This window comes from Chinchilla lanigera, unplaced genomic scaffold (genome assembly GCF_000276665.1).
Source record: "Chinchilla lanigera isolate Chin_1 unplaced genomic scaffold, ChiLan1.0 scaffold00001, whole genome shotgun sequence".
NCBI classification, from domain to species: Eukaryota; Metazoa; Chordata; class Mammalia; order Rodentia; family Chinchillidae; genus Chinchilla; species Chinchilla lanigera.
The window spans coordinates 27,108,046-27,180,134 of record NW_004955402.1 but is presented as its reverse complement, the minus strand read 5'-3'; positions in this window follow the sequence as shown (position 1 = coordinate 27,180,134).

Below are 72,089 nucleotides of genomic sequence, written 5' to 3'. Positions count from 1 at the left end.
ACATGCAAAAATAGTGCTTCAAAAGATAAATTGAACTATAAGGAAAATTTGGTAGTGTAGATAAGCTTTCTTTCTTTCTTTCTTTTTTCCTTCTTTCTTTCTTTCTTCTCTTTAAGGTAAATGCTAAAGAACAGAGGACAGGTAATTAGAAGTGAAGTAGAACACTCCAGGGAGCATTAACCTAAAGAACAAAAATGGGGAAAGGGTTTTGCATATTTAGAAAAAAGCAAATTTTCCAGTCTGACTCTAATAGAGTTTATGGAGGGAAGAAATGAGAGAAAAGGTAAAATGACTGTAGAATGCCAAATTGCGGAAGACCTTGAATATCAAGCTAAAGATTCTGAATTTCATTTTATTAAAACTATTTTCAGGTTTGTTAATACTATCATGGTGATTGAGAAATGCAAGCCCACAAAAGCAAACTGGTCAAGGTAGGGAAACGACAATTCATTTTTACTTCCTGCCTTTCTCTTTTTAGCAAAAAAAAAAAAAAAAAGATACCATGATTCAACCAAGTGAGGTCTGAAGCCTGCTTTACACAAGAAACCCCCTTTTTTTTCAACTACTGGGGTGAACTGGGCTGATTTCCAGAGAGCGGACCACCAGCAAAGGGAATACCAAATGAGATGAGCAATGAAAACACTGCTACGAACAATTTTAATGCCACTAAAAATAGAGCCTTCTGAGGAAAAGTCTCTGTCCACTTCAGAAACAACCCATTCTGGAAATAAGTCATGAGTATGTGTCACCAAAATCAATTCGGATCATAATGTCCCTTTATTAACACTACAGTCACTGTCTTTCTCCCTTCCTACTCTCCCTTACTTACATCAAATTGAGCTGAGATTTATGGCTTCAAACAATGCTGGCTTTTTTTTTTATGAGAGAAAAAGAAAACGAGACCCTGGTGAAGCCGAATACTGGGAACCTCAGTCAACCCAGATGAAAGACACATAGGTCACCACTCGGACGTTGCAATTCATTTATGGAGCAAGGGTTTTACCCACTCAGACTTTCACTTCTCTGCTTTAAATGCGTGACGTTTTCAACTATGATTTATACCAAGAATGAGATTTTCGGACTATCCCTGAGCCCCCTAAATTGGCTTCCTTCTCACTCTCTCCCATCACCTCTTTTCCTACTGAGATTAAGGAATGTATATAATACAACCTGTTACTGCCAGGAGGGATTACTCCTATATATTATCACTCACAGCTCATTAACCTCGAAGCCCTGCTAACTAAGAAAATCCTCTCTAATGAGGTTTCCCTTGACTGCACTAAAGAACAAAAGGTCTAAAAGTTTTCCCTATTACCAATGTTCCTCAAATTATTGCACTGTAATTAAAATGTAACTTTGAGGCCAAAGAAGAAGAAGAAAAAAAGGTTTAAATTTGGTTTAAACTCTGAAAAAGACCTTGTAAAGAACCTCTGCTTTGTACTTTGGTACTAGCTAAAGAAGCCGGGTTTTGGAAAGTCTGTTTGAAAATGATTTTTTCAATACACCTAGTTTGTATCCAACACCACTCAAGACACATAGGGTGGGTACAGGTGGTGCAGAGGAAAAACATTTGGAATACTCGCTTTTACCAAAAAAGTGAATTTCTTACTTTAATGATATAAACAGACACCTTCTCATGGTACACTAATCCCCTAGATAACAGTCCAAATGAATTCTTTTCCTAAAGGCAGATGTAGTAACTAGAATTAAGATTAGTAAACGGATGGGTCCTAAAGTATTTCTTATTCCAAGCTCTAGAGAGAGAGTTATTTGTATGGTTTTATCGCAGGAATTTCAAGGAGGATAGATGTAGATAAAACAAACAGAAGGAGCTGCATCCCCAAGAGAAATTTATAATCTGGTGAAGTAGCTAGAATTAACTATCCTCACCTCTGAGCTTTGAGTTTTTAAATGCCCAAAATGCAAATAATAATTACCTCTTTTAGCTTCCACAGAAGCCTGATTTATGTGTGTAGCATGTCCTCAGAGGGACAGAGTAAGGAGCTAGGAACTCTTAGACTGGAAAATGAAGGCTGGGAAGGGAATACAACCACTGCTTCTGAAATGGTGCAGGGACAGGCTTGAGGGAATATAACCTTGACCAGTGAATCCTGGAAAACTCAATAATGAGCCTAGTCTTTCTTGAAACTCAACTAATTTAAGTTTAAGACATTAAAGATAAGCTGTATTCCACACAGGAAGGGTAAACACATGACACTCATTAAGCAAAAATCACTGCAACTTAAAAAGAGGAAACTTCCAATTTTGGATTTTACTTTCATCATAAGGTTTGAAAGGGCACTGAGTGACTTAGGATACATCTCTGATCTTTGTATTCAGGTCAAGAAGAAAAAAGCCTATGGACCATTCTACAGAGCAGCAATAAAATTCTGGGCTATAAATCATACTGAATTTATTCATAGTAGTGTTTTTTATGTCTTCTTGCAACCGCAAAAAATGGTCTGCTGAGAGATAATATTAAAGCAGTACAATAGGAGATGTCTTCACTGTACTCCCAGGATGGGTAAAAGGGAAAAGCCAAAAAGGGGATTGCATTGCTGAACTGTGATTGTTACCACTGCTGCCTTTACATTCACTATTTCAGACTTTTTAAAAATTCAGTATACAAACAGACACTTTGTATTTGAGCTACTTCAAAAATAGAAATGAACTCTACTGTCAAAGAGAGTAAAAGTCACTGCATTGTGGGAAAAACATTGATTCAAGTATTAGTTTTAGTATAAATCTACATAATATAAAAACCTGATTTCTTCATTCTGGGGTTAAAATGCCTTTACATTGTATTGGAGATAATATGCATCATTCTGTATCACCAGATAGTTTAAAAAAAATAAACATAACAAACACTACAAAAGTGCTATAAAAAGTAAGCTGTAACCTATAAACACTATGCCTTTATAAAGTCATTGATAATATTATTACCATAATTGACAAAATTATCTTTATCTTTCTTTGTGTAGCTATTTTATTACAATACTACTAGAATAACCAGAAATATGTTTTCGTGCTGACATACTACTCTTTTGACAAACTTTATGGGAAATTCAGTCTTGGAATTGTAGGAATCGTGGAGTTATGGGCCAGAATATGTGAACTCCACCTTGCCTAAACACACGGATTATAAGGAAAGTAGAAGTAGCTCTTGTTAGAATGAACACAGTAACCTGAGAGGTGCAATAGATTCTGAATTGCCATTGTACCTTTGGACCTTAGTGCATGGTGTGAATGCCAGAGCTATGGTGTGATGAGCTTCTCAGCAGAACTAGAAAGGGTGTTTTCACTAGTGGGCTCAGTACTGTAGCTTGAGCAATTCTTTGACAGAAGTAATGGCTCCTGCACTATAGTCATTTTAAATTTTCTGCAGAAACCACATCACCAAGGAGTTGTCAGAGTTCAAAGTAGGAAAGTATGTGATTGAGGAATAGTCTTTGTAAGACAAATTTTAAGGGGTGAAAAATGCACAAATTATGAGCTGTAGAAAGCTGCAAACAGTGCCATCTGGCTTCCAGATATGTTGGAACCCTTTCTCTCTGTTTTCCTTCCATCGTGAGAAATTGTCTCAGAAGGCAGATGCTTACCTGGGAATATTTCTCATCACCCTTAGATCCAGGAGTGGTCATGTGTTGACTTGTTATTTAGCTAAGCAGCCAAGATAGTTCTGGGGAGCTTTTCAACTTCTTGGTCAAGGGTAACCCCGGAGATACTGTTTGTATTAATGTGTTATAGTTTAAAAGCAAATTTGATACACGTACTTATACATATGCATACATACAAGGATATATGTCCACTGATACATGTAATATTTCTTCACATTTTAAATTTAATGGGGTTTTTCATTAATGTCTAAAGCCATGCTCTTTGGTTGGCAAAGCACATGAAAACACATGTACATATACAAATGCAGCCAGTATTAATTCAGCATATTTAGTCCCTGTAAAGTACAATGACTTGATAACACTGAGTTTCTTATGAGTTGGGACAAATTGCTGTTATTTTTCTTTCTGTTAAATATTTGCTCAGTGGAACAAAAGTCCTGAGAGCAAGGGCTGAGGGAAATTTGAAAGACTTCTAGATTCTCTTTGGATTTACACAGCCATCCAATGGGCAGGAAATATTCCAACAATAATGGCTGGTCCTCAGCACAACAAAGTATTTTTGGGGATCTCAAATTTAGCCTACCTCACAGACCACAAGTGGTTCAATCCCTTCAGATCCCAGGAAAGTAGAAAGCTTCATGCTTTCCACGGGTAGAAATGAATATTGTCAATTAAAATGACAATGTTGCTCTGCTACTTGTACCTAAGTTAACACACACACACAGATACACAATTTTTAATCCATTTTCAAGGAGGTCATTTTTCCATTTAAGAGCAGTAAAGACTATACACGTTTCTGAAGGAAGCAACTATTTCTGTGATATGGAGACACAAATTTGACCTTCATCTTCGCTCCAGTGGATGCGTGTTAAATTTGTTCTCTACACTTTATCCATGATCTTTTTTGTTATTGTATCCTAACAAATGGCAATAATTTAAACATTGCCCCCATCCCTTCAGTCTACTTCACAGCATCATTGTAACTGTGAAATGAGATATAACAGGCAGGAAGCTTCCTCAGTTTTATTCCTAGAATCAGGTATTTGTTATGATTTCTCTGGCTTAGGCAGACTGTTATGGTTTGTGTCTAAATGTTCCCCCAAAGCCTCATGCAGTCATGGGATGAGCTTCTAGAGTTTTTTATTGATTCATGGTCTAATGCTGGAATTATGGGTGTGAGTGCTACACCCTTCCTGGAGCAGTTGGTTTGTATACAGTGTAAGGGAGGGAAAGATGCTTTTTCTTGTCTGCTCCTCTCATTTTGCTCTTGCTGCTTTTACTGTATTCTGCCTCCATGAACTGTTGCCCCCAGCTATGTGTCACCCTAAAATCTCCACAAACTGTGAGCTAAACAAATCTTTCCTTCCTTAATTCTGAGTGTCAGCTATTTTGTCACAGCAACTAGAAAAGTAACCAATTGGAAGACCAATAAATAAAACTGGTGTGCAGCAGACATTTAATTATTTAATAGAAAAAGAAATCTTTAAATATACAAGGTATGGTGGAAAAATATGGGAATGTTTGTTTTTAAAAATAACACCACAGTAAAGACACATTGCTATGAACCACCTCAATACTTTCTCTCACACTGAACACAATTATCCCCATTTTCTTGGCATTTTCTTGAAGGAGTTCTGGTAGTCTTTCACAAGTTTCTTTAGTTGCACAAGCATGACAGCCTACATGTCTAAAAGTGATTCGAATGCTCACCTCTTGTGGTCATTTTGATTTGGAGGAAGAGCCAGAAGTTGCATAGCGCTATTGGGGAATAAGGTGGATAAGGCCGCACTGTACTCGTTTATGTACCTGCCATTTTGTTGCACAGTACTCAGTAGCAGCATTTACCTAACTTTTGTCCACACATCCTAACTCGTAAAACATGAAAGATGACCTGCTTCAGAAAGTGGCAAGAATAGTAGAATAAGTGTGTCAGAAGTGAGTGGAAATATTTTGAGGGAGGTGTAATGAAATATTATCAACTTGAAGCCTATATTTCAATCATACCTTGTGTATGAAATAAAGTTACTGAATTTATAAAATACTTCTCTGCTTAGTGGGTTTGAAGTAACTAGCACACTCATCTTCTCTCAGTTACTAGTGGTTAGGTGTGCTGGAAAGAGTCTCCTGGGTCCTATGCTGCCTGGTCTCTTTAGGCTGTAATCAGGGTTTGGTGTGTCATCTGACAGGTCAATTGTAGAAGCATCTACCTGCAAACTTATTGACATGATTTTTGAGAAACTGCATTTCCTGATGAACTGATTACAGAGAATTTCAATTGCTTGTTGACTGCTTAACACAGGTTCCACCAATTTTATTTCTTTTAGCAGTGTAACATGACTGCTTGTTGCAACAAAGCCAACAAGAGAAAAAAATCTCCCAGCAAAATAGAATTTACATTCATATATATATATGTGAGTCACAAGAGTGACATGAAATTTTTTGTAATATTCTGTTGGTTAGAAACATGATATCACATCTAGCCCACATTTGAGGGGAGGTGGTAATACAGGTCAGAAATACTTGAGTTTAAGGATCACTGAAGTCCTGCCCAAAGACGCTTGCCACATGTTACTGATTTTGTATAATGCCATATTTTTATTTTGAAATCAGTCTGCTACTAAAATTTAGCACATACAATATAACATTTAGTTTATAACAAACATATATTTGGAAATATAGATGTCTCTCCAAATACAAAACTAAACTCATGTACTTTATGCATAATACTCAGTGTAACATTATAATGAACTTACTAGCAAAAGCCTATGCAACTTAGTGAGACCCTATGTCAAAAAAAGGAAAGGAAGAAGGAAAGAAAGAAAGAAAGAAAGAGAGAGAGAGAGAGAGAGAGAGAGAAAGAAAGAGAAAGAGAAAGAAAGAAAGAAAGAAAGAAAGAAAGAAAGAAAGAAAGAAAGAAAGAAAGAAAGAAAGAAAGAGCGAGCGGGTGGGCTGGGCTATACCTCAGTGGTATAACATAGTGAGTTTAACACCCAGTGCCAAAAATAAAAACAAAACAAACGAACAAATAAACACAACAAAACTAAATGCTAAAGGGCTAAACAATTTAGTAAATATTAGGCAGGAAGAAATGGAATTCCTGTTAGAACTCAGACATTAGTAGCTGAACAAGAAATGAAAAGATGACTGCTGTAGCCAATTTTTTACATTTTTCTTAAGTGGAAGAACTACATGTTCAGTATCACACAGAACTTTGTTCAGGTTCTTGCTCTGCCTCTCTTCAACCATGTGGCCTTGATAGTTTCACATTATTCCATCTGCCACAGTTCCTTCTGAGGCTTTCGTTGATCCCAACTCACCCAAGTGACTGTACTCCACAGCACACAAAGGATGTGATGGCTTGTTGGAACTGTGTGTATGAGGGGGAGGGGATGTTAACTTTAAAGAATGTGCTTTGTTCTCAGAAATTAGTGAAAACATGTGTCCCTTTAACGTATATATTCAAATATACACCTTATATAAGCACTCACTGTAGTTTGAGATTATGACCTTTTCTGTTTTAGTCTATATTTTGTATATCTATGGTCTTTTCTAAGTAAAAATTAAAGTGCTTCAACCTGAAGTTCAAAATGTCATAAAGTGGGCAAATCACGATCTGTTTTAGGCAGCATGCTCCTTACACTAATGTGTATAACAGGCAGCTTTGGGAACAGGGGAAAGAGGGGGTTACTCAACAGAGTAGAGAGAGAAATGAAAATAGAAGAGGTGAGCAAAAATAGTTTCCCTTAATTTAAAAACCTTACCATCTCTTGAACACTCAACATGAATGGATGTGGGTCATGATATGTATTTCTGGACAGAAATAGTTCTGAAAAGAATACTTTAAGGAATGTAAACATTACATTATTGCAAACATGTACTAATAAAAAATAAAAATAAATAGTAAGAATAATACAGGATCAAAAGAACATAAAAACGTGCCTATTCTTTTGGTATCTCTCTCAGTTTGTGCACCTCAGAAATGAGTCAGATGTGAAATCACTGTTAGTATAAGTAGAGGAGAGGAGCAGCTTTCAGATCATGTCTATCACAGTAAACTTGGAGAAATGTTACAGATGAAACCATTAAAGGGGTTGGGAATTTAGATCAGTGACACAGTGCCTGCCTGGCAAGCGTGAGGTTGTGAGTTTGATTCTCGGTACAGGAAAAAAAACAAAACAAAAAAAACCCATGTTCAATATTGCATGTCTCTATCTGTTTTCATGAGAAACCACTTTGAAGATATCAATATGTAATACAACAAGCATTGTTAATTTCCTATCACTTTTTTTGTAACTCTGTATTGTCTGTACTGTTCTTTTGCTATTTTGTAAAAGGTTGTCTGTCTGTTAATGTTTTTCTCCTTTTCTTTTTAAAATAAAAAAGAAAGAAAGAAAGAAAGAAAGAAAGAAAGAAAGAAAGAAAGAAAGAAAAAAAAACCTCTGCTTCACCATTATTACCAAAAGCCTTATGTGTGCTGTTGCATTTCTGAATCACTGTATCGATCTACCAAATAACAACTATCATCTTTGGTATGTTAACTCTGAGGAATATATTTCTACTTGGTATCTTGAATTCTTTGAAAATAGTTTTCCAGATCCAAGCAACAGAGATAATCTCCTGTAGGTCTGTTTTCTTCTGCATAATTGAAAAGTGTTTCTTGCATACACGCTAAAATACCATTGTTTCTGAGCAGTATAGAAGGTGAGGGTATCTTACTACTTATGGGGTGGGGCTTCTTAGTGCTACCATAGTAATAATAATAATAATAATGATAATTATAATAATAAATAAAAATAACAGTAATAACAATAAAGTGTTTGAGAACTACTGTAGCATTAAGCATACACTTAAATCACAACAAAATTTGTTAATTAGAAATGGTCAAGCCTAAACTGGAGATACATGGAAAGAATCTGGATTCTTGGCTTGACATGTAAACTCCTTCAAAAATGTCTTTTCTGTATCTTTTTCTATGGTTTGCCTAGTTACATGATTGAACTATGTTTGTAGAGGATCTTCATGTCAAAATTTGGCCTACATTTTTCTTTGTATTTTGCGTTTTATTTTATTATAAAACTTGAAACTAAAGGTCATATTTATTCACTCTCCACCTGTTCCCAGAAACTCATTTGGATGGTTGCCTCTGGTTTTCCATTTGTTTAAATTTTCCTAATCTTGAACTGTTTACAAATATAGTGAAGAGATTTTGTACTAAAAATAGAAAAATTTAAATAACTTGATAAAACAATTATCAATTCAATTCATGGATGGTGGTCTAAAGTAGTGTAACAGAGTGAGGCATACCTCCTCGTTTGAGAGTAATAAAAACAGAAATATGATGAGGTGATTTTTCTACCAGTCAGTAGCTCTGTATTGTAATGATAAGAAATTAGATTGTTTAATTTTGGAAAAAGTAGGCTGAACTTTCTGTTTTTAAACTTGTTCAAAGACTGGAACATCTTAATTTTCTTCATCTAGGTAAAAAAAAATATACCAACTCATTCTACTAATTTTTCTATCTTTAGGAATATCACCCTGACATTATCTCAGTTCCTCATATTGCTACTTTTCCAAGAAGATGTGTTAGCAGGCTGTCCCTGCAAACATTTTTGGTATAATATCAATTGAAAGTTCCAAATGAATCTAGATACCATGTGTTATCTAGATGGTGTTTCCTGATAGAAAGCCAGGGTTACGATCCCAGCCCTCTTGAAAAATAAGTAAAGAGAATTCTACTTATTGATGGTTGTCTTGGTTACTTTTCTTGTTGCTGAAACAAATACCTGACACCCAAAGTTAAAGGAGGAAAGGTTTATGTAAGCTCACAGTTTATGGAGGTTTCAGTCTATAGTTAGCTGTCCCCAAGGAAGGGTAACATGGCAGAGGGGCATCATAAAAGAGAAATAATAGATGCCAAGTAGGCAGGCAAAAACACATGAGCCTGCTTTCTGTCCCTTATAAGACTACCTGCCCTAGGGCCAATGTAGCATTCACACCTTTAATTGTAACCAGAACTATGTGAAAACAGTGAGTGGACTGATTTAGTACTCACACACCCTTGATCCCATCATCACACACTCTAGATCCAGCCACCTCTGAAAAGCACCCCTATGGCTGCTGAGGCTTGAGGGGTACATCAGGACACAAGCCATAACAGTGGCTGATCAATCAGGAAGAAGTTGAGGAGGAACACAGCCCACAGAAATGGAAAGTTACTTTTGAATTACGACAAAGTTGTTCTCTATGTGACCCTGAATAAGAGTATGTAACCAAAAACAGGGAAGTTTTAATGCTTTCTAGAGCAATGTTTTGTAAACAGTTGATAAAAGTCTTTATAAAAAATAAATACTATTTTTCAGTAGCATCAGTGTTCCTGGAAAATTTATTACAGACATATTGGCAATGTCTCCTTTCCTTGAATTTATAAGCCTCATTAATCACATACTTCTGGTCAGTGTAAAGTCAAACAGAAGTATTACAGCAGTCTTCTCCATATGCCAAACCAATTTTTCATCTTTTTCTCCTGTTTGGTAAATTTATTGATTCTCAAGTCACTATTGGCAGAAGATGCCCACAAGTGGGTGGGATTAGTTTTGTGGGTGAAAATACCCTCAAGTCCAGTGAAGCATTCCTCAAGGTCTTCCACTATGCTAGGCTGACAATGCAAATGAGCCCAAGAAAATATTTAATCTGAGAGACCCACTGGTGTATGTATTACAAGCGTCATCACACAAAAGGGCCAGATTGTAAATTGGTAAATGGGGCTTTGTGTACCACCAATCTCGGTTCCAGACACTCAGCTTTGTTGCAGTAGCTCAAAGGGAGCCACAGGCCACAGGTAAACACACGAGCACGGCCTTGTTCCATAAAACTTCATACATGGACATCAAAATGTGAACTTCACATGATCATCGAATGTCATGACATGGTCTTTTATTTTTTTAACCATCTAAAACATAGACATTATTCTTAGCTGTGTGCTATAGGAAAAGAGCAGAGCTGGTTTGGGGGCCAAAGTTTGGCAATCCCTGATGTTCTGTAATGCAGTATATGAAAATTTTCTTGCTGTTGCTTCTTGGGTATGTTTAAAACTAAGACTGAATTTGCATACATTATAAAATGAAAGAGCACAAAAGGCCTATGCATGACAGTAATGTTTGTAAGTAGAAACAAAAGCACAGGCAAAATTTTCACACTAGCAAGGGCAGATGTATTTGCAACTATCCCCAACTTAAGAGAGTGACATGGATTACAAAGACTCCTTCCAGCTACCATTGTTGCACTGGCTAACTTGAGAAATCTACGCAGAAAAAAAGTCTACGCAGCATGACATGAAGAGCATAGACTGTTGGGAGGCCTCTGGACTTGGGCCTATTGTGAACCAGTCAGACCCATGCCCTGAAACAAATACATCATGTCTCTTGGCCTTGGTGTTGCTTCAAAAAATAAGATATACTCTTTGATCTCCAGCAGGGTTCTTGTTTGGAGTCCAGCATTATATTATTTCCTTCAGCTGGATATTTTATAGAATGAGCACATTGTTCAGTTTCTTTCTCACAAAAATATCTGTATTGTACAAGTACATATTCTTCTAGTACAACTTTTGAATCCTTATAACTTTTGTCATTTATGACTTGTGCTCTTTGCCTGATATTTCCATGTCATAATATTTGTAATTGTGACAAAACAAATAAACATGCCTGACATAAGTTTGGGCACTCACCAAATGCCCAAAAATGTTTCTTAGTTTCCGACAACAGAAGATTCCAATTATTGGATAGTGAGTATTTTGCATGACTTATGAATTTCTAATGATGATGGCAAAGATTAAAGCATTCTTTTTTTTCACTTGAATCATATCATGTGTGTGTTATTAAAGCAAAAAGATAAATAAGTTTGATGGAACTGTGACACCTTTTCTTCCTTCCTTCCTTTCTTTCTTTCTTTCTATGACAATCATCTTTAACGATTGTCATCATCTTTAATGATATTCTGTTGTCGATCATCTATCACCAGTCTAGATTTTTTTACTCCTTTAGTTCTAATCTCATGGCCTGGGTAAAATAGTCATAAAACAGCTCACTCTATTTCTTTGACAACTTTATACTGGTTGCAATGAGTGATTCATGGATTACTTAAAGAAAGAGGTAACATAAATGGGCTTTCCCAGTCTCTAGAAAAAATTTTGAGTTGGGATTTCACTCAGAGGCTTTCTGACAATGTTTTGGGATTACTGTGTCTGCTCTTTGCTTTTATTCTACAAATAGGACAGAGTTCAGAGAGGGTCACAGCTTTATTTTTTCTAGAGCATTTTGCACATTCTAAATATATTTAGACATTATAGAGGGTCAAGCATTCCATGCAATTTTTAGATTTGATAAACTAAGGGTCAAGACAAAAAACAAAGCAGTAATATCTGAAAATAAAGCTTTTGCCAAACAAACTTTTTTGTTTAACAAGGAAACATATCTGCTGTATCATTTTTTCTTGGCTATAAAGTTATCGTGTTCAAGTGTGAGAGAGCAAAGAAGGTAAATGTTACTAGAGTCTTACTAGAAAATATTAGAAGTGAAAAAATATGGCCTTTAAAGTACAGTATAAATGCAAATTTGTAAGAGTTTGAGGAAATGAAAAATTTATCCTGCCATCTTTTGACAAAAATATGGATAAATTAAGAAAGTCAATTAAGAGAAAACAGCAAGCTTGATAATTTCAAGACAAAAGATTTTAGATCAAAAGTTTCTGGAAGAGAAAGATGTAAGCTTGCAAAGAACAGCATATGAAGTTTGTCAACCTTACCAGAAACTAATAGATGAAAGTGTAAAAATGTGAAATAATCAGAATAAATGAATATGGACCCTCACCACAAGAAGATTAAAAAGTTTTCTCATAGTTAATGGCAGCAAAAAGAGAAAGTGACAAAGAGAAAATGCACATTAAGAATAATTGTTTGGCAAATGCCCACAAATTGAATAATATTACAATTATTTTGGAATTTTAAAAATTTCCAAATGTTACAACCTAAGAGTTACGTTTTCTTATTCTATCCTTTCAAAGCTAAGTCAACTTCAAAAAACTCAGAAATACTTTAACAATCAAAAGGGATCATTGTAAATTCTCTTTCAAAAATATATGCAACTTTAATTCAAACAAGTATCACTGAGTGTGATCACAAGTTTGTGGCTGATCATACAAACTAAATCAATTCAATCTGAATCATCTCTAGTGAAACTATACTGCCATTTGAAGAGTTACTGGGGAAAAGATAGACCACAATTTTTCTTTAATGTTCTTCTTTTGGAGAGATGAAAGTCTTTTTCCTCTTTCTGGAATCTAAATGGTCTTCTTGACTGTTTGACCAATAAAACACAGCAGAGTGATTCTGTACTAGTTTTAGTCGCTCCTTAAGTCACTGATATTTCCACTTTCTGTTTTACTGCACAATTTTGGAGTATTGAGCTAACACATAAGAACTGTAACTTTTGTACTGTAAGAATATGTACAGTACCCTAAAACTTCATGAGAAGGATACTCAGATAAATCTATCATCCATCCCTCCTCATCTTGGTACTAAGCTTGATTGCAGCCACTAGGTACAAAACAGATGGAACAACCATTTAGCTGTCAGCTAAATATCAGCTCACTGTGTTCCAAGTTCCTGAACCACAAAATGATAGGAAAAAATACAACCACTGGTCTTTGAAGTCATCAACTTTTGGTTGATAGTCATCAGCTATAGTCTTCAAGCATTGCTTCTTACTCAGCAATAGACAGAACAGAATTGGTTCTTGGAAGTAAAGTACTGCTTCAACACAAATTCAACATCTGTGGAATTGAGACCAGAGAAAAGAGTCCATTTCATAAAGCAGTCTTTTGTGAACTCTATTATCTGTGGCAATGTGGAAATCAGAGCTGGTACCTAATGCATTTGTGGATTCCATAAGGTAGATTGTTCAGAATGTAAAGTTCCAGATGACCTTTTTCTACCTGACTATATAAACTACGAAAGGAGTGAAAAAGGAGGTGTTAAGGTATTAATCAGAATATAGAAGTACACAAAGAAATCAGATTACGGTTACAATATAGACTGTTTCTCATTTTTGGTCTCTGCCAGAAAATAGATTATCAAAATAAAAATAGTGATCTGGTCCAGAGCTAACAAGGTTACTCAAGATCTTACATCTTGCCAGTGTATGAAGATCATGGGGCAATGGATGTATCAGTGCACTTGTGCTGGGAAGAGGTAGGGCCAGGTTGGTATTGGGGCATTAGGGGAATAAACTGGAGGGCTTTATTTGTGTCTCTCCTTCTTCTTCTCCTTCTCTCTCTCCTTCCCTTTCTTCTTTTCTCCTCCCTTTTCCTTCCCCTTCCCTTCTCCTGCTTCTCCTTCTTCTCTTTCTCCTTCTCCTTCCTCTTCCTTTTCCTCCTCCTCCTTTTCTTTTTGTTTCTTTTTTTTTCTCTCTCTCTCTCCCCCTCTCCCTTGTCTCCCAATAGCTCTCATATACGTAATCTTCATAGTTTTATGAGGCAGAGAAAAGAATGAATCTACTCTTTCCAGGATATCTAACAGGAAGAGAAAGAATGAAGCTCTTAAAAGTGAACAGGTCTCCTCATAGACAATACAATATGTAAGAGAAATAAATAAGGCATTGAAATTAGTGCATATTTCTTGACAATTATCTGTGTCTGTAAGATATATACAATATAAACATTATCAAGATGACTTAGAAGTTTCAAAATGCTTATTTTAGATGAAAGGCTGTATAATGAAGTATAATGAATTTGTAATTGCTTTGCTATGTTGATCTTATCTATTCCTGAAAGTTTGATTGTCTGCACAAGAAAGATTCCATCAATCCTGCGTAGAGTGTTTAATTCTAAGTAGACATAACTCTGAACAGAGAATATACTCAAAATGAAGAAAGAGGAAAAACATACTGAATTTCCAAGAAGGAAAGGTGTTATAAGCTATCCTGCTATCAAAATGCCTTTGGTTGTAGAAAGAAGAGATTATTCTTTCCTTGAAGAAGCTCTTTCCTTGGGCAGATGATAAGAAATCATCTAGGAGTAAAGATTATACAAAACCTACTAGTAAACAAGCTGGAGGCCTTTGCAATTCATGAAAAATGACAGTGGATGGCATCTGTATCCTTGGACAGTTTTAAATGCATTATACCTGGGAATTCAAAGCATGAACATCTATAACTTCCAATATTATTTTATTTATCAAAATGCGTGTTGGAGGATTTATAAAATAGAAGAAAAAAGGTAAACCCTAAATTTAAGTATATGTATTAAAATGTTGAAACTTTAAAACATAATCTTCTTACTGATAGATTAGAAGCAGATCTTTAGGAAGAAACACATAATTCTTGAAATCCAACTTCTCCCAGGGTTACAGAAATGTCCTGATATCTATCCAGCCAGCACTAAGGCTCTTTTTGTTGGGCACTTGGATCTTACTTTGTTGTATAATGTAGATATATTTAAAGGAAGTACTGAGGAATATACTTTGGATAGTAATATACTCTTGATGGGATCAAGTTCACTGAGAAAAGTAAATCTAAGACAGTAAATTTACTTTGATCTGAATGGGTTCTTACAAAAATAACAGTCTATCCAAACTCTTCAACCCCACAATCTTTGCCTTTCTATTTTCTAGAACAAATGAAAAGAGAAGTCATTCAATTAATTTCCAACCTAAGATTCAATTTTTGAAAATAAAGGAAATTATAATTCTATGAAAAGCAACTTGGTTTAAGTTAAAGAAAGTAGAAAAATATAGATTCTCATGCCTTATTTTTATTGATATAAAGTACTGACAACAATCAATGGAATCTCAGATAACAAGTAATGAGTAACTAGAATGGAAAACATTCTTAGTGTCCTTTGTCATAGTCATCTGCTCTATTCGTTCAAATTATGCATTGTTTCTCCAGAATTCCCAAGTTCCTTCCCAGTAGGTTTGCTACACCTGGAATTCTCTCATTATTACTTTCAGTGCTCCTAAGTTTCACTCAGATTTAAGATTCATCAAGTGTCACTAAGATCCTGAATGCCACATGTATGTACATGTCAAAATTTTTATTTGTGCGGGCAATTGCCATACAAGGAATCTGGTTTATTTCCTCATCATCTCCCCAAGTATATATAAACAACACATAATTCTGAGATAACTACATGACATTCTTCTGAGAGGAATAGATCTGTGCTATATCTATTTATCAGAAAATATTGAGAATCTACCACATGAAATTGCTAGGTAGAACTTGCTTCCTTGCCAGTATTCTCATTTTTATAAATCAGTAGGATTCCACAATGTGAAAAGATCCCTTTCCTTTACATCCTAACCCTTCTTGGCCATAATCTTTTCTAAAGACCATGAGCTTGAAACATAATATTTTTATTGGAAATTTGTTATCGTTCTTTAATTATTCAGAAGATTAACAGTTTAAAAATATACTTATTAAGATTCTCTATTCTATAATATGGAGGATACCAGGCACTTATTTTTGTGACTGTCGTGGAGAACAACCAACCCTTCTGCTTTTCTCATACATTCTTGGTTCCACTATCTCTGTTGGAGAAGAGTTTTCCCTAAGACTTTAAGTTTCCCATACATCTCTGAAATCTCATCAAGTTTAATCGTCTCTTTGGCCCTAGTAGTTGACATATATGTGTGGATATGTGGATATTACTAGCACTAAAAGAATAGAATTGACTCAAAGATAAACTCAAATGATTGCACAATATTTCTTATTAGAGAATAATTAAGGCAGTACAAAAGCCATGTTTATTGTGGTACAATTGATAATAACTAAACCTTGGAAAAAGCCTACATATCCATCAAAGAATGGATGAAGAAAATATGGTATTTAACACAGTGGACTATTACTCTGCCAAAAAGAAGATAAACTTCAGTCATTTTTAGAAAAGTGTATGTGCCTTGAGACCATAATATTAAGTGAAAGGAATCTGAAATACAAGTTTAAATACTGCATGAGATATATGAGAAACACAATTTATAAATAGAGATCAAAATAAAAGATAAATAATAGGAAGTAGGGCGCTTGATCTTTTGTCATATGTATGTTAAGCAGCAGATACACAGGAAGTTAAAAAATCAGCGGTTCTCTCAAGCTTTTGTTTTCTGCTGTTGTAAAGAAGTTCAGCCTTCTTCCTATATTTCAGTGGTAACTGGATAAATTACATGAGATATTTAATACTTTGCTATTATAGCTATACCTGTTATGATTTTTTATGCCCTACAGCAAGGTTGTTAGTTTTCTTTGAGAACCAGAAAGAGGGCAGAGTATCTTGTGCTTTCGACGCCTCTGAGTACCGATTTGTCGCCAATTGCCGTTCTTCGCCAGTGAGTCTGAATGCTGAACATGAATGAAATTACCCCAGTAAAACCTACAACCATTTAGTCCTTGGGGGGCAGGAGAGGTGTAACATTTCTGTGTTCCCCTCTCTAGCGTTTGAATTAACATTACCATTTGGGTAATATATTTGCTAATGAGTCCTTAATATAAAATTCCATTTGCATAAGGCAAATCTCCCATTGCTCCACAGGAAGGAAATGTAGACTAGAGTAATTTTTCATTGGATGCCTAATGCACTGGTACTGGTCACCCTCTGAGAGGAAGACATGATGGGAAGAGCTGCATTTCGACGGCTTGGAAGGGAAAGGAACTAAAAAATCAGACCGTGAAAATCCTAGCTACGCATTGGATATACGTTTTATACATCATGTCTACTCAGAGAAGAAAGGAAGCAATAAGCATAATGGGGAGTTACCAAAGAGTCAGTATCTACAGTAAATGAAGCATTGCATCTGCTGTGTGTTGCTTGAAGAAAATAATATAAGGCAATGAGACCAAAGACTTGATGGTGCCTGCAAATGTGGTACTGGGGAGAATATAACGGCTACAATCAGCTTTAATTATTGGCTTTCCAGCATGTTTAATGAGACTGTATTTCTTCAAATTTCAAAAAAAAAAAAAAAATAGAATCAAAAAATCAAAGAGAAAGAAACAAAAGAATTCCAGGGGTTACAGGAGACTAGTCTCTGACTGAAGTCAAAGATACTACCAAAGGCAGAATACTGAAAGTCTGCAGCTGGAATATTTGCTACCTAGAAAGGAAACTCCCTTGTTCACCTTGTTCAGGCAGGGAGGTGAGGAGTCAGAGCACTGTTTAACTCTGCTGAGGAATGAGGGAGTAGGAAGCAGGGTGAACGAGATTAGGGGAACGATGTAGATATGAGACTTGACCCTGCACCTGCACAGGAGAGTGGACCCTCCAGATGCTTCTGTCTACTGAAGCTTTTGCAGTGAAAACTCCTGAGCTGTGCATAAGAATTTCCTTTTCAGACATACAAGGCCACCATGATGCTGGGTTGCTTATGAAAATAGAGAGAACCAGGCAAAAATCCACCTTTGTTTGTTTGCTTCTCAACTTTCAATACTTGATCCCCTGGAAAGTCACCTGGTCAAGTGTTGAATTCTTGGCCACCTGGGCTATGAAGCAGCATGAGGGATATGACTTTAATGAGAATTACACCTTCAGATGGGCGTGGTGGCGCACACCTGCAGTCCTAACACTCGGGAGGCTGAGGCAGGAGGATCGTTGCGAGATCAAGACCAGCCTGGACTACAAAGTGAGCTCAAGGTCAGCCTGAACTTCATAACCAGATCTTGTCTCAAAAAGACAAAAAAAAAAAAAGAGAATTACACCTTCAGTTTCCACCTGCAGATGCTCACTACATGCAGGAAACAGTTTCTAGACCAAAAGTGGAAATGGATTTCTCATGAGAGACAGGTTGTCCTTTTGCTTTATTTTGTTTTTTGTTTTTTCCAGTACCAGGAATCGAACTCATGACCTCATGCTTGCCAGGCAGGCACTGTGCCACTGAACTAAATCCCCAACCCCTTTTTATAGATTTTTTTTTTCTTTTAGGTAGTTCTAATTAAGAAGGTAGAGATGCTGTAGTGTTCAGCTGAGAGATGCTAGTAAAAATCTAAGCCAGTATCTTTGCCCAGTAGAAGGCTCAGGAGGGCATGTGGCTAAAGGAATTTCAGAACACTTTTGCCTGCTTTAATTTATGTTTGAATGAAATACAGACAAGCCTATTATTTTCAAAACTCTTACAATTTGATACCTACAATATTGAATGTATTTATTTTTGTCACCAATTTCCATTGATTATTTTCAATATTTACTAATAAAAATTTAAGAAATAAATATTAGTTTTTGAGATGAAGTTCAGGAACATATAGAATGTCTTCCATTTTGAGGGAGTACTTTCCAATTTTTCAGAAAGCAATAGTTCCTACTGAATGATGTTTTATATGTGTGTGTGTACACATATGTATTGCCCATGATGAATGCAATCATTATTTCCTGCGGACATGTACTGATACAAACACAAATTTAAATTAAAAAATTGAATGTTAGGCAATGGTGTTCTAGAGCCAGCTCTTACCAGCTGGTGAAAACATACTGTGTGCACCACTTCCACCTCTAGAAAGTGATGTTGGTAGCTTGAGGTCAGCCAAAGTGTCAACAGTTACCCCTCAGGAAATGGCAAGTGCTATAATGCAAGTTCTCCCAGTGATTACATATTTGCTATCCTACAGCTGATGACAGGTCACGGTGGTTAGGTAGGATCAGACACATCAACCTCCAAAAGCCTGGAGTACAAATAAAATCATTTATAGAAAGACAGCTAAGGGCAAAAAGTAAGCTGAGGAATGTTTGATATCTATTTTTACCAGTCTTAGAACACCACAAGGAAATAAAAATTAATTAATTAATTAATAAAAGACAGTTTTATCCATTACAATTTTTAGCATGCTGTCCCACAGGCTATATTCCTTTCATTTCAGAGCCACAGGCAGAATGTGGCATCTTCTATGCTTGGCAGAACTGAGGCCCTACTCAGGTAATTTCACAACTACAAGGGGAAAATATCCAGTGCTTCCCATTGCTTATACATTCTTATGTAACGGTTTTTAAAATGCAGGCAGAAATATAATTGCTACGTAGTAGTACTTGCATTCAGAGTTATTACGATCCATATTTTATAGGATAAACTGAGTGTTACTGAAGTTATATATTTTCCATTGTTATACGGCCAGAGTACGAAAAGAGCAGCATTTGTAAACTGATATTTCTACACTTTGGTGCCAGAGAAAGAGCTGCATATTATGACTCAGATATTTTCCTGGAAGGCCACTCTTACCATTAAATATCACTCTCTGCTCATTTTACGTTCTTAGGTGTGAGGAGGAGATGGGCCACAGCCTCGAGCTCAATCCACTCCTACCGTGCGTGCTCAGCTTCACTGAGGTTCCGCACTGGTTGTCCACCAGATGTTCACCGTGCTCTCCCTACTGAAGGTTATGACAAAACCCCAGAGAGTAAAATGATGGCAATCTGTCAAGCAGTCATCATTATGTGTATTTTTTCATTTTCCATTATTTCCTACCTTATGTTACTGTTTTTGGTGTGTAAATTGCTCATTGTTTATTTTTGCTCTGTACTTTCATCAGTATTTCGATTTTTAAAGATATTCCACTGCTGAGAATGTTCTTTAGGACAAAACTATACTGTTCATTATTGAAGAGAAGGACAAGAGCATGTCCATTACTCTGAGAAATCTAGAGGTGCAGGGTGTCTTGCTACCAGCAGCAAGAAATGTGATGAATGCCCTGATTTACATTTTAATCCCATCAGATTTTTGCTAAGAATTATTATAGAGTGCTTACTTACCCATAAAAACTCTCACAATTCAATTGAATAAGGTTAAATTTGAGCTATCCTGCAAGCAACCACCCTTTTGCTCTAGAATTTGTAGGTTTAAAAGACTGACTGGGTACTGCACATTTTGTGTATGCTTCCTCTTTTTAATTTAATAAAATCAGTAAACCTTCTTAACTAAAATTTAGTGGTTCATAATATAATAAGTATAGGTCCAACAAGCATGACCATATCAAAGTAACCCTCAGTCAGGGTATAGCATATCCCAAGGTATAATAAATAAACTCTTTATAATAAAATGTTATAACAGACACACTAGTGGTTAAAACAAAATGACTATGGGGTAATATAAAGGGAAGAATTTATTTTCAGCAAAAATAGAAAATCTTCATAGAACTAGTGATACTATATATGGACATTGAATTATAAAACCAATTAGTGAGATAATCTATGGATTAAGTGAACTATGACTAACAATCACAGGAGGAATGAATGTTGGTCTTATAAAGTGGTATGCAGTGGATTTGATGCAATGGTAGGAAATAAGAATGCAAATTTAGCAAAAAATTTAAATTTTGGAGTAAGTTTCCAGAAGTTTATCTAATAATTGTTGCAGCCACTATTGGAAGATTTTCATGTTTCTCTTTGTTTATGTATGAGTCCTGTGAAGGATTAAAATTTAATCTCATTCTGATTTATGCTCTGAATAGTAAGTGATATAAAACATATCCTTGGTTGAGTAACTCTTAAATAGAAACTTTATGTTAGCTATAACACAAATATTATGTGATTCCTCCATACCTCAGATTTTACTAGATTATGAAATACTCTTTATAGTGAAATGTAATAACAAGTTAGTGGTGAAAGCAAAATGAGTGTGGGATAACAGGAGGAAGTCTGTAAGGAATAGTAAGGAATAGTGCAGAGAGTGTCCACAATTGGACAGGTAGGGCTCTTCTTCACCATAGTTGATGTTCTGTTAATATGTATCTGGCTGCACAAGAGGTTTCTGGCCTAAATACTCAGAAAAGTTTGGAACTTTAAAAAATATGTTCTGTGGTTGCTTAAACTTTTCCAGCTGATATTTGTGTACCCAGTCCCTATTGCTGAGTCAACAAGCACTGTAATCAATTTTCAAAATCCACTGGTTAGTAGAGATACTCAATATAATTTACCATTTTTTGCCAGGTCTAGGATGCTAGGTCTGTGTTTAGAACTTTGATTGCCTCTCTTTTGTTCATCAGATATCCAGGGTTTTGCACTTAGCTTTTATTTTTCCATTGGTAATTGCTTTATGTAAATTCAAACTCTAATTGGTTTGGATCCATGATCAAACCCTAAGATTTTGTATTTATTTACTTGAGTATGTTTATTCATTCTTATACAAGATAGACAGCCTAAGAAGCCGTCCATTGCAATGATAGTCTTTATATTTATGCCCATTTAAGAACTAATCATCAAATGATTATTAAACTTTTAAAAAACTCAATAATCTTACCCCAAAATATAAATATTAGAAGGTATCTAAATGATATGATGCTTGCTTACTTGTTCAAGAAATGACAGATAATTTTTCCAAACCTATTAAATATGTTACTCAAATCTGAGTTTCTGTTTTTCGTTTGAGAACAAAACTGTGTTTGAGAAGATTCATAGACTCATACCCAGGTAATGAAGTCAAAGTCCTTCCTGTCTCATTATTAGTAAAAATTAAATGTATCCTTGCAAATTAAGTGAAAAATTCTGCTAAAGAATAATTAATGTTTCTTTAAGAGCGAATGTACTGATTTTTGTTTGCATAGAAACAACTACATTCATCAAAATTAAGAAATATATGGGCCTATATAAGAAGAAATGTGTTCTTAGAAACTATGAAAATTCCACATAAACTCAACATAATTGCTTGATTCTAGAGAAAGGATTTTCACATAAATGTCTAGTTTTCTGTTTTTCATAAAAGAATTCTGATTCTATACACACACACACACACACACACACCCTCACACCACAAAAACACACACACACACACATATATATAGTCAGAACATAAACAGATGGACAGATTTTAAAGATAGATATCGAAAACATTGCAAATTTAGCAATTAAAGTACCTGAGAATAGTTTTAACATTCTTGTATCAACAGATAATTTTTCAATACATCTTCATTTCATATTATAAACTTTGGGCTCCTCATAGGGTATTGATTAAAATCTTAGTTATTGTTGTTTTATCTGTTTTGGTTCCTTAAAGCTTTATAAACGCAAGAGCAATTCTGCTATTGCTACTGAGGATGGAAGTTGAAAATGGCATTTTGAATGTAGATGCAAATTGATCTGCCAAGGAAACTCTTCTGATTACCCACTGCAGATGAGGATTTTCTTCTGTGGGCACTGCAGCATTAAAAATGGGAAGTGTAAATTTAAACTTGCTGTGTTGTGATCTGGGATGATTAAAAATAAGAACACTAGATATTCTTTTTTTTTTTGGTTTTTCTCCAGTGCTGAGAATCAAACTCATGACCTGTGCTTGCCTGGCAAGTGCTGTGCCACTGAGCTAAATCTCCAGCCCTGAACACTAGATATTCTGAAAATCAAAGTAAAATGTCCACACTGGACCCTTTTTCTTAGCTCTTTTTTTTTTTGTCTTGGTTTTGAACTTTTTTTAATTTGCCCAACTATAATTTTATATCATAATTATCTCAACTAACAACTGACCTCTTCACAAATGGAGAAGATAAAGCATCAAGAAAAGACAAACTACATATGTAAATTTTGAATAGGAACTAGGATTCAATCTTTAAAGGCATTAAAATGAGAACATTACCAGGAATTAATGGGTTCCAGTGCATGCGACGAAGACTTGACTTTGGACTTGGATTACCTGCTAGTAGGGCTTCAGTGAAAGTTGTTTCCTTTTATCCCCAGAGATATCCTTAACCATGAAAATCAGGTTACGTTAATTCTATTTCATGATCATCCTCGCGAAGGACACAATGTGTTATTCTCAGTGCTGGACTCTTCGGATTCATTCGCATGCATTAACCTTCATGGTATTTGTTGAGCTATTCGACTCTTTGTATATCATGAATAATTTCATTAAACATTAAGAATTTACCCACACTGTATCTTTGTGTATTTTTAAATATTTACAATTTGTAATACTAAATAAATATGTAATAGGTGGGTCAGGGTTTTGAGGATTTAATATTGCTTAAACCTGTCATGTATTATAACCTTTTGGGGCTTATATAATATTCAGCTCCTTAATTCAGCGTCAGAACTGTTATCATATGTTGATGGGAAAATAACAGCCATGTTGGGGCTCTCCAGTCACTAATAAGTCCTATTTTGATTTGATTAGCATATAAATGTTCCTAGATTTATGCAGTGTCAAGGGAAAATGTATTAAAAATATTCCTCAGGGTTCTCTCTTTCTCTCATTTTAATCAGGCAAGAGAGAAAGAATCTTTTCATGCATGAAGTCTAACTTGCTTTTCTTCAAATCTCTGACTTACCCAAGTTTCCAGAAAAAGAGTTTGGCAGAAGATGACATCAAAAGAGACTTTATATTATCATTTATGAGCAAAGGATCCAGGTCAATAGATCTTTTCTTTAGTTTGCATATGTGGGACATCTGTAATGCTGTGGAAGAGCGGATAAAAGTCTACACATAAAGTTGTCTCGGCCACATTCTGGCAGGATCATGTAACAGTGTCACAGCATCTTCTTGGAGTGCTTCTAAATAATGACAGCCCAGCCAACCAAAAGTATGATGTAGGTTTTTACATATTGCTATTTCATCAATATCTGGAAAAACCAAATGCTTCTATTTTGTCTCCAGTGCTATTAAGAGTGCCCCTTTGGAATAGAAGGTTGTTATAAAACAAAAGCAGTGTTTCAACCATAAAGTCATAACCCCTAAAAAACGCCCATATATACGTGCTCTAAAAGTCCTCAGCATTCATTGTATTATTTTAAAAAATGACATTGGAAAGAAAAAGCCAATGCTATGGATGATCATTAAAACTCTATTGCAGTAAAATAATCAAGGAGAGTTAAGACACCCATTTTGTAAGTTATCATCCTAGTTCTCAACACTGATTTTGCCTATAAAAGGAGCTTACAAAAGAGTAACTTACACGAAGCACTTGAATTGTGATTATGGAAAGAAATATAAGTTAATATCTACCAAGGGATGAATAAATAATCTCTTAATGAATATATTTGGTCAAAAAAAATCTAATTTAGATGAATAACACAAATCAAAAAATATTAAAAGAAAGATATGTCAAGAGAAGCAGAATAATTAGAATTTATTTTTTTAAAAAAAGAAAAAAGAGATTCTTATGTTCCCTTATCCATTAATTTTATCTTTATATTCCTGAAATATTTTACATTTGTATGTGTCTTTTTTATGTTGCCAATTATATTCAGAATCATTATGTTCTAAATATATTTCTAGATCAGCTTTTGATAGTTCAGGAATTCTTATCCAAAACCTCATCTCATTTTTAAGTTTTACTTTTTTGACACCTTTAACACACATCTCATATAACATCCAACAAATATTTGCTACCTATCCTGCTATCAAATTATCTTGTTGATTTTCTTCTTGGCATTTAGAGCACTGTTATGGTTTGGGGCTTATTTTGCAAGGGAAACAATATAATACAGGACACATATTTTATATGATTATTTATAATAGTCACCCAAAGAATGGTATACAAAAGAATGCAGGATATCTGTCCACACACTAAGACCAAGGAATCAAGCTGAGGGCCTGGATCCCATGATAATGTCCTGCATGAGTCCAGTCGAATACCTACAGCTTATAATGCCTCCTACAAATCCAACTGGAGGCCCAGAGCCCACAGCAATAGCTCATGCAGGCCTGTTCCACGAATCTGCATGGGGAAGGCCCAAAGGTCAGTGGTGGAATCTAGGAAGTCTGTGCCAGCAGGATGAAGGAACTGTCCTAGCAGGCTGAGGGATCTGCACTAGAGCCAGGAAGAGATGTTCAGAAGTACCAGAGCTCCCATGAAAGGCACCCCAGCAATCCTCAGCAACAGTGAGGTCCCGAGCTCCTCCAATGAACAAGATGGCCGAATTCCTATTAGGGAAACCAGCGCAGCAATCTTCTTCAGGAGCCTGAGCTGTGCACCTTCTTCCCCTCCAGAGCCAGGAAGCGATGCTCAAAGTGAGGACCAGAGCTCCCCCAAAGTGAACTGAAGCTATTCTCAGTGCCAACAAGGTCCCCAGCTCCTCTAACGATGAAAACAGCCAAGCTCATCAGGAAAGCCAGCATAACGAGCTCCTCCAACAGAACCAACAGCTCCTTACAGCTTCTACCAGCTCCCAACAGCCTCTCTCAGTTCTCAACAGCCTTTTAGTTCCCCAAAGCCTTTTTTCTTCTTCTCCAGTTCTGTGTCTTATGCTGCTGGCAACAGTCCCCAGGTGGGCCTCCCACACCCAGCCCCATGCTTACTCATTTCAGCTAGGGGTTATAAGCTGACTACCAGTTATCAATCCACTACCAGCACATATTCTTTTAGAAGTCTTAGCTCATTTTACAAAAGAAATTCTTTGACTTATAAACAACCCCTGCTTCATTTTTTTTATCAATACAGTTTATAAAGAGTCTTAACTAATTAATAGAATGTCCTAAAATTCTGTTCATGAGAATTTTGCTACTACTCTTTTGACCTTTTTTCTTTTTTAAAGTAAAGATGCTAGAAAAATGTCTTTTATTTATTTAAACTATATGCATTTTTTCTTCATAAGATTAAGTAAAATCTGTATAGCCTCCCTGGCTATCATGTTGTAGTCCAGAATACATTATTATTGTTCTTATCCAAGGTTCCGGTCAGTTACACATCTCCAAAGAATGCTTCCATACTTGCTTAATTAGGGTAGAAAGGTATATCCTTGTGATTTTGTTGACTTAAGCTACACTTAGAAAAACAAACTTACATTCAACTAAGCAATTTTGAAAGACAGTATGCAAACACTTACTAGAAAATAAATATAGATAAAAGGCCATTAAAAAGTAGGACAAAACAGAATTATAAAAGAGACAGAAACTGAGCAGATGGTATTTGGTTAAAGGAATTTTAGTACATCAATAGAAAGGCATCGAAAGATAGAAACAATACTATGAGATGTTCACACCTATTGGTAGTAGATGTCATAAGTACAGGGGCCTGAAGAGATGTGAAGGTCTGATTTGATTGTGGTCAGGATGACCAAGCTTAAACCAGATTTTATCCCAGAAAGAAAAGCAGCTTTAACAAAACTGCATGAAGCCTAGAAGGGACTAGGGACACAGCCAGAGGGCCATACTCCCTGTAAAGCAACTGATCTTAAAAGAGTGGCAATGGAAGCATCCGTATGGAACCTGATTCAATCCCTTCCCTAATATTCTACAGCTCAGCTAAAACCATTGGCTCTGTCTGTGTATTTTGCTCCGTACTTGAGGTACATTATATAAGAAAAGGAAGTTGACATTTCTGCAGGGCTGCTTAAGTGCACTTAAGAGCTCGCATAGAGAAACCAAGATGCCTAGAGATGACTAAATAATTAAAAAGTGAAAAAGCAAGAAAAAAATCTCATACTCAAGCAAAGGATCTAAGTGAATATCCATACAAAGATTTAAAAGGAACAAAATATGCAATTAAATACGGCAGGTATAGAAAGTGATATGAAAGGAAAAACACATAAATTCAAAACAAATAATTAAACAAAACATCCAGTTAGACACTTTAAAAGTTAAAGATAATATTGTTGATGTTAAAAAGTTTCAATTGATGATTTCAATAGATGATTTGTTTCTTTCAGAAACAATCTGAAAGAACTTTCCATGACTGAAGCAAAACTATCTTAGGCAAAGAAATAAGTCAAATAGTGAATTATAACTCAAAAGATTTAAAACTATACCAGAACATATTCTGAAGCACAACAGAAAAAGTTCAAAGGTTCATTTAATTAATATAACACAAAGGAGACAGTAAGATGAAAAATGTACAAATCTGGTAGATAAGAACAAAGGATACTTCCACAAGACATCAGCTGGAAATAGAGATGAAAATGTGAAAAAAAAATCAAGAGAATGTATTTCAATGTCAGTTTAACCTAATAGAAATAAGGAAAGAAAAATGCGCAATGTTACTTAAAAACTATTAAGAAGGAACATTAACACACTAGGACAATCAAATTGATAAATGTATTTATGAAATTTTTATGTTTGCACACACATATAGAGTTAAAATATTAAATGAAAAAATTGTCTAGAAATAGACATGTCATATTAATAGTTATGTTTTGACAGAGATGCTATTAAAAACTATTATCTTTTAAAAGCGGCTATTGATTAAATCATATATGTGAAAAATATAAAATTGTACCTCTATTTGACAAAATATACCTATTTCAGATGTATTGTAGTTCAGAAATGAAAGCTAAATCAAAAGTTCTTCTACTATATAATCTAGGTTAACTTCTTGATATTGATGTAGACAAAAATGTCTTAGCAGTATTCATCAGGCATAAACATATAGGAGAGATAAACTGAAATACATTAAAGTTAGAGAAATCCATATATTAGAAAAAATAAAAAGCAAACACATAGAGTAAAAAACACAGCCATAAAAGGATTGTATTCAGAATATTAAAAATCTTGAAAATCAATGTCTAAAATGTATAATTTCCATATTTATGAAATAAAGCTGTAGTATAAACAGGACTCTAAGAATTTAAATTTCAGGAACTGACATTGCTGGCTAGTGCATAAGGCATAAGAATATTTAGACAGCAGATATATTCTATGAGAACTGGTAAAGTATAGTTACTTGTTCAGAAAGAATATGATAGATATCAGAAAGGTATCTAAAGAGCAACAGAAAAGAAATAAAAAATAAAAATATAAATTTTCTTCGTTATAATTTCTTTAAAATGTAACTGAATCTTTAAAGTCTTATTATGCAACTATTGTGTGCAATATAGAAATGAAATATTTGAATAAGAGTACTAGGAAGAGATTGGAAATTGATAAATATAGAAATGTACTTATAATGTACACAAAACACAATATTATTTAAAATTGTAGTTCAATTATTTTAAAAATGAATATTGCAAAACTCAAGCATAGCCTCCAAAACACTTTTGTGAACACATATTTATTGTACATATAATAGGGATTCAATGTGTTACTCCATACATACAGACAGCATTACTTGATAATATCTAACCACCCTAATAGAAATAGAATAAGTGACATAAAAGGAAATTATAAAAAACAATTAATTAATTCTGATGTGGCAAAAAATAGAAGTGAAGTATGCATAGAAAATTTGGAAAATAGCTTGTGGAAGGATTAAGTTATATTTCTCTAACCACATAGAAATTACTTTAAATGTAAATGATCTCAGATATTATTTAAACATAAAACACCCAACTAGCTTTTGCTTGTAAAATACTATTAATTATGACATATGAGTAATGGTGGAGAAATATATATCATCCAAACACTAACCAAAAGAAAGCTGAAGTAGCTATTTTTTGAGCAAAAATTATCATCAAAGATAAACACTAAGAAGCTACATAGTAGTCAATTATCCAAGAAGTCACAAAAAACTCAAATGTGTATCAACCTGACAACAAAGTTTCAAAAAGTATGAGGAAGAAGTAATTTGCTTCTTGAGATATATATAGGTATAGATATAGATATAGATGATATAGATATAGATATAGATAGATATATGATAGCATCATGTTTTGACCTGGAAAAGTAAATCAGGATAATTAACATATCTATTGATACTTATTCTTTTATTTTTAACACTTATTCTTGCAGTAAAAACAAAATCGCTCAATATTTTTCACATGTACAATGTATTGTTATTAACTATGCTCACCATACTTTATAATAAACTCCTCAACTTACTCTTCCTACATAGCAGAAACAATGCATTGAAAAAATATTCACATTTCTCCAAAACATCCCTGGCAATCACCTTCCCACTGTACTTGTGTGATTCCAGTGATTTTTGATTCCACATATAAGTCACTTGTGATATCTACTTTCTGTGCCCCGCCTATTTCAATTACCACATGTGCTCCTGGTTCATCCATATCATTGCAAATGACAGAATACTTTTCTTTTTTTAAACTGATATACATCATAATATGATATATATTGACATTTTCTTTATCTATCCATTGATGGGTGCTAAAAAACTGACACCACAAGTGAGAGAAAATAAATCCAAAATTATAGCTGAAGATCTCAGCATACTTCTCTCAGTAACAAGAAAACAAGTTGGCAAAAAATCAGTAAGGATACAGATGATTTGAAAAACATTGACCTTCGTAGGATGTTCAGATCAAAGCAGTAGAATTCACAAACTTCACAAATGGCTATGAAACTTTCACTGACATGAACCGTAATCTATAATGATAAGTTATGACATATTTAGGAGATTAGGTGTCTTACAAAGTATGCTGACAGAATATTAACTTTCTAAATACCCTTCTGTAGATAAAGGAACCAGGGGATCCTGGAGAAATGGCTAGTTTGAGAACTGAGCAATACAAAATATCACACGAGTTTCTAATACCTAGGAGTTTCAGAGGCTAAAGAAATTCAAATTTAAAAGGATAGATATATCAAAAAGGCTAATAAGAAACAATCTGAAAGAACTTTCCATGACTGAAGCAAAACTATCTTAGGCAACGAAATAAGTCAAATAGTGAATTATAACTCAAAAGATTTAAAACTATACAAGAACATATTCTGACATAAATTGCATGGCTTAATAACAATTAAATAAATGATAATTAGCATAAAGTAATCTTTCTCTTAAAAGAATTTCAAAAAATAAATATAGAAGGAATGAGAGAAACAGAAAACCATCATTAGAACACTACAGTTATAAATACTTCAGGCAAGAGCCACTGATGAAAGCTAAAATTGGTGGGTGAAACTTGAAAGAGAGATAGGAAGTTTGCATATCCTCAAAGTGATTCCTCAAAATATGTTTTAATAATTGAGATGATTTCTACATATGTTCACAAATTCTTTGATCGTTCTCCCTCCAGGAGGTGGAACTCAATTTCTCCTGGCTTTACTATGGGTTCAGTGGAGTATCTCATTTGCAAAGAATAAAATGAGAAAACCATAACCTTACAATGGAGCACTATGCCAGAAGCCTCCACCGTTAAGTGGTCAAGACTGAAATCACAGTTCTTTCACTATTTTGGTATCATGTGCTCCACGATACAATGAAATTTCAAATAGAACTTCACATTTCACAGAAATCCATAGCCATGATCTGTTAAACAGAAAATGTCACACAAAAACAATCTAAGAGTCATTCTACAAAATACTTAATCAGTTTTCCTCAAAAATGTCAAGTTCATGTCAAACAAGTGAGTGCTTAGAATCTGTCACAGATTTAAGAAGACTAATGCAACATGAGAATTAAATTCTAGGTAGTGTGCACTAGATTCTGAAATGGATGAAGAAGACATCACTTGAAAAAGTGGTGAATTACTTTCACAGATAGATCTTGGTCCACAGATTTAGCAGTTTATTTCTTCTCTTTTTGAATAGAAATTGCTACATTTCCTAGCATATAGTCTCTTCTTACTCTTTAGCATTAAAATAAGTTTAAAACTAGTGATATTGTCAACAAAATGTAGATTATCTTTCTCAACCTGTGTGCAGCAATTCCTGATCATATAACTGTGTGTGGTCCATGATGCCTATATGGTGTAGTAGAATTCTAGAACCTTCCTCAAATGAAGGACAGAGGCATTCTCTTCCACTACCTACCTGCAGAGGCCCCATCATTCACCACAAAGTTCAATCTGAGGTCATACCAGAGGAATGACTGAACAATCACCTAGAAGGCTTCTAGTTTTCTTCCATCATAGAAAAGTGCCATATAGCCCCTGACTGCTTTCATTTTGAAAGAATTCTCTTCCTTGTTTAAGTCATTATAATCTAGCTTTTCTTTTCTTCAATACAAGGCTAAACTTATCTGATTCCTGTTGCTTCATAATGGTTTTCATTTTTTCATTTTGTTTCTTCCTCCTCAATATCGCATAAGCTCCCCAAGTGACTGTTATATTTTCAGAAGGGAACAAAACTCAAAAACTTAGTTCCATTGTGATAATAAGTAAAACTCTCTGATCTCCAAGTACCCAGACACTTGCAGTGGTGATAGAGTAGTGAAACCACTCCATCAACAAGTTGTACAGAAACTAGAATTTATATTTATCTGTGAATTTTCACCACACTACTCTTTAGGCAATGTCAGACTATACTGCTTGCAAGCAGGACTTCCTGTGCTCCACAAGATATTTTAAATCCACATAACAAATATTGAACTTCATGCCAAGTTCTCTCCTAAGAACTCAAATGGCTATTTGTGTCCCTGTTCATATATTGATATGGCAGCATTTATTGATTTGTATGTTCTGCTTATTCCTGTGACATTAATCCTTATTAATACTAAAGCAGCTTATCATAATTCTAATTAAGATTCACCAGGATAAAAATGAGATTGGGACAATTCTTATTTTTGCTGAAACCAGCTTGTCCATTCCCATTTGTTGGACTTTCCCTATTAATTTATTGAAATTGTTGCCTTTCATTAACTCTGTAAAGTAATGTGTCATGTTGACAGAATAGTGTCTGCGAAACGCAAATGGTATTTTTAAAATTCATTTACAAAAATAGAGAAAAATGAGCACGGAAAGGCAGTCAAAGTATTATTAATGTTGTTAGTAACAATAAAAATCTTTAAGAATTTTTCTTCATTTCTAGGGATTTTAAAATAGGGAATTATGTTAGCTTTAAATCTAACTCTTGGGCAGTAAACAGAGATGACTGTCAATTTTACATTTTGGAGGCTGAGATCAAAAAGAGACTTCATCCTAATGGTGTGTCTCTCAGATACCTAATGAAATTCAGGAAATGCAAACACATTGTACTCCTACTTTTTAATTCAATCAACTAGCTAAAAATGGTTTCCTTTTGAGCATTAGTAATGCAGTCCTAATATAATTTGCCCAATTAAAACACAGCTATTTATTATCATTCTTAGTATTATGTACTGTTCATATTTTTCTTATTATATGTTTATGTTACTGGTAGACAGTCTAGGAGATTTTTTATAACAGCATTTACATAAACACAGAAGTGATGCATTTTATTATGGCTAGAAAAGACATCACTAGTTAATAGTAATTTTTCAACTCCATTAGAATCTTATAGGATGACAGTCCTACACACATTTCACTGAGGCTTCAAATGTTATGCAGTATACGATTATAATTGTACAGCACGCCAGGCATTGTGGTGCATGCCTGTAATCCCAGCACTTAAGAGGCTGAGGCAGGAGCATCCTTGTGAGTTTGAGAATAGCCTGGGCTACAGAGTGTACTCAAGGCCAGCCTGAACTGCATAATGAGACCCTGTCTCAAAAAGACAAAAACTTTAAAAAAATTGCACAGAAACATGCTTTACCTTCAATGAGTACATAGCATTTTACAATTTGACAGCATTAAAATTTATTCCCATTTTGGCTATTATTCAATATATATAAAGAAAGTATTCATCTAAATATATAAATTAATTTTTATTTATGTGTGAAGATATTTACAGGAAAAATGAAGAGAATCTCCAATTCAAAAATCTTGAATGTTTTCTTCATATTTAAAAAAAATGTGTAGATATTGTTTAAGTGTAGCCCATAAAAATACCAGTCTCTACTCTACCAATAGAAATACTCATTGCTTGGTAACCTCACCAAGACTGAGTAATAAAATATAGGAATTGGCTTTTATCACAGGATAAGTGGGATAAGTTGTAGGTAGTTTCTCATTGTTGCAATGAGAATTGAACTATTTCTTTGCTCATTATCGTTATTGATATATTAGTCTTTCTCTCTCTGTGTGTGTGTGTGTGTGTGTGTGTGTGTGTGTGTGTGTATTGGTGGCCCTGGGGATTAAACCCAGGACCGTCTCACTGTGGTACATCCCAGTCCTTTTTACTCCTTGTTTTTGAGTTAAGATCTTGGTAAGTCACATGGCCCAGGCAGAACACGCCATACTCTTGCTTCAGCCTTACAAAGTGCTTGTGTTAAGACCACACCTTGCCATATACTAATCTCTTATTTATTATCTTTTAGGTAATAAACATATATTAAAAGCTCTACTTAGGAAATTAATTTCTTCTCTGTAGTATGAGTTGAAAATATTTTATAGTTGATTGATATTTCACTTATATGTAGTTAATTCAGAGAAGCTAGATGGTTCATTAGGATTTTTTTCATATATTTCAAATTTTGATCCACTTGGTTTTTACTTTGGTGTTAACATGAAATGGAACTCCTGCTTATCATTTGTTTCAAATGATTAATCATTTACCTCTCCAAATAACACATTCAGTAATCTACTTTCCTACTTATTTTAAATTCTATCTTTGCAGGATACCAAATATTAATGAAAAAATGTTAATGGTACTTAAGAACCATTATGATAAGCCAGACCTATGCCCAGGACTTTGAGTATAATTCATTTTATTCCTGTAATCATCCTATTCTAAATTTCTTCATGTATTTTTCTATATAAATTGGCTTTTATTAACCTCAATAAGCCAACTGTTAAATATCTAAGTATATATAAGGTGAGTTTCTAAACATAATTAAAAATTAAACTATCAACATGTAAATTAAGTAAATTATACTATAAGTAAAATTGATAAATATTTGTACATTACTCTAATTATTTTGTTATTATTTTGCCTTAAATGATGGAAATTCTATGTGATGATGAGTTGCTACAAATTGTCCTTTCAAATTATGAATTTGGTATTATCAAGTTTATAGCTTGGAAATTATCAAAGTATTTACATGATAGAATTAGAAATCCCTGAGCTCAAGGCCAATCTGAACTGCATAGTGAGACCTTGTCTTAAAAAGACAAAAAAGCAAAAAAAACGAAAAGATTAGAAAACCCTAAAAATCTAACCTTTTCCTCCTATGTGACTATGTTAAATATTTAGCAGCATACAACTGTAATTACAAATACGTCTATGTTTATGTTCTTCCATATCTGTGTTATATATATGGATATTTATATACACATGCATGTGTATTTAAATATGCATACTTATAATTTTTTATAGATTTCAAGATATTCTAATTTCTGTCTAATCATCAGCTTTAATGACTCATTTCACGTATTGTGCCTTTATAAGATGTTTTAATACTGCATGAGAAAGTCATAGATTATTTTTATTTACTTTCAGATCTTTCCTTCTATTTATGTTTTAAAATTTTTATGTTATGTTATTTTGATCCAGTTTTTCAGATAATTACTGAGCTATAGTCTAATTAGGGTTTTGCAGCACACGCATATTACTTGGAGAGATAGCCATGTTTATAAACTTGAGTGTATTTACCAGGAACACAGTATGTGTGCACTCACTGGTTTTTTTTCCCACTTTTCTCAGAAGCTTTATGTCTTCTTCGCACTTTCTGAAAATCATATTAGTGCTATTTTTTCCTGAAAGATTTGATTAAAATCTTCTTTTGAACATTGGGCTTATTTTTCTTCTTTGTTTTGTTTCATATGTTGGAATGGGTAATGGGAGTACTAAATCATTTGGCTGTTTTCTCTTTTTACTTCAATGGAATTGGTCTGCTCAGATTTTATTTTCTGTGATCAGCTTTAATAATTTTATATTTTTCATGAGAAATGGTTTATTTCATGCATATTTTCAAGTACATCTAGCAAAACGGCCCCCATGCAGCTGCAGCCTCTGGCACGACTGCCGTTCAGAAACTTTCCCATCATATCTCCCTCTCTTCCCTTGAGACCAAGGCCTTTGTCTAAACTGAGCAACACAGCCTCCATCTGTCTGGGAATTAACTAAAAACTGCTGGGTTCAACACTCAAACAATGACGACAGAAGTTTGTGTGAACATCCTATTTCTCTCACCCAACAAATTAGGTGAAATTGATTTTATTTTTTTAATCCACTCTCAGATTAAATTTTAGTCAACTATTTGTGGTGATGATTCTCATGACAATCCTTTGTATCTGATTTAGTCTTTATTTTTCTCTGGTGCCACCAAGGGCCCCAAAGTTTCAAAGTAAACTACTATTTTTGTTTTTTTGTCTTTCTGAGACAGAGTCTCGCTATGCAGTTCAGGCTGGTCTTGAGCTCTCAAAGTAAACTACTATTAAACTTGCACCTAGACGTCTGTCTTGGGGTTGGTTTCTGGATAGATTCTAACTGTCGCAGAGGCTCCTATTCTCATCTTTTTTGTCTGCATCTCTGATTATTCTCCTAAACCTATGTTTATTTTGTGAGTATATCAGCTTTCATCTCTCTTACTGCTGTTATTTCATTGCAGCATTAATCCTGATGGTTTTCAACTAGAGAATCTCCCTCTCCCTCCCCAAATCTTCTAAGATGTATGGGACTTTTTGATTGTCACAATGACTCGAGAAATAGTAGTTATTTCCCTAGCCTGGGCATGCTAAATGTTCTATTAGCTTAGCAAACTCATAAAACAAGTCATTCTCTGCTGAAGAGGAAATCAACAGCAACACTTTTGGAAAGTCTGTGATATTAGGCCTTTGAATGCACCAAAGTGATCTTGTTATTCTGTTTCTTAATTCATTCCCATTTGGTTAAATTTGTTCATTTCTGTCTGCATTAGGTTTCTTTTGTTTTTATTTCTAACTTGATTATGTTCATTAGATTATATTTTCAATGCTTACTCAAATTTTATTCAAATACAATATGTATTGTTTTTCTGTCAGAAAACTTGATCATTGCTGAAAATAAAATATAGATGCCCCCTACTCTTACTGTATTCCTGCCTATTTCTCCCTTTGTGTCTATTAGTATTTCCTTATATGTTCAGATGCGTCATTGCTGGGTGGTGTGTGTTTACATTTGTTATAGCTTTTTGATGAATTGACCACATTATTACTGTATAATGACTTTTTGTCTATTTCTATTATTCTATGCTTATTGTGTATTTTATCTGATATACTTATAACTATTCTCAGTTTTGGTCTTCATGTTCACATTTTTTTGTTCGTTTGTTTTTGAAGGCAGAGTCTCACTGACTAGTGCAGGCCGGCCTTGATTCATTTATGGCTGGCCCAAGCTGGCCACAAACTTGGAGTGATCTTCCTGCCTCAGCCTCCTGAGTGAGTGCTTGGATTACAGGCATGTGTGGCCATGCCTGGCTTAACTTGCATGTAATATCATTTTTCTTCCCTTTGCTGTAATATCATTTTTCTTCTCTTTGCTTTCAGTCTGAAAGATGAAATAAGTTTATTGCAAATACTGTGCTGCTGAGGCTTCTTTTATTATCCATTTAGCTACTGTACTTACTTTAAACATAGAATTTAATCAATTTATATTTAGGGTAGTAATTGATAGGTAAAGAGCTATTCCTGCCATTTTGATAATATTTTTCTGACTGTTTTTTGGATCCTTTGTATCATTCTTTCTGCCATGTTTTGTTCCTTAGAAACTAAGTGACATTCTGTAGATGTATGCATTCATTCCTTACCTTTTACTCTTTGTGTGTCTACAGTTTTTAATTCCTAATTACCATTAGGCACACTCAAAACTTCTAATTATTGTACTAGGCAATGTTAAAAGAATGACTTAATTTTTAGAAATCTATACTGTTATTGCATTACCCCACAAATTTTATATTTCTTATGTATCAAACTATACCTTTTTATGTCTCAAACTATATCTTTTTAGATTTATATCCCATAAAAATTATTTTGGCTATGTTTTAAAAATGTTTTGTCTTTTAACCTTCATACTAAAGATGTGATTTATGTAACATGATCATCATATTAAAGTTTTCTGAATTGTACTGGAGTCACATTTTTGTGAGCTTTATGCTTTTGTTTATTTGTGTGTTCTAAGCAGTGTTGCTTTCTTTAGCTTGACGAACTCCCTTTAACATTTCTTGAAAGACAGAACTCATGGTGATGGCTCCTTTAGCTTTTGATCCTCTAGAGCAGTTTTTACTATCTCTTTTACTTCTGAAAGATAGATGAGTCAAGAAATTTTTCATTTTTTTTATCGTTTGGCACTTTGAATATATTGTTTCATTCTGTCCCAGCCTAGAGGCTTCTTCAGAGAAATCCACTGCTCACCTTATTGAAATGTCCTTAGATGTGATATGGTTCACTTCTTTTCCCATTTGAGGAATCTTTTGCCATTAATTTTTAATAGTTGAATTATAATATATACCTTCATAAAATCTTACTTGGTTTATATCTAATTACAGACCTTTGAACTTTCTTCACTTGTAAATTGATGTATTCCCCCATATTTGGGACATTTATGTTCTACTTTCTTAAATACCTTTCTTTTTCCTTTATTCCTCCTCATACTCTTGAATTCCTATTCCTCAAACCTTTGCTTTTGATACTGTGCCATAAAACTTACCAGGTTTCTTTGCTCATTTTGATTTTAAAATGGATGTCTAAATAACTTCAGATTCACAGTTCTTTTCTACTTTATCAGATGTGATGTTGAGCATCTCTGTTACATTTTTCTTTCATTTGTTGTATTTTTCCACTTCAGTTTTTTTTTTTTTGATAACTTTAATCTCTCTGTTAGATTTCTCACTTAAAAAATTGTATATGATGTGGTTGAGTTGTTTTCATCCCTATCCTTGAAGTTCTACGAGCTTCCTTAAAACAACTATTTTGAATTCTTTGTCAGGCCATTTATACAGCTCAATCTCTTTAGGATTCCACACTGGTACTTTATTTTTTGTTTCTTTGGCAATGTTTCGAATTGCACCTAATCTTTGTTGGTGTGCACTGATGTCTACATATCTGAAGAAACAAGAACTAATTCTAGTTTTGCAGGCTGGTTTTCTCTGGGAAGGCCTTTCACTGGCCATCCTATCTAGAGATTCGGGTACGCTGCCTTGCATGGCTCATGAAAGGCTTTCTGCGGAAGTCTTCTGGCAGGATGTCCTAATGTCTCAATCAGCATGTGGCTGGACCATAGTGCTCGGCTTCAAGAGGTTAGACCTGGGGTCTTTGTTTACTAGAGTAGACCTGTTGATTTTGTTCCACTTTGGTGGGCCTGCGTTCTCAGGTAACAAAGGTAGGACTGGAAGCTCTATCTTTGGAATTCAGATGGGTGGGTGGTCTTTCATTGTGAGGTTGAAGTGGCCAACCAGGTACTGGAACTGGTTCGGTGTATGGGTTTGCAGAAAGGGGCTTGGAACCCACAGGAGCTAATGTGGTTGTGAAGAGTTCTTAGAAACTGAGTCCATGGACCCTGAGCAAAAGCCCTATTCCACAAAGTTCTGGTTAATTTCTAGGAGATATCATGCTCCTCTAGCACCCTGAGTTTGCTAAAGCAGGAATAGGTTACAGGGTCATAGGGTCAGTCTAGACCCCTATTCTGGCCTGGTACAGGGGCAGACCTGAATCTTGGCTGTGGTGGGCATTAATACTGCACATGTCGTCCTGATGCACAGAACTTCCAGAGCTATCTGTTGCCTAGAAACACAAGGCTGGCCTGGACTCTGAGCCTGTAGGGGCTGTCTTATAGGCTCAACATCCAGGTACTGGACTGGGCACTAGGTGTACAGGGCTGTCCTTATTCTTGGGTCTGTGAAAAGCCAATCAAGAACCTGCATCCACAACGTCATCCAGAAAGTGCTGAAGAGTGGGGTCACTGGTGGCCAGATTAGAAGGGAAACTTTTATTGGGAACTGGCATATTTGTGTCGTAGCCAAGTCTGGTGTGCCTTTCCTCTTTTGCCCCCAAGCAGGGGGAATTTTTGTCACACTATGGTGCCTGAGGAGGAGGCAGGGAAAGGGCACAAGCGATGTAAAATTATCCTTGGCAAAGTCTTCAATATTTTTTTTCTTATTTCCTTGTTACACACGAGTGTTCTAATCTCTCGCCTGGCTTTCTTAGATTTTTTTTAAGGTGTTTTCATGTGTGGACCATTATTCAAATTGATGTTTCTTAGGTAGAATGAATGTGGAAAGCCCTGAAAAGCAGTATAACAAAGTAAGGTATATTTTTAAATCTTCCTTTAATTATTATGTCCCAAATGCCCTTCCTGCATTGCAAAATTTTAATTTGATTATGTTACTTTTGTAATTGTTTTATCTTTGGATATGTATTTTTATATTTATCAATTTTATACACTTTTACCCCTATATTATATGCATTAGTTTTCTGTTTATTTTGTCTTCCCCTACTATTATTGGTTTTTCAGTATTTGGATTAAAATTGCATACTTAGTACACAGTGATTATGGTCACACTTATACCACCCTCATTTTTAAGTAAGAAATATATTCAATAGTCAGTACTATTCTTTCTCTCATTTCTATTATTTCTTAATTGATTAAAATTTGTTTTCCAGTTCTTTAGAACATATTTTTGGCAATTATATTGCTGAAATTCTTTACTTTGTGAATACTTATTTTTATCTCTATGTTGAAATATTCTTCAACATATAATTTTAAGTTATAATTGCTTTCTCACAATAAATTTTACATATTATTCCACTACATCTTATACATGACTATTATTTGTAGGTCTCAGCCTTTGTTTTCTCTTTGCTCTGTCAGGATGTGGAATGTTTTCTTCACCCCTGACAATTGCTAATTTTATAAGGGTGTGACTACTTAGGTAAGTGTTCTGTGTCAAATAATCATGGCATACATTATGTTTTTTCAATCTATTAATCAATAGAATTTTTTGCCCTGAGAAAAGAGCATTTTAGTGTGTTTGTTATTTAATTCCTATTTTTTTAACTTTCCAAATGTCAAATTGAGGAACATTACTATAATAATGTAATTTAAAATTATCTACATTTCCATAACATGCACAAACTGTAAAAACATTGCCTTACTTGTAGCATCCCTTTGTCTTTTGTCTTGCTGATCTACTTAAATTAACTCATCTTTCACATCTAAATATTTCATTTCATTTCTAAGTACAACTATAATTATTTACAGAACACATTATATGTAAGATATAGTACTCACAATTATCTATTGTGTTTTCCATTCTATAATCATTTCTTCAATTATTCAAAATATTTTCTTCTCTATCTCTGTGTGTGTGTGAGAGAGAGAGATCCAATCAATGTCCATGTGTTCATTTCTGATTGTCAAATCTTTTTATACTGCTTCAATCTTGACCAGCATTTCAAACAATTTTGTCTTTTATAACAGTGCTACTTTCTGAAAGAGTTTGAGCAATTGTCTGATGAAATATCCTACATTATTAACTTGTCTGCAATGATTATTTCTTCATGCTGACATTCAGATTAAACATTTTTGAAATAAAATCCTCAGAGATGTTGCATATTTCTCATAGGAAGCCCACCACTTTAAGAAGCCCATTCTGTATTTTTTTTCTCTCTCTCTCATTGATGATATTCAAATTATTTGTTTTAGGTTGTATCTGCTAGACCTGTTAATAGTAACACTGCCAGTGTTCTTTGTAATTCTAAAGAAATCTATGACAAAATCTTATTTCTAAACAACCAACAATTTTTAGTACCTCTAAGCGTCTATTAGTAAGTTAGCCTTCAATCAATTATCTTATTGATATGTAGGGTTCATGTTACAAAACAGTAACTTTTTCTATTGTTTAAATTTGTACAGGGACTAGGGATTTAGTTCAGTGGCACAGCACCTGCCTGGCAAACACAACGTCATGAGTTAGATTCCCAGTACTGGAAAATAAATAAATAAATAAATAAATAAAATAAATTTGTACATCAGTTGCTACCATTTCTGAAAATTTAAGTGAGGCACTCTAATTTCCTCTACCTTTCTCATCTCTTGGACTTGTCCTGGGTGGACTGGAGGTCTGAGGTTACATTTTGCTTCTGTATTTTATCATTTTCTAATTTTTTTAACTTTAATTTATTTTCTGTGTTGATGCTTGTAAATTTCTTGTGGTGGATAGCTTTATCACTAGTATCAAGACTTTCCTGGGAAATGTCTATCCCTCAGGAATGTCTTCTAAGTATAGTTGGCTGTTGGTCTTTATGTCTGTCCCAAGATCCTACCTTCTCAATTTATTAGGGATGATAAGTTGCTCTCTATATGGCTCAACACCAAGTAATTGGTTCTGGACTATGGTAATGATTATGGCCTCAGACAATCACACTGTTGTCATACAAGGGAGAACAACTGATTGCAGCAGGTATGACAGCCTGGCTAAAGTAGTACAATTAGTAATAACAGTAGCCTCAAGCACAGCACAGAAACTGATAAAAACGTGGTAACTCTTTATTTGGAATCTTTAACCATAGGAGCAAGATCTACAGTTATATAACAAAATCCAGCGTAAACTGCAAACTTGTATGCAGTGAGTTTCCTCTTCCTAGAATGACTTTACCTTGTGGGAGGGGGAATCTAAGAAGGATAAGAGAAATAATAGGGAAGAAGAGGAATATAGTAGAAGTTAGTTTGAAAGACAAAGGAAGATCACCCAAGCTCTGGGACACTGGAAAAGAAGACAGGGGAGAAAAAATGAAGGAGAAAGCAGAAAAATACCAAAGTGAAACAAAAAGACTAGGGACAATGTTCACTCACATGAAAAAAATCAAAGTTTATTTACTATGAATTTTTAAAGGACAGTTTTGCCAGGAATGATGGCACATGCCTGTATTCCCAGAACTTGGGAGGCTGAGGTATGCAGATCACTGCAAGTTTGAGGCCAGCCTGTGCTACGGAGTGAGTTCAAGGCCAACCTGAACTGCATGGCAAAATCTGTTCTCAAAAGCCCAAAAAAAAGACAGTTCAGAAAGACAGAAAATAATGAACAAATCAAAACAAACAATAGAAGTAAAAACCTAAACAACAACTCCAAAAAAGACAGACAAACAAACAAAAGAAACAAATTCCTGTAGTTCCCATAAGCTATATCATGTACAGGTACAAATTCCCTGAGATGATTATGATCATTATCTATATCTAAAATGCACCAATAAAATTAATTAACTAAAAACCCAACAATATATGCTTTAAATTTTCCTTAAATAACTGTGTGTCCATTTATGAATAAAAAGAGAATACGTGTGTATTTATACCACCTATTTTATTTATTACTTATTTTAACTTTTATACTCCTTTTGTATGATTCTGATTTATCATCTAATAAATTATTATTTATTCAATTTAGCATCTAGTATAATTTACGTAATCTCATACAATTTGCTCTCACCAGCTCCTTAGTGTTATCAGTCGTATTACTCTTCCTTATTTTAGACTCAGTACAATATAACCACATACATTTGATTTCATAGAATTTAAGTTTAAATTATTTAGGAGAAGAAAGGAAAATTAATGTTCATTTGCTTTTGTCTATTTTTTTATGCTGTAACAGAGTACCACCTACATAGCAATTTATGAAGAACAGAAAAATATTTTTTTCACAGTTCTGTAGAATGCAAAGTTCAAGAATAGACACCCATATGTTTATTGAATGGTGAAGATTCAATCTCTGATTCCATAGTGGTGCCTAGAATGTTGCCTTCTCTTCAATGAATAGTACTCATTAGCAGACAATAATGGAACATTTTTCAGTTGAATGCAATGAAATATTATGCAGCCTTAAAACTACAAGTCATTCTAACACATGGTACAAAATGAATAAACCTTGAGGACGTTATGTTAACTGAAACAAACCATTTGAAAACACAAACTTTTTTGGCTTCATTAATTTGAGATAAGTAGATTGCTCAGAGTTCAAAAGAAGAAAAAGAACTGGTGATTCCAGAGGCTGGAGGGAGGGAGAGATGGGAGCTATTATTTAATAGTTATGGAGTTTCAGATTGGGAGGATAAAAAAATTCTGAAGATTGAATGTGGTGATGGCTGCATATTGTGAATGATTTTAATAGTACCAAGTTATAAAGTTAAAAATATTTAAGACGGTGAATATTTTGTTATGTGTATTTTGCTACAATTATAAATTTTCTAAACTTCATGTCAAAATGAAAAAAAATACATTTGTATTATTTTATTAACAGTGTATCTTGAAAATTAATACTTTCCTTCCTTGATGTTATTTTCTTTCTTTTTAATAATGTTGATCTTGTCCTGATTTGAACAGTTTTATTCAGTGTTTTATGTACATTATCATCCTGTTCCTAGTGTTCACATAGTCTCAAATGCAGCAAATATTTGGCCTCTTTAACAGTTCCTCATGTTTGTGTTCTGCCTTTACAGAAAAGCAGTTATTTTTCCAAGGCCTGGTTCTTTCTAGCAAAGAAAAGTATTTACAGATCAACATATTGCTGTTGGGTTTACTTGTTGTTTACTGTGTTTTCATGAATATAATTAAGCATTTTTATGTCAAGCATAAATTGACATAAATCTTCAATTTATATTTATTGCAGATTTTTCCTGACCTTCTGGTTTCCATATTGTAGCTCTTTTTATCATAAGAAGACTGTGGTCTAGTATATTTGCTCATTGATCTAATTTGCATTTACTTGATTTATTTTACAATCTGAATTAGAATTCTTATAAAAAATACCATCACTAGGAGCAAATATTTTTGTAAAATTTATGGTTTATTCATAGTTCTTTTAGTTTTTAACATATCACACATAAAGGGCAGATTATCATAGGATGGAACTTCCCAAGATATATGAAATAATCTTTATTTCTGTGTGGTTATAAAATGAAATAGAGAAATTATTTTTTTTCTTATACTGTTTAAGTATATCACTTTTTATACTATATCTCTAAATATCAAACATATTATTAACAGTCGTAGATTATTTAGTAAAAGCATAGACAGAAAAGATCCATCCACATATTTCTTTCATTCTGTTACTAATCATCCCTCATAGGCACCTACTCCCTATACTTTCTTTTCTTTAAAAGATGTAACTAAAAGGTCATATTATCTACAACTAATGTTTAATTATCTACAACTAAAATTCCCTGTTTATAAGTGATTGTGTTTATATATATAAATCTGAACCTGAATTGAAGACATATTACTTCATAAAATCATTCTATTTCTGTTAAATCTTTTTCATATTTATTATAGAACTTATTAAGATTTATTCAAAAAGATTACCTGTAGGCATTTATGGATTTTCTTATACTAATCATTAATAACACCAGCTGATTAATAATCAAGAAATATCAATATCATTTATATATTCATATTAAAATATCAAATGGTTCATTATCTGGTGCTTAGGTTGTTTTGTATTTGTAAAATCATATTATCACAATAGATTCATAGAAGTAAGGTTGTATGGTCAGATGGTAAATGCATGTATAAGTACATGGCTAATTTGGTTAGATATTAATAATTCTTTCCTTTGTATTTGGATCATTTTGTACTACTACTGATAATATTTAAGTACTTGTTTCTTTCCCCCCAAAGTTGTATATAGATTATAATGTGAAAATTTAATTTCTGCTAATTTAATAAGTGAAAATAGAAATTCTTTAGCATGCATTTTTGTTTTTCTGAGACAGATCTTGCTTTGCATCTCAAGTGGGCCCTGAACTCACCATGTAGCCCAGGCTGCCCTTGAACACACAGGGACGATGATGCCTCGGCTTCGAATGCTGTGATTTTAGGTGTGTGGCACCACGCCCTGACAAGCATTTTCGAGTGAAGTAGTTTTTCTGCTATGTTGAAGATTAATCTGTTTTCATGGGAAACCACTTTGAAGATATCAATATGTAATAAGCATTGTTAATTTCCTATCATTTTGTTTGTAACTGTATTGTCTGCACTGTTCTTTTGCTATTTCGTAAAAGGTTGTCTGTCTGTTAATGTTTTCCTCCTTTTATTTTTAAAATAAAAAATAAAAAAAGATTAATTTGCACAACTTTTTTCTGTGAAATTTGCATAACTGTTGCTCATTAATCTATACAGCTTATGGTGGTATTTGTCTTTATATACCGTAGATATTGTTCCTTTGTATCTTACAAAATTTTTCTTTCAATTTGTCGTATGCCTTTTGACTTTACTCACATTTCTATATTTCAAGGAAATGCTTTTTATTAGTACAGTATATAATTCTACTTTAGCAGGAACATTTGCACTCCCTCCAGAGCATAAATGCATTGCTTTCTTAACATTAAAACTTTCCACAATTTCCTTTTAATTTTCCCTAAAGAGTGTTTGCCAGTGCCTTAAACAGGGTTATGATTTTTGTCCTTCCCTCCAGGTATCTTGAGCGTAGTTTATAGAGGAGACGGACAATAATCTAGGTAGAAGTTCTTGCTTCTCCACTTTAGCTGATATTCTCCTCCCCTACATCTGTGCCAAGTAGGCGTGTTTAAGTCTTGATTTTCTTCTTTATCACCAAGTACATTTCTAGAGAAAAGAGACTGAAGGCAGTGTGAACCTCTCAATTTTTTGTGTCCAGGAGCTTTTATATTCTCTCTTTCTCCAATTTGTAAAATATGTTAGCTGAAATTTTCTTACTAGTGATAGATCACACCTGCCCCAAGGGAGGAAAGGCTCCAGTCTCCTCTGAGCACTAAGGAAGCATTTCTCTTTTTATTTGGGTGTCAGTGATTATTCTTCAGTGGTTTCAGAAAAAAATTATTAATTTGAAGTAAGTTTGGTCTTCTTCACTGTGAAAGGAGTGATATTTCTTGTCTATATTCTAGAAAAAAATGAAATAATTTTCAAAATTTTTCTTTTGCTTACCTTGTGTATTGAATATAAGAATAGATTAAAAATTGATTCAAAAAATTGAATATATTATTGTATACACACATATCCATATATGTAGATATTCTTTTTTATTTGTTTTGCTTTGTGTTTTTCTGTTTTTGTTGTTTGTGTTTTGAGAAAGTTCTCACTCTGTATTTCAGGCTAGCCTTGACCTCACTGTTGTGGCCCAGGCTGACATCGAAATGATAGAGCTCCTCCTGCTTTAGGCTCCTGAGTGTTAGGATTATAGGCACGTACCACCACTTCGGGGTATACTCATATGTTTTGATCTCTATACTATAGAAGATACAGCTTGAGTATCTCTTGTTTGAAAAGCCTGGAACCAGAAATGTTTTTAATTTCAGATTTTTGCAGATTTTGAAGTATTTGTGTACAGATAATGAAGTATACGTAGGTATATAGGTTGTGACTGGGAAACACAATGGGTGTCTAAATTTTTAATTATTACATTAAGTAGAAGACAAAATGCCGTTAATCCCCCTCAAAATACTCTACCTCATTTGAAGCACACTTCTCTGATCATTTTCTGCAAGTTTCTAAAGCAGTTCAGGAAGTTCTCTTTTGTGTCTTTGCTTGTGATATTGTGCTAGCCTGAATGCCCTGAACCAATTCAAAAAGTTTAACTTTCATGGTCATTTTGATCTGGGGGAAGAGCCAGAAGTCACACAGTGCCAGATCTAGTGAAAAATGGGAATGACACGTGACAATATTTTTTTTTGCACCTGCCTCTCCATTGGATTGCACTGGGTAGCAATATTCACTGCATTTTGTATCACATCTTGCAAAGACGTTCATAAAAGTTAACTTCCAAAACTGCTTTAGAAAGTGTGTTCAGTATGTGGAAGAATATTTGAGGGGGATTAATCTCAATCAATGCTTTATTTTAGTAAATTTTTATAAATTTAAACATTTGCCACATAATTTGAGCCCACTTTTTACTGGGGAATGAAGACTAAGTCTAAAGAAAGATTTTTTATATATTGCAATACAGATTATACACCTACTTTGAATGTAATTTTATGCAATACTTAAATAATTTTGTGCCTGCAATATATTTTTGTAAAATATATTTTCTACTTTTGTGATCATCTTGATAATACAATAGTTTCAGATCTCAGAGCATTTCAGATTTCAGATCTTCAAGTTGAGGATGCTTAACCTGTACTCATGAAGAAACTTTAATATTAGAGTAAATGGAGATCAAGGTGTAGGATACTATAAAATTACATAAATATATAATAAAGTGCAATGGCATTATATATAATTCTCTATAGCATATGGTCATACTTCTGTATAAAATACCTAGACAGCAATTGAAATAACACATAGAGGAGTGAAAAAAGAAATTGTATCCAGAGAAGAGGAGGTAGTCTGAATGACAGACTAAATTATATCTCAATGAGAATATCACTTTCTGGTACATGTAACTAGAAATCTTTAATTAAAAAATATTTTCAGATATCATTTATGTTTCAATTATTTATGGAAATGATACCGGTAACAGAAAAATAAAATAGTACAGATAAATGTCATAGACACAAACAGATTATAAAACTCACATAGAAAAACTAAAAAATTTGTTTTAAACAGAGAAAGTTTGAAAACAATGAGATTATGTATCCTATAAAATTTCTATTTTATAATGCAACTATAACCTAGACAGTGTAACATTCTAAAAGTCCAGATGTAGACATTAATGAAACAGAGTAAAGGGAATAGAATTATGTTAAATAAATATGGACAATTGTTTTCTAACAAAAGCAAAGTGCTTCAGTGGAAAAAGAGATTTTTGGAATTGGAACAATCAAACATTCAGGTACACAAATTAACAACAATAGAAAGACAATCTTTAATCTACATCTCAAGCCTTCTTAAAATATTGCAAAAATAAATTAAAAATGCATTGCAGATATAATTATAAAACATTAAACTATAAGGAGACAAGAAAACCTTTGTGACTGTTTTTAAATAGGTAGTTAGATTTCAGGTTAAAAAAGTAAAATCCACAAAAAAGTCAATAGAGAATTTGTGCTGTAACAAAATGAAAAATAATCTTGTGTGCAAAAGTCATTGTTAGGAGAATGAAAAGATCCTTCCAAGAGCAGATAAAAATCATTAGCATTTCCTGAATCAAAAGACTTGTACTCAGGATATGTGGAATAATTTTTGAACTAAACAACATAAAAATATAGCTCAAGTAAAAAATGTGAGCAAAAGATCATTCACCAAAGAAGATGCAAGGAATATAAATATGCATAAGAAAAGATGCTCAAAAACATTAGTCAAACTGATAATACCAGTGCAATCTACACATGATATCACATTTATGAACATTTTATAATGACTATATCAAGTGCTGAGAAGAGAAGTTAATGGAATTTTCATATTTTGCTGGTAGAAATGTAAAACGTTATACTCCCTATAGAAAGAGTTTGGACTATTTTTTAAAGCTAACCTTACTTTATCATTTGAAATATACTTTCTCCTAGATATTTGTCCAAGTAAAATAAAGACTCATACAAAAATCTGTACAAATATTTTGTATCATTTTTGTTTTTGATCTTTAAAGCTGGAGGGAAAAGAATGGGTCTCCCGATGCCACCCAAATGTCTTTTTGATACACACACACACACATACACACACACACAAATAGTATAGCCACATTGTAAGATACTATTCCACAAATAAAGGAATGATATTATAGAGTTATCACATAGCAGAGTACCAACATTTTTGCATAGATGCCCAAGAAAAATGACAGTTTGGGCAGGTTAAAAAAAACTTGTAAATGAATGTTTTAAATAGTCCACAGGTAGAAGCAATACAAATATCTGTGCTTTGATGCATGGGTAAATAACAAGAAATATATCTATACAAAGGCAAATAGTACACTAAAAATAGAGTTCTTAATTATGCTATAACATGAAGTCACCTTGAAAACATTCTACTAAGTGAAATCTGTAGTAAGAAAAACATTATTATATGGTTCAGTTTATATGAAATAACCAGGATGAGCAAATCCACAGAGATAGGATTGATGGCTTCCCAGAGGTCTGAGTTTGGTTGGAAGTAGGGGGCAACATGGAATGACTGTTAATGATTTCAGTGGTTCTTTATGCACTAATAAACATTTAAAAATTAACTGGAGTGATTGTTGTAGAACCCTACAAATATACTGAATGCTCTTGAATTATTTAAAACATTTCAATAAGAAACTCATAAGCTATTTTTAAATTAAAACTAAAAATGAAAGAAGGCATTGATGAACATAACTACATAGGAAAATCTCAAAGTGATTATTGAGCTCAGCTGACTAAAAATTCCAGTCTCAAAATGCTGCACACTGTATAATTCCATTTTTAAGGCCTTTTGGAAGAGACAGTTTCATGGGGAAAGGGAATAGATCAATTGTTCCTCAGAATGAGAAAGTAGAACAGAGCTTGACTGTGAAAGGACTGCCTGAGGATATTGTAGGGGATGATAGAACTGTTTTGTATCCTGATTGAGACTGTGCTTAGGCAAATCTGATCATGTGAGAAATCTTATGAGACTGTACAAAAAAAGAAAATAATTTTGGTATGTGCACATTTTAAAAAGTAAAAATAACGGATATAGGCATGAAACAACGATACGCATGACATAAATTTCCCATTTTTCTCATTTAAACTTATAAAAGTTCCTTTTGCATGCTCAGTAAATGTGCACTTGCTGAGATGGTGACACTTCAGTTGGTAAAGCATCCTACACAAAAAGACTGAGGAATCAAGAAAAACGTTCCCAAGTCTTTCTTGGGTCCTTGCAACTGACAAGACTTCCCATTCCTGAGTAGGCTTTTGACCGGGGTTACGTTTATACCTAAACTGAAGAATCATAAGCGCTCCTCTACATTACTGTTTGTTACTCAACACCAACCTCACTGAATATCTCAAACTCTGCCTTCCTAATCTGCTCATCCATTTTATTTTTGAGTTATATATGCCTATTTCTTATATAAAAGTAGAAGGACCTTCAGTGAAAGAAATAAAAAATGTTACAAATAAGTTCTGGTTAAATCCAATCATAAGTTTACTACTTTACTTGATCTTTTGACAAAATACTTAATTTCAGTGAAATAACAACATCATTTGTCAAATGAGGATGTTAGGCCCTATTCTGTGAACTTATCACCAAGATTAAAAAATTTATCAGAAAGTATGCATGCATAGGCATGCACCGTTGGAAGCTTCTTTTCCTGTTATTTCAAATAGAGTATAGTATGTAGGGTTCCATTGCATTATAGCTGATAGAATTGTTGCTGTTATTTCAACATGAATTTAGAGGAATAAGCTGGAAGGTTTCTTTCTATCTGTGGTGAGTTTATATGGAAGGTATATTTGTTGCTTGGGGCACCCTTTGTAAAACAGAAGTATGTGATGCCAGATATTGCATGCACCAGATGAGTCTCAACTTATCCTTAAAATACAAGGAGAGGAAAATTTTGTGCAGAGCTGGATCGTCCATATTATTTATTGATATACATGCTACACTCTCATATGCACCCACTAGCCTAGGTATTGGGTTTATTTTTATAAATGAACTTGATAAATAATTGAATATGGAAGTGCTCCTGCTATTCTGTCCTTGGCCTCCTGGGGCATTAAGAAATCATGCCTCTGTTGACCTGCAAGTTTCTGTTCCTATTCCAGTAGCCCTCTGAGCCATCTGAGAAGTGTCGCTCAAGCTGAATTGTATAGTGTATTTTTGATGTGTAAAATGTTGACCCAAGGTTAGCTTGGGGACTCATTTTCATTAGTGATCTAAACACATTTACAGAGCGGGATAGGGGATGGGCAACAGATTATTTGCTTCTCAGCATGGCCAAACTACCTTTATTGTTACTGCCCACTGGTTCAGAAGAAATCAGCTCCCTAACTAGGCCACTTGCTCTGCATTTCACTGGCTGATTTCTGCTGTTATCAAGTTCCTGGAGACCATCTTTGAGAACCCACTCTCCATGGAGTAATCAGGCAGGATGGAACCCCTAGGAACACAACTGCTTCTTTTCCTGAGCCCCTTACTCTTTCTCAGTATTTCCCTAAGTCTTGAGTTGTGTGCAGGTAAATTTTAATACCACAGGATACATCTTGTTTTGTAAATTATCAGATTCTTTGCCACTTAATTATCCAATATTTAAGAGCCAGCTATGTAACATGTTAGAAATGATAAACCTGTTTCTTCCCTAGCTGGAGTTTGAAAGTTATTTTCTCTTGTCTTATAGGTAGGATTTGGGGCTCAGCTTGACAATAACTTCCTATATGTATATTTTCTTAGCATAGCCTCCTTTATTAAAGTACATGAAACTCATAGAAAGCTGTGAGGTTAAGCATATTGTTGCCTACAGTCAGAGGCAAGACCAGCATGGATAATATTCCACAGAGGCAAATATTATTCTCAGTAATATAAAGAGCACAGACACAAAGTGGCTTCATTTCCACATATCAGTTTGGATAGCTTCACACTACCTGCACAGATAAAAAACAAAACAAACAAGCAAAAATCCAAAAACTTCTGTCTTTTGCCTTCCAGAAAAGAATTCAGGTCTCTTTCTACAAAAATTTCTGTCATTTCCCTTGTGTTTCATCTATACCTGTATTTTTCCATAAATAAAAAATATTTAAGAAATACAGGAAAAATAACACAATGGAGCAAAATCCTTCAAAGTCCATTTGCCCACCAGTCTTACTAATTTCCAAATTCTTCCCAGGATTATTAGAAATAAGGATTCAGCCTTAGGCATGGCTATCTAGTGAGTAAGCCCAGCAGCAGCAGGGGCTCAACCATGCCACCCTTCTCTCAGGTCCTGCAGAGGTGATCAGTGGTCATAGAGCGGTCATAGGCCCCCAGTTGACATCTGCTGCTGCCCACACCTCTCCCAATTCACTCCGCTCCCTTTCTGCCTCTCCATATTTTTAAACTAAAACAGAAATATTTTTTTCCAGCCTTCATCTCTTTTGATGCACATGTTGCTTCACTTTGCTGAGGATGACAAGTTCCCCAGTTCTTATCCACAAAGATTTTGATAAAAAAAATAGAAAGGGAGGATGACAAAGAAATAACACTTTTGATCAGTATTTGAGTTGATTCAGATACAGTGATGCTGGAACACACTTGGGTCAAAATTTTTCTAAAGGGAATACATCTGTTTTGGTATTTTTTGTTGTTTATTTTTAGTCCCTGTGTATATTTAAGGTGGACTCCATGATGATTTGATATATATTGAAGTTATTACTTTAATCAAGCACATACACATAACAAATCACTAAGATACATTTTGTGCATGTGTGAAAAGAGTACATAAATTCTATATCAGAAAAGTCCCGGTATATGTATCTATGTCAGTCAGTGTTTTATCACTGTGGCAAAATACCTTAGAGAACCATGATTTCAGAGGTTTCACTCCATGTTCACTTGGCTCCCTTGATTGCGTTGAAGCAAGGCATCATCGTGGACAGGGAGTGGCAGCAAATGCTGCTAAACTCATAGGAACCAGGAGATAGAAAGAAAAGGAAAAAGTCAGAGAGGACCAGGAACAAGATATAGGCCCTAATGTCACCTTCTCTTGGTCCACTCTCTTCAATTAGGTTCCATCTCATATTTCCATTCTTATTGCTCGTTCTTATTTTTATCAGGATAATCTCTAATGTGTCTCTTAAACTCCATGGGCACATTATTTCTGAGGGAATCATGCTATCTTTTCCAATAATGCTATCAAGTTGTGATCTCATCAGTGGATTAATGTACCTGATGATTTTAGAGCCCTTATAATTACTTCCTCAAAGTCCCATCAACTTGTGACCAAGCCTTTAATACATTACTTTGGAGGACATTACGAATCCAAAGCATAACAGAAGCATTAATATTAACTACCATCCTCATGCTATACACTAGATCTTCAGACATTTTTGACTTACATAACCACAACTTTTACTCTGACTATATTATCCCTTTTGTGCCCCTTTCTTTGTCTCTATTAATGTGTCCTAATTTTATTTTTTTCTATTTCTGTGTAGTTGAGTTTTCAAAAAGATTCTACATAAAAAGTGATATGGTATCGTTTTCTTTCTGTTTCTCACTTATCTCACTTAGCCCTCCAGGTTTATTGGTGTTGTTACAAATGATGGCATCTCCTTTAAGATTAATATTCCAGTATAGAGAGATGAAAGATGGATAGAGATATAGAGATGTACACATTATAATTTCTTCATCCATTTATCTTTTAATAGACACAAGTTGTTTCTATATCTTGATTGCTATGAAAAATGTTCAAAGAACATGAGAGCACAGATATCTGTACAAAATGGTGGCCCATTTCTTTCAGATATGTACCCAGAAGTCCAATTGCTAGATCATATGGTGGTTGTATTTTCTGTTTTATTTGTTTTGTCTGTTTTCCAAAATGGCTATTCCAATATACAGTCTCCTCAACAGGATGCAAAGTTTCCTTTTCTATCTTATGTGACCTACTTTTGCTGTCTCTAGTCATTTTGATAATAATTATCCTAAAAGTTGTAAGGTGATATTACATTGTGGGTTTGTCTTGTATCTAACTGATGATTCGTGATAAATAATTTTTCATATATCTATTGGTAGTATATTTTTGGATAAATGTCTATTTGGGATATGTGTATTTATATTTTTACATTTGACACATTTTTTCCACACATTTTTATTATGGTACATTGATATATAAGTAATATAGATTAATTGGTCTCGTTTCACCTGATGTGTACATGCACATAACATGCATTATTCCTCTCTCCTTAGCATTATTTGCTACTCAGTTGCACAAATATCTTACATATTTTGAATATTGCTGTGTATCAGGTACGTGGATTGCAGTTTATTTGCCCTGTCCTTTGGCAGCCTTTTCATTTTGTTGATTGCTTCCTTTGCTGCACAGAGCTTTTTAGTTCTATGTAATCCCACTTGTTTGTTTTCGCCTGCATTGTATGAGGTTTTGGTGTGATGTCCAGTCCAAAATTTCACTGCCAAAGCGAATGACAAAAAGCTTTCCTCTGTTTTATCCTCAGAGTTTTACAGAGCAGACCCATTTGGTATTTTTGTTATTTACAATGTCTGATTTTATCAGGATGTTGCAGGATGATGTTTATTTATCATTGTATTTAATACTCATAAAACTGTAATACTCATTTAATACTCATAAAACTCCTTTGAGTTAGGTACTGTTATTAATGGCACTTGTCAAGAGTGTGTGTGGCAGGGAGCCCTAAGGTTGTGAAACTTTAAGTACTTGTCCAAGGTGACACAGCAGTGCACAGCAGAGATGGGATGAAAACCCAAGTCCACCTGATTCAAAATCCACCTCTTCCCACCGCATCATGCTGCCTCCTCGGGTAAGACATTGCCCAGATGCCTGCCAATGAACCTGGCAAGCTCTTACCTTGGCATCCTCCCTCTCTCTTCTCTTCATCCTTCTGTGCCTCCATAAGGACTAACTATCCATATACTTTTGGGCTTGATCCCAAGTAATATGGGTAAGGCCAATGAAAATTGAAAATACATTATCTTCCCTCCAGGATTATGAATTTTATTGGCAAAGACAGGTGTCACACATAACAGTATTTACAAACAGAGAATGACAATAAATGTGATTACGACTTGGGACTAACTTGGTTTTGAGTCAAATGGTGCCATGTTTTTGCTAAAAAAAATTGATGTGGATGTTATAGAGATTTCCTATATAGTAATGCTGTCACAGTTCAGTGTCAAAAATACAAGATTGTAATTCTTATTTTTATCAGGATAATCTCTAATGTGTCTCTTAAACTCCATGGGCACATTATTTCTGAGGGAATTTTCAAAAAGAGGAAACATGAATACCATTTCACAATTAAATCTTCAACATAGGTCAGGTAAACATTATATTAAGAGAATACTGATTACCTTGGTGGACTGAAATTGTCAAAATGGGACTGTCTGTAAGAGCAAATATAGGAAATGAGTTACAGGCAAGAATACTATGTCACAGAATTGTAGTTTGTATCTCCTGCTAATATTAGACTTCTAGGAGCACAGAGTAATCTGAAGGACACTGAGAAATAACTATGAAGAAAACAAATACTTAAAATTGAGCCAGAATGTAGGTTTTTATTAGGCTGCCCTAAAAGTATAGTTTATCTTCTAGCTACTCTTCCTAGATTACAAATATTCTGCATCTAACCAGAGTCATATTCTATAATTTATTTTTATTTTATTATATCTTTGATTTTATTTTATTATATCCTTGATTTTATTATATATTATATTTAAATAAAAAGTTTTCTTACTTGAATTAAAGTTCTTTAAAAACCATGTTATGTATTTGGTTCTCTTTTAAAACATATTCTTGTCATTTTGATTAACTATGTTTTAAAAATTATAGCTCAGAAATTCTACATTAATCAAATGTTCAAATCTCCTGACAACTCTTGATAGTTTGACTTCCTGAAATTGAATCCTAAATGATATCTTTTAAATCTAAAACTGTCCTTCAGACATTCCAGTGGGTTCCTATAACATTACAAAGACTTGTTCTTTTACTGTGTAGAAGAGAGGTGTTAGAAATAATTAGGTTTATTTGACATGTTACTATAGATAAGTTGTGTGGGAGTTGTCAGTCAGAAGCTTTCCCTAGGTTACATTTTTATGGGTAAAACAATATTAATATGAATAGTGCAGAAATTGTAGACTGTGTACAGGAAGTTTCCAGAGACTTGTCATTGCCTTTATTGGCCATGATACTAATATATTCAAGAGTCTTTCTTGTTGCTGTTTTGCCTGATACTAGGAAAGAATAAGATATTTTATCAATTATAATCTCAATTATGTTTTAAAATGTTGAGTTAGTCATATTTCAATTTTTTAATGTGGATACAGCCTCTTTTAAACAATTTGTCTTTCTATGGGGGACTCACATCAGTTATATTTTTATTTCATTAAAATACAGATAGTTAAGACCTACGTTAAGCCTAATGAATCACTTAATATTCTGCATACACTTTGCACATACTCTTATTGCATAGCTAATATTTTCATGATCTATTGTCTCAAGATGATTTTACATTGTATTTTATTAATATTAGGAACAATATTTTTGTTTTATGGAAATAGGGTTAATCATTACCTTTAATTATAAATATGTTTTGGATTAATGTTATATTATTTTGTATGCTACATAACAACCAAATTTCATTGTCAGCTGCATTATTCTTGTAATGAACTCCCACTGGAGTATTTATTTTAAAATATCCATGAATTCATTGCCACAGTTTTAAGCTATTGTGTCATTTAAAGTAGCCGTTTGATTGTTTCATTTTTGTACTTTCTTGAAAACTTTTGTATTCAGTTCCAGACCAGAGAATGTCATCTTCAAGACAAACCCAATACACCATAATAAAGTATTTTAGGTATTTGTAGGTGACAGTTTCTAATGGTATCATCTAAATGAACAACTTTGAAACCATACCAGTGGATTTCCACAAAGAAGCAGGTGGGTTCATGACATGGCAATCCCCCAAATCTAGGAAAATAAGAGTTGATTACAGTAAAATGTTGGTTCAGGAACAATTTGGTTTGCAAACAAAAGCCTTCAGCAAAATTTTGCTTCTGTTTGTGAACTGCACATCAAGTGATGTACAGTACCTCAGCCATCTTCCCCAGAATTGTGGAATGAATTGCGAACTGAAACAACAGTGTAGCTGGGTCTAAGTGAACTGCTAAGAGATGATTATTCTCTTCATTGTAATATGGTAGGTATTTTAATGCTCTACTCCTTTGCTTATATAAGGAATTTTTTCCTCTTTTCTCCTTCCTCTATGTAAATTATATATAACACATAACAAATTCATAGACTGTTCTTTTGCAAAATAAAATGAAATCTTTACAAATAATATCTTATTCTTTCTGCCTACCTCCAAGTCTTAATAAAGTAGAAATGCATGTGTACAAAATACTTAAAAAGAGAGAAATGAAATATCAAATAAAAGAACAAAGAAGTATAATGTAAGACTAGAAAATTATATATAACATAAAATATATTACATATGATAGAACAAATATGATTTCTTAATGTTATTTACGTTATGTGTACTTATACAGAGATATGTAAAACTAAGTCAAAAGAAGCTAATGTAAGAATTATGGGATATATCTGACAATAGTTAGATATTTATTCAAACACAATAGCGATGTATAATGAAATATTTGGGGAGTGGTGAAGCACATACTTTCAGCTTTACTCTCACATCTCCTCTTTTCTATTTACTAGCACATGTATGAAATTTTTTTTTTGTTGTTATTTCTTGTCTCAGGAAATTCCTTGTTTGTTAGCTAGTTCTTAGACCACAGACAAAAAGCTGCAAAGGTGAGGAAATAATTGATCATGGGAACAACACTGAATACATCTTAGACGGAAGTTGGTCCATAAATGTCACATGTTTTGAGATACATTTCACAGTATCTCTTGGATGTTCCCAGTAGAATTGAGTCTTCTTTTCCCATGGAGGTAATCTGCTTATCTACCACCCAAAGTAGTATGGACTATATGGTTTAAACAACAGAAGTGTGTTTCCTCATAATTTTGAAGCCTAGAAGTTCAAGATCAATGTATCAGCAAGTTTGGATTCCTTGAAGGCCTCAGTTCTGTACTTGTATGGGCCTTTCATTTTCCCAAGTTTGCATATGGTTTTTCCCTGTGGTGTCTCCTATGGGCTGAATTTTGCCTCTAAATTTCATATATTGAGAGGACTAATCTCCAGCATCTTGGAATGAGATAACTTTTGGAGACATAGCCTTTTAAAGGTGACTAAGTAAAAATGAAGCTATTAGGATGAGCTCTAATCCAAACTAACTGATGTAAGAGGAAATGCGGACACGCACAAAAGATCATAGGGATGTGTGTGTACTGAGGACAGACAACGTGTGGACACAGTGCCAAGGCAGCCATCTGCAAGCCGGGAGACAGGCCTCGGAAGAAGCCCAAATGCCAATACCTTGATCTTGGACTTCCGGCCTCCTAAACAGAAAGAAATTCATCTGTTTTAACCACTCAGTCTCGGCATCTTGTAAAGATGGTCCTGGAAATTAACAGAGTGTCTCTCCCGTCATCTCCTCTTTAATGGTATTAGTGAGATTGAATGAAGGTCCATCCTTATGAGCTCATTTTTACCTTAATAACCTCTAAAATATCTTAATCTCCAGGGCAATCACATTGCAAAGCACAGAGTTGGGGTTAGAACTTCAACATGATATAGAAATCTGGGGAAAGGGACACTCAATTCAATCACAAAAGTGATCTTTCTGACATCACACTCCCCCAATTTCTGGCTGCCTAGAATTATTTCTTGAGAAACAATTTGCACCTAGCACTGTGCTCTGTGTCTCAGACTCTGAATCTGAATGTAAAGCAAGTGGTTAAATACCTCTAGGAGGAAAGGAAGAAATATAATGCCTGCTCTAAAAACCTTATAGAAATGGATTCAGGAGAGACATCCAGAAAAGGGGTTTGAAAACATTACGGTCTGGAATCTTTAAAAACTGAAGATAGGGTTATCAGACTATGTGCTGTATTGCATTTACCACAGAATAAATAAAAGCAATCTCTTTGTAAATCCATTTTAATAAGCAGGATAAAATAAATTGCTGTATAAGTAAATTATAATGGTGGAAACTCATTTGAAGCTCGTTCTTTCTCACATAACCATCCAGGGAAGGATAGCTCTAAAATATTGAATATTTTGGCTCCCATCTTTCTGTAGTTTCAGTGTTGCCACAGACATCTAGCCATTCATATCTCAAAGAGGAAGGGGAAGGTTGTGAAGAAGAGAACTACCTCCTTCAAAGTAGATCCATTACACAGAAATTTGTTCCGTGAATACAATAAACTGCCGAAACAGGCTGGGAGATATGAATGACTTTTGTGCCTTTTTATCACTGCTATTTTGGTGGTTACTCAACATCCAGTCTCAGACATCATGGTAGTATTACACAATAAAAATTGGGGAAAAAAGCTAAAATTTAAGTCCAAAAATGTATTATGTAGTATAGAAAAAAGAGAATATTTACAAAGTGATAGCAACTAAATGACAGGAGAATTTGCCTTAGGATTAATTTTCAAAATTCTGAGTGATACTCTCACTTTGAACTTTATATCTAGGTAAAATGGTGTTCAAAATTGAGGATAAAATATTTGTACTAATGAAGACATTATTATACCAATTATGTACTACTGAATGCAAAACTACATGAAGTCAGATTTTTGAGTAAATACACTATATTGAGAATAACTGAAAACAATAAATAACTTTTTTATACTAACCTTTGTTTCCTACTATAATGAGAAGTATTTATTTTTTACATGAAAGTGGAATTTATCAAATGCTTTTCTGTATGTCGAAGTAATTGTAAGATCCTTCTTTAATTTCTAGTGTTTTGTATATATCAATTCATTTTTTTAAAGATTAAATCATTTTCCACTCAATTTCATTCTTTGAAATTGCCTTTTAAATCTATGTCAAATTATCTACCTACTAAAAAGAATACAGCACCTTTTTGGTATATGTGAAAATATTTACAAATAATTTCTCTACATGTTAACATATATGAAAATAATATATTTAAATGGAACGAATACTATAAAGTTGTAAATAACGTTTTAAATAGTTTTCAACTATGATTATACAAAATTATTATTAAACTTTCTGGTGATAAAAGAAAAAAAAAAGATAGTACAATACCTTGGAAAGAATGATAATAAATCCAACATGTTTAAATCAACGTCATGATCCTCCTGCCTTGGCCTCCCAGAGTTCTAGGACTACTGCCATCCACTACCATACTAGGGTTAAAAATGCTAAGTTTTATTTTAGAATTATGCAAGTTAATTTGAAGACTTTATGTATATATTTATCTGATCGATAGAAATATTGATGATTGATGAATTAATACATATGTGGAAAGAATTTACTAGCTTTAAAACCCTTAATAAAAGTCTACCTGAAGGTGGAAAATAAAGTAGCCTTAGTCTCCAAACTATTATAATATTTGTACATCAATCATCAGGTGTAACAAAGAAATGAAATAAGAAATCCAGAAAGAAATATATTTGAGTGTATTTAGTAATTTGATTTATGATAAATTAATCCTCTCTAATGGTTTAAAATTGGACAACTGAATTACCATTTTAAAAAATATAAAGTTCTGTCTAAATATTAGTTAATATGTCAACATACATTTCAAATAAATCACAGGTATATACATCAAAAGTATATATATCAAAAGGGGTATAAAAATGGGAAAATTACATAAACATCAGACAGGGGAAAACATGACTAAACTAAACAAGGTTAAAATAAGAGAGCGGGTGGATTTGAGTACTACTACTCAAAACTTTTGTATGGTAAAAGACCTATTTTCAAAATATAAAAATGACAAATAAGCAGAAAATATACGCAACTTCAGTCAAAATTTAAGAAACATTTCTATCTTTACACAACAAAATTTCTAATTCTAATCACCAAGTAATAATATAGCCAAAAACCTAGTGTAAGGCGGACAAAACATATGTTTATAGAACAAAAAATAAAAATTATTAAATAAATGAAGCATATGATCAAACAGGTATAATAAAAATAGTATATTAAGTCATACAAATGCCTCATTTTCATATAAGATTCTAAGATCTTTTTGGGGTAGACAAATTTGGTGAAATAAAAATTTTTAAATGTTAGCTTTTTGAGAAAAAATCAAAAGAAATTTTATTACATAGCCTAAAGTAGAAGATTTAATTTGCTCACATTAGAAAATTAGAAATGAAACAGGGTATACACTTACAAATGCTGTAAAAACTGAGATATATTAAGTAAGTAAAATATGCTAAATATATAAATATATATAAATATACTAAAATATAAATACTAAATATATAAATATACTAAAATATAAATATATAAAATACACTAAAATATACTACAATTCATCTCAACAAACTCAACAACTTAGATGAAGTGAGTAATTTTTATAAGAAATTAAGTCAACAAAAAGTGGCAGAAGAGGACTTAGAAAATCTAAACATACTGGAGCAAATAATGAAATTGTAATAGCATTTAAAACTTTTCTTAAAAACATAAAAACACCTAGAGTACATATGACTTCAGCAACAATCCTGCAAAATATTTAAAATTATGTGATAGCAATTTTTTTTCATCTCTTCCAGAATTTAGAATATTAAAAGGAAAAATACAGTGGGGCATGTTGGTGTACACCCAGCACTCAGGAGGCTGAGGTAGGAATTTCACTGTGAGTTCAGTTTCTCATACATTACAGACATATCAACCTTCAACCATATTTTTCACTACTTAACACAGAACATAAAAAATAATTATAAATCTTGATCAAGGAGGATTTATTCTACCAATTCAAGATTGGTTCAATATTTTGAAATAATTTATATAATGTACCACTAATAATTATAGAATAAAAATTACATTATTACCTAAGTAGATACAGAAAAACAACATTTGACAAAATAATAAACCCTCTCAGCAAACTAGCAAAAGGAAAAAAATTTCTCAATATGATGAAGTATTGGTAGGGCCAGGGATATAGCTGAGTGGCACAAGTGCCTAACTGGCAAGCACAAGGTCCTGAGTTCAATTCCCAATACCAAAAAAAAAAAAAAAAAAAAGTTGAAGTATTGGTGAAAAGCTACAACATAATTAATGAAAGCTTGCATAGTTTCCCAGTAATATATGGAAGGAAGAAAGAGTGTTCATTTTTACCAGTTATTTTCAGCACTATACTAGAGGTTCAAGGGAATGAAGTCTGGAGATGAAAAAGTTTCATATCAGAAAGTAAGAAGTAAAGTTATGTTCATTATGTTCACTCATGGATAGTGTTATCCTGTGTATTGAATACCCTAGGTAAGCCACAGAAACATAAACTACTCCCTCCACAAACAATAAAAAAGATCAGTGATTAAAATTAATAGAAAAATTCAGCAAAGACACATGATACATGTTACAACAGTTGCATTTCTATATTTAGTAATGAATAATCTAAAAATTATTGTAAGACAATTCAATTCTTAATTGAATTAAAGAATAGATGTTTTGTAAACAAAAACTTAGAAAAGAAGATTAAGACTTGTGCACTGAAAACTATAAAATATTGCCAACTGAAATTAAAGTCTATATGAACAATGCAACATCCCATGGCTATGGGTTAGATGATTTTTCTTCTATAATGAAGATGAATAATTATTCTATAGATTCAGGTAATCTTTATAGAAATCCTAGCAGAATATTTCTGAAGAAATTGACAAGCTGATTCTAAACTTTCCATATAAAGAACCCCGAACAATTAAAACAATTGTTTAGAAGAAAAACATGATAGACTGTACTAATTTCAAAACATACCATAAAAAGATAAAGCAGACAATGGGGCATTGGCATAGAGGATGGAGATGAGAAAATAATAATTATACTTCTAGTTGATTGCATTGAGTGATTTTTGATGCAAATGGCAAGATAATTAATGGATAAAGGACAGATTTTTCAATAAATTTTTCTAATAAAATACTCCTCTTCCAATAGTAATATTTTAACATTTAACTGACATGTACACTCAAACATATTTAAATGAATCATAGAATTAAATGGGAATTAGCACTGAAAGTCTTAGAAGAATACTAGAAAGAATAGAATCTTCTTAGAATCTTTTTAGAATTCTTAGAAGAATCTTCATCAAGGATTTTTTAAGCACATGCAAAGCAAAATTCAATAAAAAATTAAGTTCCATCAAAGAACTAAGAACTGCACTTCAAAAGACATTATTAAGCAACTGAAAGGCAAGTCAGACTGGAAAAATTCTTTTATTTTTTGGTTTTTTTTCTTTTTGAGATAGGGTCTTGCTATGCAGTTCAGAATGGCCTTGAACTCACTTTGTAGACCAGGCTAGTCTCGAACTCTTAACGATCCTCCTGCCTCAGCCTCTGGAGTGCTGGGATTACAGGCATGTCAACCACACCCAGCCTGGAAAAATACTTATAAATGATAAATCTGATAAAAGATGGTGGTAGATTCAACATTTCAATAGAAAGTTGAATAAATATTTCACAAAGGAGAATAAACAAAGGACTAAAAAGCCCACAAAAGAGTGTCCAACATCATTAGTTATTAAGAGATTTAAAACTAAACTTCAGGTCCTCTTGCATGATGAGTGGATTAGCTATAAGCAGAAAGACAGGCAACAAGTGTTGGTGAAGACCTGGAGACAGGTAACCCTCAGACATTCTTGGCAGGAATATGATACAGTGTGGACACTTTGGAAAACACTTTGGGAGAGTCTTAAGAAGTTACTTTCAGTTCCACTTCTAGGTATCCATGCAAGAAAATAAAAAGATACATTTGTAGTCCTACATTTATAGCAGCATAATGCAAGATAATGAAGACCTGGAAATAAACCCTTTAACTGGTGCACAAAATAAATGTGAGAAACAACACAAAAGTAAGGAATGTTAAAAGGTGCTACAGGGTGAGGGGCCCCCAAAACATGCTCCATTTGTGACAGTGAAACTTCTCCAAAGGGTCATCCAGTCCTAGTGCCTTAGCAGTCCATAAGATTTGGATTTCAGCTAGTCAGCTCTGTCCTTGTAGAAGGAAGGCAGACATGGATGATTTATAAATTAAGGGCTACAGTGGTAGCCTGTGTTATAAAAACAGGAGCTAGGAAGGATTTGGCCTGTGGGCAGAAATTTGCTGATGTCTAACCAAGTGAAAGAAGCCAAATGGGGAAGTCTACTTGCTGCATGAATGCCGGTCTGAGAGGTCAGAAAACGTGAAACTGAGAACAGAGCTGGATAAGGAACGGAGCGCAAAAGATACACTCGGAGTGAGGGAAATGTCCTAAAGTTAGATTTTGCTGAAGGCTATGCAATATGAACTTTACTAAAAAATTTTGTGTTTGAAATTTTAAATGAATATTTTTATGGCATACAAATTATGTCTCACAATTTAATAAAAAGACTGAAAGCAAATATTATAAAACACTTTCATTTGATAAATATGAATAGAAGACATATGGTTATAATATTTGGAAATCTCTTCTGTATTATTAAAGTATTTCAAAATAAAATGTGAAAAATTAGTTATGTTAGTTTCTGTCATTTTGAATACAAGTAACAAGAGACTCAGCAGTTCCATTACTCATTCAAAATTACTAGCCAATTAATGCAGTCAATACTCAGATTCAGGCTTCTTTCTGTTCATTTCCTTCCCACTGAGTTTGATTATTTTATTTCTGTGGCAGTGGGAAATGGAGTCAATAGAGAATGTTATTTTTTTGTTCTGTTTCCTCTTCCAATTTCTCCATGTTGATGTGATTCATAATAAATTTGCTCAGACAAACAGTAGTAAATTCCCAGAAGTTTAAAGGGCTAAATTCAATGTTAGATAAGAAAATACTGTGTTTTGGAAAAAAATTTAGTATTTAATAAATGAATGGGATGTTGGAATAATTAAAATATATTTTAATAACATACAGGTTTTTTTTGCTATCAAGGGGTCAATTTTATTCTAATACTTAGTAACAGTTTCAGAATTAATTCAATGTCCCAGTTTCCCAAGGGTTAATATTTTCAGTTAGGTGTGTGTGATATTTAAGTATGCAGATATTATTTTTAGAAAACTTGCCAACTTGCAATTAAATGTTAATGTATTTTTTGTATATGTGTGATCTTTTCAACTTTTAAATACCAGGGCCATAATCACCACCCTTTAGAAAAGACTAACACTTTAATTCACCCCTGTTTGTACATGTTTTTAAAAATTTAGAATTACTTAAATGTTAGAAATATACCAGAACATTAACACAGATAGAAAGTTCAGAGCACAGTGTGGTTATTTATTATTATTAATATTGATTACATTGCATTTATATGTTTGCTTGTGACATTTCTTTAAATTGGAAAAAGTTATTAGTATGATTTCTTTCTATGTTGATTTATTTAACTTGCTTCTTTGGTTCTAGAATACTGACTTCATTTCTCATGAAGGATACCACAGGCTATTAACTTTAGCAATCTGTTTCCCAAAAGTTTTGTGCACAAATCATTTTTTCTATTTTTAAAAATTTGTTTACAAACTGTCCATGTATTTGTCTTTTCAAAGAAAAGATTAAGGTTTAGCAGTGTCATGCTTCGCCTCCTGTAGATCTCCCAGTTATTTCTCCCACTGGCTATACTAACACTCGTGCAAAGAAAGTGCAATTTGGAGCACGTTTGGAGCCATTTCCCAATTTCTTACATTTCATCCTTCTTAATTAGGAAACAAAAGTACAAAACTACATGAAACAAAACAAAACAAAAAAATTAAAATGAAATAAATGTAAATCATGGGAATGTGTACAGGTGGCCAAGAGGAAATATTGTAAATTTACAGAAGTGACCCAACCTTCTTCAGTGGCAAGCTGAATTCACTGAGATAAAACGCTGCTACCTGTGTTATTGTGTTAGGTTGAATTTGAAGTTATTACCTCAGGAGATTAGGTCAGCATGTAGTGAAAGACAGCCAACTTTCACTGAGGTTGTTTATCTGCACTTCTCTCTTTACCCTGTGTGTGCACATGTATACAAACTAGCTGAATGCATGTGAGATTTTGCATGGGTTTTACATTGCTATTATGTGCTAAGCATACTGTTATAGGCAGCTGAGTTAGATAGAAATATTATAGGCAGTCAGATAGGGCCAGGCCCTCAATGAGCCAATATGGAAGACAAGATACCTTGCAACGGGGATGTACTTGCTGAGGGCCAGGCCTCAAGACAAAAGACTAAACAACAGACCCACATACCTCCGTAGGGATGGGCATCAGGGATTGATATTGATATTCACCTTGAGGAGTCACTGACCCAATCCCCTACAGGAAAAGCCCCTGTTCTGTTTTCATGCATGCTTGTTAGGTGACTCTCTTCCCTATTTGATCCCGATTTAATCAATTTTACCTGAGCAATTCTTATTGGCTGACTGTAGGTTTGTCCTACTTAATGCCCACCTTGCAAGTTCCCATCCCACTCCACCGCCACCCCACCCCACACCCCCTAACCTTGCATTGGACCCTCCTCACCTCTTGATTTTGATTTATAAAATCCCCGGAAAAGGCAGGTTCCTTGGGCAACCAACTCGGGCCCCCCTTCAGTCCCTCTCATAGGGAAGTTTTCTTTCCCTCAATAAATATATTCTGCTCTTAATTTCTGTTGTTCCTAAAATTCATTCTTCGATTTTAGAGAACACTAACTTGTCCTAGATAGCGCTCAGGTTGGGAGTTCCTTTCCCCTATATCAATACTTAGCAGCTTGCAAAGCATGATTTCTGTGATTTTTTTTTTTTTTTTTTTTTTTTTTTTTTTTTTTGTCTTTTTGAGACAGGGTCTCACTAGGCAGTTCAGGCTGGCCTTGAGCTCACTTTATAGCCTAGGCTGACCTGGAACTCACAATGCTCCTCCTGCCTCAGCTCCCAAGTGTTGAGATTACAGGCTCATGCCAACACATCAGGCCATCTCTAATTTAAATGTCTGTCCTAGCAAAACTTTATGAAAGCTAAAGGGCATTCTTGTGATTCCTCTAACTAAAATAGGTACTGGGATTTTGCCTTGTTTTTATTTGGTAAAGATAATAGGTCAGCTTGATTCACACTGACAAAAATTTTAACAATGCAAAAAAATTAGTTTTGTTTTCTGCTGCATTTTAATTATGTAGGGGAAATGCAAATGTATCATGGATTCTGGATATCACATGAGGCTATATTTTGAGTGATTTTTTTTAATGATTTTGAGGACTTCATACATTTATAAACTTAGGAGATACTTTCCTCAAGTCAAGAGAAATTTTTCTCTCTTTTAAATGTTACATAAATCTGAAGAAGAAGCCCTGGAAGAAGATGATGGGCGAGTTGGTAGAGGATGCTCTTAATCACATAAATCACACCAATTTGTGTCTGAAGACATTTGTCTCATTCACTGGTTTGCATTAAATAGTCCTTGATTTAATTGTGCCTCTTTTTTCCCACAATCTCAATTCTAATACAGCCTTTACAGAATTCTTTACTATATGACAGTCACTTTTTTAAATAAGTGGATTAATTCATTTACTTCTCCCAGTGACTCCAATAAGCAGATGCCAAAAATACCCCTAAACTCATGATGTGGTTACATCCTGGTAAACCCACTGTATGCTTAAAACTGCATAAGTCATAAATGCGTTTAACATATCTAACCTCCCAAGCATCGTACCTTAGCAGCACAGTCCTTGTAGAATATTGGCTGTTTACACTCAGGATTGCATGCTTGATTGGGAGCTGCTTCTTCCCAGCATTACACTGTGCCTTAGCCTGGGATAAGATCAAATTGAAGGCATTAAGTGCAATTTCAACTAAACGCACGTTGCTTTCACACCATCATACTGCAAAAAAAAAAAAAAAAAAAAATCCAAAGTCGAACATAAGTTAAGGACTGTGTCTGAGTTATAGTTAGGGAAGCTGAGTTTTAAATAACTTGCCATCATTTATTCTAATATTAAGAAAGTGAGATAGGATGTGCATGGTGTTTCTCATTTACCTTTTTTTTTTTTTTTTTTGGTTTTTGGTTTTTCTCTGGTACCGGGAACCGAACTCACAACCTTGCGCTTGCCAGGCAGGCGCTTTGCCGCTGAGCTAAATCCCCAGCCCCCTCTCATTTACCTTTTAAAAATTAAAACTGCATAATAAAAAGGAATACTTGAAAGAAATGCATCATCAGCTCTGAGGGGAGGATGCAATATTTGAAACACTAAGAGTTTTGGAAGATACATATTCTGAGTTTCATATTTTTTTAAAGAACCTAATAACAGTTCTATAGATGCAAAGGGGATCATTCCTTGTTTTAAAAACAAAAGTTGCATTTAGTAGTCCTCTGATGGTTTAAAACTAATTTTTTCCTGGGAAATCATCCTCCAATAAACTGTTCTATACCCTCTAATCCCAACACACACACACACACACATAAACACACACACACAACACAGGTACACACTCTACTAAAACCCATTGCTCTGTGACAAATGATGTACATGTGTTAGATTCTCAAACAAACTCTTTTGCTCTGGAATTTCGAAAAGAATCCCATCCATCTCAATCAGATCTTTACCCTGCAACTTGTCATTAAAATGAAAGCCCTGAGGACAATGAGAGGGACTTTCTCTCTCAGGTCTGAATGTTGCCCTGGCCCTGCCATCCACATCAGCAGGCCGGATATTCAACATGTACAAGTCCAGGTTCTTTGACCTCTAGCTAATCAGGAAAGAAGTCTGGGTAATGAGAGCAGATTAATGCAGATTTGGAGTGAAGGCTGCAAGGCCACTGAGCTTCCCACACTGGTCAACAAAACAATAAAACTCTTTCAACGGTGGTGAGGTCAGTACTTACTGTTGATCTCTGTAGCCCTCAGCTTCCAGCCCAAACCCCTCAGATTATATAAATGCCATTATTCATTATCAAATTGTCCAGTCCTTCTACAATGCAGCCCTGTAGTATTTGACTCTGTGACCTATTCTTAAAGTGACTCTTAGGGGTTGACCCCATGCCGTGTTAGAGAACATTTCTTTCCTTTATTTGTTAAACTTATTTTAGTCATTAACCTCTTTCCTCACCCTTTGATCTCCTCCTACCAATGGTCTCAGCATCAGAGACAGAAATAATTGACTTGTTGTCCGGAATCACCCTAATAGGAAATCCCACAGGAAAGCCTTCTTAGAAGCAATCTCCTTAGTGGGGGATAAACTACCTCCATCAAAATCTTACCATAATATCCTCCCCACTAGGGGCCAATTCAAACACCCCACACTGCCCAGCTAATTGGCAGACCATTCCATAGTTTTCTATGGTGAGGCAAAGGATTGCACATTCGAGAGTCTAGGTCACATTCTCTGCTCTGAAGTAAAATTTTTGACCAAGTTTTCTGCAACAAAAAGGGATAAACTAAACATCAAGTTAAATAGTATTGCCTTTGACAATTACACTCTGTAGCTGAGGAGGAAGCACCCATGAAAAGAAAATGTACCAAAGTCTAAATGGGCAAGACCCAATCATATCCATCAGCACATAGGTGATGGCAGGAAGCTGGGTCACTGTGGCAGTTGTGGGTGCTGAGAGATCTGCAGATGTCTTCGGAAACTCTGCCTCAGGACACATGGCAAAAGCACATTATTCTCTAAATTTTTGATAGCCACTGTTCCACATTCTTTTGATGGGAATAGTGAAAAAATATGTTCCTGTCACTATTTGTTGCTTGAGAAATATTTGTTAGATAAAAATATATAAATCTTTCCAGGAACTTTGAGTCATGCCAGACTTTGAAGACTTCATTTTCAAATTGGGAAGCTGTTGCATCAGAACTGCTGATTCCCACAGTATGTGGCCCCAAGCAACAGCATGAAAATCAATGGGAAGAGAAACTCCTGGGCTCAGGCCACATGCTAAGCCTCTTAAAACAGAAATGCTTGGGATGCTCATTTGCCACCATATCTTGGAATCTATTTTGTTAATGAAAACCATCTAAGTTTCACCTCTCTGCTTTGGCTCCCTTTGCCTACACCACATCTACATTTATAGTAACTCCTGGGAGTCCTGTACTTGATAAAGAATTTGCATATTGGTCTTGGCTGGACCAAACCTGTACAGTCTCAAGACCCCCAGGGGGAGTAATGGTAACAGTTGTAGGCTGTTTGTCTGGGATGTGCATGGTTGTAGGTAGTGTGGCCGTGTGAGAATGCAGAGTGTGCTGGTGTGACTATGGTCATGGTAACTTTGAAGAATTTATTACACGGACTATAGTTCATAAAATTAGAAATCATCTACTGTGTTTTCTTAGAGGTGCAACCTTCAACCCATTGGAATTTTATTTTTTTATTTTAAAAATTAAAAATCTAACAAAACAACAATGAAAACAAAATCAAAACAACACAAAAAACAAAAGCAATACATGACTTCAAAACAAAAGGATAGGAATTAACAATGGTTGCTACATTACATACTGTTATCTTCAATGAAGTTGCTCAGTCTGCCAGACATAAGAATATAAGATTGATCAAACAATCAAAGACAGTAACAAGGAATAAAAAAATAAACAACGTTGAAAATGATGTTCTACCATTCTGTGTATTCATATTCCTGAGTTAGCTTTGATAACCTACACAATATTTTCTTGGTTACTTTTTTCTCTCTGCTGGGACACCCAAAATTAAGGAAGGAAAGGTTTATTTCGCTTACAGTTCGTGGAAGTTTCAGCCCATACTTGGCAGATTATAAGGCAGAGTGGCACATGGCAACAACTCAGGCGGCAGAACACAGCTAAGCTTCAACCACACACCAGGGCGGAATGGGGGAGGAATGCCCCAAGCACTCTTTGTCCTCTCCCTTACATATGCAAACTATCCACCCCAGGGCGGGTGTAGCTCTCACACCCACAATCATTCAACTCTAATAGCCTGCCCCATGTCCTCATGAGGCATTGGGGGGGCACACAGACATAAACCATAACAAATATCAATCCTTTACTGAAAATGACTTGATGTCTAATCAACACTTGAAATGTCATCAACCCTGCATGTTGTGTATGCATTAATTTTTTTGGCCAAAGAAATGAAACAAAACTAAACACCTGCAGTGAAAAATTGATATTAGTGCTTAATGTTCCCTCTTATGCAGTGTCTGCCTGCTTTTTAGTGTTTACATGCTTTTTTAAACTTCACATATCTCTTGAAGGCTCCTGGACTCCAGATTTTCTTCCTCTTTTTGTAGAGCATGTTCAGTACCTACCTGTGACCAACTCCTTTAGATAAATTTCATATTCTATCTACATCTCTTATTTTTCTTATCCCTTACTTGCTTTCCATAAGATAGGTTTATTTTTAGTCATTTAGTGGCAACTTTTAAAAACATGAATAAAGTATTTTCTTTCTAAATTTATTAATTCTTTCCTTCTATAAAACTTACAGAAGCCCACTATGGGGATACCCAGAGGATCAAACTGGAGCAATTCTAACTGCAGAGCGAAGTATACCTTAGACAGCATGGTCTGGGAAGACCTCCCTGTCATGTGGGAAGATATTCGAAGTGAGTCTTGAACACTGAGAAAGAGTTGGTCTGTGCAACCTGTCGGAATAGAATTCCAGGAAGAAGAACCACCTTGATATGGTTTAGTTCAAGGGATGAGGTGAGGTTCCAGGTTGCAGGCCCGGGTAATTACTTTAGATTTTTATTCTAGCAGCTTGGGAAAATTTGCTACAGCATCTTAAGCAGTGGACTGCTTTGATTTAAAGGATCACTTGGGTTACTAGTAGAGGACAGCTGGCAAAGTGATAAGTGAGAGAAGAGTGAGACCATTTAGGGCCATGGTGCAAAAATGCAGGCAGCCTACAATGATGGCTTGGCTGATTTAGTAACAGTGGAAATGGAAGTGGCCAGATTCAGAATATATTTTGGAGATAGAGTTTCTAGGCCCTGATGATGGATTCATTTACACTACAATAAAGAGTTACATCCCAGAGGAATTAGCCTTTTAAAGGAAGACTCTTTAAACCTGAACTGTCTTAACTCAGCTGAATGCATTGCTAATGGTGCAATTCTATTCCAGGGCATATTAGAGCAGGTGTCCTTTATAATCTCTCAAATAGCATCTATAGGTGGGTTGAGTGCACTGTTTAATGCTCAGTAGCTCACTTAACAAAATTCAGACCTTTTCTCAACTGCATGCCAAACAAAGGCTAATTGTGCTTGCTAGATGCCTGCAATTTACTGAGAAATAAATAACAAAAGGCCACTGTATGCCCAAAAAATAATAATATAGAGTTAGAGAGAAATTTTTAAAAGTAGAAAATA